A 72,089-nucleotide genomic window follows, 5' to 3' on the forward strand; every position below is an offset into this window, starting at 1 on the left:
TTATTTTTGCCTTTTTGGTGGACCTTATCAAATGGTTTGCTAAATTTAAGAACGTAAAAATCGATTGAACGATTATTTCACTTAATGAATAAGCGAACCAACGCAAATGAATAAGCGAAAGACGCTCAGTACCGGTAGAAAATTCCTTTATGATGCATTACCGCAAGGTTGTTCAAATCAATCTCATTACAAGAAATTCAGCATTGCATTTCTAAATATAAGTTCTCAGTCTCTTTATTACATTTTTATGTGAAATAAATTGGTATCTTGTTTCCTAATGACATCCCATTGTTCTTTTCGAATACTGCCTCGATCGAATTTATTCACGAACTCAGTAGACGGTCGTTTTGATGATCCGGCAGAGCAGCATTAACCTGAATTCGTCCTTTTAGACTGGGTAACTCAGATTGCTGAGGCGATAAGATTTCAAATGTGGCAATATAAATAAGTAACATCAATGATTTCGCGAAGAAATGCAATTTTCATTCCTCGTGGAACATGCCGATATTCATTGCTAAAGTCTGTTAGGAATACGAATGAACATTTGTTTCGCACCTGAAGAAGCACTCTGTCTATGCAAACGGGGCACTCAAGAAGCAGGGGAATGTTTGCCTCAGCAGTTCCTTCAGCGTCGTCCTCCATGTCGCATCGCACAAGGGTAAGCACGTTGCTCTTGGGTGGTGATGTGACGTGATTGTCAGCTACGCGAAGCGCAATGTCAGGGTCGTTGTCATTGCTATTCGCTATGGCTTGCGTAGTAGCGAAGCTAGCTCTTGACTCTAGCAGGCGTAGGAGTCGCCAAAACACTTCTAAATTTCCTCAACGAAGCGCTTCGACATTGTTAGGGAGTCTTCATGGCTTTCATACCACATGAGCGCTGTCACACTCAGAAAGAGTACGACATATTCAAGCTGAGTGACAGGATCCCAACGGTTGTAGCGGCTCACCCTTGCGTAGTGCGTCAGCCACTCGTCGACGTCTTCACCCACTTTTCCCGCGAACGAGTGTGGTTCCATGTAGTGCTGCAAAGGTCCAACTGGCGCTGGCCTTGGAGCAGGTAAAACTAGAGCTGGCATATGTCCACCTCCCTCCTGATCCATAGGAAGGTCGTTGGCAAGAGACCGGCAAGACGATGGCTCCGGCAAAGTTCTGGATGTTGCGACTCCATGGTACGTTGTGTCGTACCCCGCACCTCCATCCCTCTGTTACGTCCATAAAAGGCGTTGCTTTGAAGCCGGGTAGAATTAGAGGCGATGGCCTTGATCAGCTGAGCGCCTGTCGAGATTCAGTTAGCCAGCCACACGTCGTCTTCTTCGTTCACCACTCTTCGGTGCCCCAGCATGCTGTTTGTTCAGGCGTGAACACACTGTGAACGTAAGAGCGCCACAATATACATATATATATATACATATATATTGTTACGTTTCGCCTACGACGCGCGATATGGCCGGCGCGGATGCAACGGACGCCGGGGCTTCGTTCAAAGCGGCGGACATTTTGGCCCGTTCGGAGCTGCCGCAGAGCCTCCCCGCCGAGCGCGTCCAGGCGTGTTTCAGTGCCACGTGTCTTCGTGTGTGCGTGTGAGTGTGTGTGCCCACGCTTGTCAAAGCGCGGCAGCCGGGGAGAGGAGCTCCCCCAGTGTGAAGCGAGGAGGTCTGACCGGCGCCGGCCCGGCTGATGCGTCACCTCCTTGTCCCATCGTGTCTCTCAGCGTGTCTGTAAGGTCGTTGTGAATGTTCGGCTTGGTGAAGCTCATATGTGCGTTATTTTCGTTGCTTAAGTGCGTGCTGCCCCGATTTCTCTGGGGCCCACTCTGTTTTGTGTATGTGTTTCATGGCAATGTTGTGCTGCTGGCTCGCACCCGGGCCGCTTCCAGAGAGCGCCTGCTTTGGGAAGGCGGTGGCCGGACGCTGTTCGGCGAAAAAGGGAGCGGCAGGGGTTCTGGCGCACTGGTTCTGGCGAGGGCCATAAATCGCGCAGCGAGCCGCTGTAGCGGCATCTGGAGAAGGGAGTAATTGGGGAGTGTTTTGCGTCGGGCCGAGGCGCCGCGGGGGGCTCGAGCGACGGCCACCGCCGGTGCGAGCTACGCAGCCCGGGGACATGGTCCCGCGGCTGGCTGGGGGGTGATAATGTGTGCGGCTGGGCGGGCAGTGTGAGCTCAGGCCTGAGAGACGACGGACCGTTCTCGTCAGGTGCCCGATCGGAGCGACGGACTGCTCCGAGGCCTTGCTCAGCCGCATTCGTAATTGTGCAAGCCGTTTTCCTTGTTTGCTTGTAACTCCGTGTAACCCATATACTCATTGTAACCGTTACTATCTGCCTGTAAATAAATCAGTTCAAATGAATGACATCAAGCACCGTTAGTGCTGAGATACCGAAGCAGAGAGCAGGGCATCGGCTCAGGAAGAGCCGAGAGCGAACAACAACCACAAAGAAGGAAGAACCCGGCGGAAGAAGAAGAGAAGAAACCAAAAACTTTACTGGCGCAGCCGACAGGATATCTGTTCTCGGTAAGCCTTCGGTGGACGGCAGTGGCAGATAGGCGGTAACCGATCGGAACTCACGAAGGTGACAGAACTGCGACGACGTCGCAGAACTGCGACGACTTCATCACTGTGCCTGGGTCAGGCGAAGAAACGGAAAGCGAGGCTGCTGCTCACGTGAAGGCGAGTAGCGAAGATAAGCGTCAACGGGCCAACGGACCGAGCCCGGACAGTGCGTCGACGGACTGGCGCACGGGGAGCGCTCACTAATGGACTTGTGAGTGCGCATCGGACAGTGCAACTCACTGATGGACTAGTGACCGCACTGCATCACCCTCTGATGGACTAGAGGAAACCCGTGGGGAGCTGCGTGGTGGTGACGACCGGGAAAAGTGACTCCATTCATCTGCCTCCAGGGGCTGGAAACAAGGTGGGTGACTTCCCTGCATAGTTCACAGAGACCACTAGCTGTAATCGGGCACTAGTGGGTGCTGATCATGAGTAGTGACGGGGAAGCTGCGGGGCCGAGTGCTGGGGTAGGGTCGGGCACAAGCGCAGACAGGCAAGAACTCGAATTTCAACATGAGACTCAAATAGCTTCAATGGAATTGGAGCGTTTGAAGCTTCAGTTGCAGATTGAGCAGCAGAGAACGCGCCAGCTCGAAATGCGAGAAAGTATTGATGACAGAGCACCAAACAGGCATCCGGAATCCCGCGAGGAGACCCTAGGGCACTTTTCCAAAATGCTAAGAAGCCTTCTAACTCCAATCCCATCGGATCCAGAGGTACCGGTGTGGTTGGAGGGCATTGAGGGCATCTTTCGGTCGTACGGAGTGCCAGAGAGCATCAAAAGTCACCTGGTACTGCCGCTGATCGCAGGGAGGATTCGGCACATTTTTTCGAAGCTGTCGACTGATGAACTGAACAGCTACGCCAAAGTAAAAGAGACCATTTTGTCCGAGCTGAGGCTGTCGCCGGGCGATTATCTCAGACAGTTCCGGTTTGCAACGCCGATGCGAGACGAGACCTGGCAGCACTTTGCGTCTAGGCTTGAGAGCTATTATGCCTTCTATACGGCGGCGCGGGGCGTAAAAACTTTCAAAGATCTGTTTGCGCTTCAAGTCGCTGACCAAATTAAACAAACATTGAGCCAGGAAGCGTGGAAGCATGTTAAGCGTGAAGAGGGTAACGGGTGGGCAATGCCACACGAAATTGCAAAGTTCATTGAAGCTTACGAAGACATCGAGGGTAAGGGGTCTGCGCGGAGGCAGGTGACAGCGCCGAAAACGGCGGGAGAACACGGGCGCTTGGCGAGCACAACGAACGACGCGAGGGTTGTTGCACCTTGTGTGCCGTCGGTGAACAAGGAAGCCGCTCTGAAGAAAACGCAGGCCGCGTGTTTTGTATGCAATGGACCGCACTTCGCGCGAAACTGCCCCAACAGAGCGGCGACCCATCGCAAAACCGTGAACCGGGTTGGCAAAGACCGGAAATCGGAAGCGGTGCCCGGTTGTCAGCAGGCGGTGTCACTCGAAAGCAGTGAGCTTGGGCCCGCCTGCGGGGGCACATCAACCAGAAATAAGAGAGATCGCGATATACCTGCTGTGGAGTATGTCAGATTAAGGTGCGGCGATGCTTCAATTAAGGCACTGGTTGACACGGGTGCGGAGATTACGGTGCTCAGAGAAAGCGCCGTGCCCGAAAGCGCGAAACATGAGATGGGAAATGTGACGCTGGTGGCAGCTTTCGGCGCGAAAGTCGTGGCGAGGCTGGCGCGCGTTGAGCATGCCTGGATACGGGCGGGAGTGTCCACCTTGCTAGGGAAGTACCTGTAATCTGCGCGTTTACTGAGGAATTAGCGACAGACGACGCTAACTGCCTGCTTTCGGCGGAGGCATGGCACATGATTAAAGAAGCATGTGCCGGTACTCAGGGCGGTCGAGTGATCGAGGCAGCTTTGGACCTTACTTCCAATATTTGGGGAGAGGAGGAGAGCGTGGGCGACCCTGCTTCGAGCGCAGAAGTAGACCAAGCTGCCAAAGTTGGCTTAGTGGTACAGGGAGATGCGACTTTTGATTCGAGTAGGACAGAGCAAAATAAGGCCTTTCGGGAGGCGCAGAGAGCAGATCCGAGCCTGGTCGAGGCATGGAAACAAGGTAAAGCAGGCAGCCATGGGATGTTTGTTCGCGGCGGGCTGCTTTTTCACAAGGACAAAATTGCCGCCAGGGTCTATCAGCAGTTAGTTCTGCCTGGTGAGAGAAGGAAGGAGGTTCTGCTCCTTGCGCATGAGTCACCGTGGGGTGGGCACCTCGGAATAAGAAAAACAGCCAATAGGATAAAGATGTCTTTCTATTGGCCTGGCATTGACAGAGACATTAAACAACATTGTCAGACATGCCATGGTTGCCAGGTCCGGTCTGACCGTAAGGTCATGGACCGCGTTCCGATAACGCCACTCACGCGCCCAAGTTACCCGTTCCAGGTAGTTAACGTTGATGTAATCGGGCCATTGAACCCTCCATCGGCACGCGGACACAGATATGCTCTGTGTGTAACGGATTTGCATACCAGATGGCCGGAAGTGGTGTGTTTGAAATCGCTTACGGCGCGAAGGACATGTGACGCACTGCTAGAGATTTTCTCGCGGACCGGTGTCCCTGAGGCAATCTGCAGCGATCAAGGAACTAATTTTGCTGCACAGATGACGCAGATTTTCTGCGAGAGAATCGGGAGCTCACCGCGATTCTCCACCCCAGAGCACCCGGAAAGTAATGGCTCCGTAGAGAGGTGGAACCGCATATTTAAAAATATGCTGTTTCATGTGATCGAGAGAGGCAGGAGGAACTGGGACAAATTTGTCCCCTTCTTGCTCTGGGCGTATAGGGAGGTGCCCCATGACACAACGGGCGTTTCCCCCTTTCAGATGTTGTTTGGTAGAAGCCCGACTGGGCCGCTGTCGATACTGAAGAATAGCTGGACAGGGGAGGTCGACATACCAGACAACCTGAGAGAGTCGGCAGCTCGATATCTAGAGAAGTTGCGTGAGCAGCTGCAGCTAGCTGCCGAGCTCGCAGGACTATCGGCTAGCAGGCAGCAAGACGCGTACGCCTCCCAGTACAATCTCCGCGCCCGAGTAAAGACGTTCGATATCGGCGACGATGTCCTATTGTTTCGCATGGGCGAGCACGGGAAATTACAGTCGAAGTGGTGCGGGCCGTATAAGGTAGCCGCAAAACCACGCCAAAATTCCTACGAGATAATCGTGGAAGGAAGAAAACGAAGAACCGTGCATGCTAACCATCTTCCTCCCTATCACGCAAGGATAGGGCACACGAGCGTTATCTTCCACGACGATGAGGACTTCGGGGAAGTCGAGTGCAGTCCATCCGTAACGGAACAGTTGGAAAGTGAGTTACCGGCTACTGCGACAGAGCACTTGTCGTCAAGCCACGAATCACAGATACGCGCGTTGTTCCGGTCCTACGGCGACGTGTTTTCGGGGCAACCAGGAAGGGCACGGATAGGTGACCATCGAATTGTACTATACGAGGGGTACACGCCGAAAAAGGGTCACCCGTATCGCGTACCTGAGCTCCTTAGGAAGGAGATAGCTAAGGAGATCGACGAACTTCTCACTCTGGGACTTATTTACCCGACCACGAGCGCGTTCGGTCACCCTGTGGTGTGTGTCACCAAGAAAGACGGTTCCCTTAGACTTTGTGTCGACTACAGAGCGCTGAATGCTGGTACCGTGGATGACGCGTTTCCCATGGCTCGCCAGGAGGAGCTTATATATCGAGTAGGAGCGGCCAACTTCATCGCTCTTATCGATCTTAAGCGGGGTTATTGGCAGATTCCCGTTGATGAGGAAAGTCAAGACAAGCCAGCGTTTGTGACACATTTAGGCCAATTCGCGTGGCGTGTCATGCCATTCGGGTTAAAGAACGCTCCCGCCACTTTCCAACGGGCAATGAATGATCTTCTCGCAGGACATCAGGAATATGCCTGCGCGTATCTGGATGACATAGCAGTGTTTTCCAGAACGTGGACCGACCATTTAGAACACCTTGAGCATGTGCTAACCGCAATGCGCGAGGCAAGCTTGACAGCCAATCTGCAGAAATGCCAGGTCGCGGCGCGTCAGATAAAATACCTGAGGCATGTCGTAGGCTCAGGGCAACATGGTCCAGACCCGGAAAAAGTTAGGGCCATTAAGGAGCTACAGAGACCACGAACAAAGCGCGAACTCAGGAGCGTTTTGGGTCTCTGCGGATATCACAGAAACTACGTGAGAGATTACGCAGAAATTGCTAAACCCCTAACTGAATTAACAGGGAGAAAGGTGCCGAATCAAATCCCCTGGGGCGTGGAGGCAGACCGGGCATTTGGCGAGTTGAAGGAAGCCCTTTGTAGGGCGGCGATGTTGTCGACTCCGGATTCCTCTAAGCCATATTGGCTGTTCACAGATGCGTCCGCAAACGCAGCAGCCGCTTGCTTGGCTCAGATGACCGAATCGGGCGAAGAGCGGCCCATATCATTTGCAAGCCATCGCTTTAACGACACTCAGATGAGATGGGCCACAATAGAAAGGGAGGCGTTTGCCGTAATCTGGGCCCTTCGTAAATTCGACACGTGGGTTTACGGCGCCCGAATAAATATCGTGTCAGATCACAACCCCCTAACCTACTTAACTACGACGCACCCCGCGGGCGCGAAGCTTGTCCGCTGGGCGCTGGCACTACAACGGTACAACGTCACCGTCAGCCACAGAAAGGGCACGGAGCACGCGAATGCCGATGCATTATCGCGTCTCACGAGAGCCGATTGGGTGTCTGAGGAAATGTGTGGGGGGAACGAAATGCAAGAGTAGTGCCCCCCGTGGTCTCTGGGGGCTGGGCCCGGGAGTCACCCGGAGGGACTATATGTGCTTTGACATGGTACATACTTGGCAGTGCTTGATATTATGTCATTGCGGTGTGTTCCAGTGTTAAGGCAACGGCGCGTATATATGCCATATTCAATGCCGTGTTTTGTGTGTCATGCTGAACCTTTTTCGTGCGCCCAAGAGTGCATTCACGTAACCAATTCATCACTTCTAAGTTAATTTTTTCCCTTATGTGGTATTATTTCCACTTGTGTGTATGTATCATTCACGACGACACCTTGAGTTAATCGTGCATTACAACCAGTAGGATTGTAATAACTATCTTGGGTGCGGGGTGTAAGGTCGTTGTGAATGTTCGGCTTGGTGATGCTCATATGTGCATTATTTTCGTTGCTTAAGTGCGTGCTGCCCCGACTTCTCTGGGGCCCACTCTGTTTTGTGTATGTGTTTCATGGCAATGTTGTGCTGCTGGCTCGCACCCGGGCCGCTTCCAGAGTGCGCCTGCTTTGGGAAGGCGGTGGCCGGACGCTGTTCGGCGAAAAAGGGAGCGGCAGGGGTCCTGGCGCACTGGTTCTGGCGAGGGCCATAAATCGCGCAGCGAGCCGCTGTAGCGGCATCTGGAGAAGGGAGTAATTGGGGAGTGTTTTGCGTCGGGCCGAGGCGCCGCGGGGGGCTCGAACGACGGCCACCGCCGGTGCGAGCTACGCAGCCCGGGGACATGGTCCCGCGGCTGGCTGGGGGGTGATAATGTGTGCGGCTGGGCGGGCAGTGTGAGCTGAGGCCTGAGAGACGACGGACCGTTCTCGTCAGGTGCCCGATCGGAGCGACGGACTGCTCCGAGGCCTTGCTCAGCCGCATTCGTAATTGTGCAAGCCGTTTTCCTTGTTTGCTTGTAACTCCGTGTAACCCATATACTCATTGTAACCGTTAATATCTGCCTGTAAATAAATCAGTTCAAATGAATGACATCAAGCACCGTTAGTGCTGAGATACCGAAGCAGAGAGCAGGGCATCGGCTCAGGAAGAGCCGAGAGCGAACAACAACCACAAAGAAGGAAGAACCCGGCGGAAGAAGAAGAGAAGAAACCAAAAACTTTACTGTGTCTGTGCCCCACTGTCACGTGACCTAGTCCTGTGACCTTCCCTCTTGCCCGCGACGCCAAGAGTATAAAAGCAGCTGCTCCCGGACGCCAAGAGAGAGGCTCCGAATTCTTCCGTCGAGAAGCGTGCTCTCCCGTCTCTCCACTTCGGTCGACCTGACCGGCCGCTCTTTTGCGATGCTAGAATAAACAAGTTGTTTTGTTAGCAGTCGACTCATGCTTTGCCAGGACCTTCGGATGCTTCCAGTGGTGCCCCAGGCCGCCAGGCCAACGCTACCCTTGGGGCTTGCGACCCATTTGCAACAACTCGTGCCAGCGGTGCGACTGCAATAACGGGTGTCAGCACTGAGGTTCCAACAGCTGGTGCCATCGGTGGGATTCAAACAGCCGGTGCCATCGGTGGGATCCCAACAGCTGGTGGCAGCGCTGAGATTCCAATAACCGGTGCCATCGGCGAGGTTCCAACAGCCGGTGCCATCGGTGGGATCCCAACAGCTGGTTGCCAGCGGTGAGATCGCGACAACGGAGGCCAGCAGCGAAGATATGCGGTTGACTGTATGCTGAGCAGCACAACGACCATCCGGGAGCAGAGCAACGAGCCCTGTGTGATGACTGGTTGCCTGCGGCGGAACTACTGCGCTGAATTCTTGGCTGCGAGGTTTGGTGAGTGCGGGACTTTTTTCTTCTGAGTTCTGCCAGGCTTTTTGTTAGTGTCAGAAACAGAGCTGGTAATTGTGGTTGTCGTTGCTGCCGGGTTAGTTTGCGGCAAGACAATAGTAGGCAGTAGAGAAAGCAGCATTCAGAGCAGCCATGGATTTGAAGTCGTTGCGCAAACCGAAATTGTTGGAGCTTGCAAGAGAGTTGGGTCTGGATGTCTCAGACAAACTCAGAAAACCAGAACTGCTAAGGGCTGTTCTTGAGTTAGGAGCTGAGGATTACGAGCTGTCGGAATGCCTTGCGACCATTGAGGAGAGGGAGACGGCAAAAAGACATGAGCTTGAACGAAAAGAACAAAAAGAACAAAAAGAGAAAGAAAAAGAAGAGCGCGAGCACGCTTTGGAAATGAAGCGTCTCGAGGTAGAGATGGAACGCGCTCGTAATGGAAGTCAGGCACACGGTGCAGGAGAACGAGTATTGTTCAAAATGACTGACCTAATGTGGCCGTTTAAGCTTGGAGAGGACATTGGTTTGTTCCTAGTTAACTTTGAGCGAACGTGCGGGAAGCAGGGGTTCTCTCGGGAAACGTGGCCACAGCGCTTGCTCACTTTGTTACCCGGCGAGGCGGCCGACGTAGTCGCTCGCTTGGAGAGAGAGGAGGCAGATGATTTCGACAAAGTGAAATCGAGTCTGCTAAAAAAGTACAGGCTGTCAGCGGAGGCGTTCCGTCGGAAGTTTCGAGAAAATGAGAAAGGTAAAAGTGAGTCATATACAGAGTTGCCTACAAGCTTATGTCAAACATGCAGGAGCGGCTCAAAGAAGAGAAAGCGTTTGGTGACCACGAGAAAGTTCTGCAGTGTTTCGGGCTAGAACAGTTTTATAGTCGGTTACCTGAGAACGTGCGGTACTGGGTCTTGGATAGGCCAGACGTTAGTATGGTGGCTAGAGCCGCTGAGCTAGCCGAGGAGTTTGTGACGCGTCGGGCTCGCGGAGCTAAGGACGGTCAAAAGGGTGAATTTGGCTCCAAGTTTGAGAGGCCGAAGTTCACACCCATGAGAGCAAAGGGGAACACACGTAGTGCGGATGCGAGTGAAAGCAGTCTGACCGAACGTAAGGAGACGGCGGCAGCCGAAGCGGAACGCAGAAAGCGGTTCGAGACGAGGCAAGCGCGCGTTTGTTATACGTGTCAGAAGCCGGGTCACTTTTCGGCGCAGTGTCCAGAAACAAAAACAAAAGTTGTGTTTTTGTCATTATGCAGCACTGACGAGAACATGAAGCTTCTCGAGCCTTACATGCGAGACCTCCTCGTGAACGGGAAAGATTGCCGAGTGCTTCGCGATTCCGCAGCTACGATGGACGTAGTTCACCCCTCTTACGTAGAACCCGATATGTTCACGGGCAAGTGCGCATGGATCAAGCAAGCCGTGGAAGCTCATAGCGTGTGTCTGCCCGTAGTAAAAGTGCTTATTGAATGACCTTTTGGAGCACTTGATACGGAGGCGGCAGTGTGATCTATGCTGCCCCCCCCCCCCCCCCCAGTACCCGTGCCTATTTTCGAACAGGTCCGATCACCTGCTGCGCGAGAAGGGGCTTTTGTTTGGTGAGGCTAGCGTTCAGGCCTTAACCAGATCGAAGGTTCGGGAGCTCGCTGCAAAGGCGGTAGTTGCGGGGCCGACGTTGTCGAACAACGAGAAAGGGTCAGAGGCGCAGCAAGCTGATATTCAGAGCACGCCCGACTGAATAAAATTGAGCTTGTAGCGTTAAAGGCACCAGATACTGGAGAGGAAATGCCCGATGTGGGAAAGTTAGAAGAGCTATCTGCAGATTTGCTCATCGCGCCTACGTCATCGGACTTAATAGGTTGCTAAAAGTCAGCCGGTCGGCTTTGATAGCCGAGCAAAAGAAGGATGGCAGCCTAGAAAACATACGCTGCATTGTCAAGGAAGGTATCGCCAAGAAAAATGCTCGCTTTGTGGAAAGAGGTGGGGTCCTGTACCGGAAGTATCTAGACCGCAGGGGAGTGGAGTTCGATCAGCTGATCGTGCCTCAATGCTATCGTCAGGATCTGTTGCGCTTGTCGCATGGGGGTTCGTGGTCCGGACACCTAGGAGTTCAGAAAACTAAGGACCGTCTCTTGCAAGAGTACTATTGGGCAGGGTGTTTTCGGGACGCAGACCACTTTGTGAAGACATGTGACACCTGTCAGCGGGTGGGCAAACCAGGGGACAAATCGAGGGCGCCGTTGAAGTTGGTACCTATCATTACGGAGCCTTTTAGACGGCTCGTTATTGATACAGTGGGACCTCTGCCGGTAACAGCCACGGGGTACAGACACATTTTGACTGTGATCTGCCCAGCGACAAAGTTCCCTGAAGCAGTGCCGCCTAAAGAACTCAGCTCAGTTGAGATAGTCAATGCACTACTGTCCATATTTGCGCGAGTTGGTTTTCCTGCGGATATCCAATCAGATAAGGGCACAGAGTTTACTAGCGCTTTGACGACAGCCTTTCTCGAAAGGTGTGGGGTAAAACTGTTACACAGCTCAGTGTACCACCCACAGTCGCATTCCCTTGAGAAGCTCCACTCCCTCATGAAGCGCGTGTGGAGAGCATTGTGGTTTGAACAACAAACTGACTGGGAGCTGTTTCTGCCTGGGCTGATGTTTGCATTGAGGACCGCGCCGCATGCGGCTACGGGGTTTCGCCAGCTGAGCTAGTGTACGGTCGCTCGCTGCGATCTCCGCTTCGCATGCTTCGAAACGGATCACTGCCCTCTCCAATGGCTGCAGACCATCTGTTCCACAAATGGCCGCCTCCTGCGCTGGAGCCTCGCTATGCAACAGTATTCTTTTGAGGTGCGTTACAAAAAGGGGAGTCTCAACGGTAACGCCGATGGCTTCAGTCGAAGCCCCTAACGTGGGAATCAGCCTCAAAATTGTTTGTTATTCATGTTTTTCTTCCTGAGGTAGGATTTTTAACATATTGTTTTGTGTAGTGTTTCAAAGTGATGATGTGCTTTATAGTGCAATTTTCCAATTTGTTGACGCGTCCTGGATGCTGCTAGACTACTGTAAGGAACTAGGCAGTAGTATAAAAGGGGAAAGAGCCTGGCATGGCTTAGTGAAGGTTGTGCCGTGCTTGCTGACTGAGCGGCTCAGTTTCGGCGCAGTTCTAACGCTTGCTGGGAACGAGAGAAAAATCACAACTCTCCCGAAGTCACTTTGCAGTGTCCTGTGTGAACCTGAACGTAAGAACGAGGCCTTCTCGGTGCGCTGCGCTCAAGAAACGCCGAGGGACGACCGACTTCGGTTATGAGCATCATCGAGCGACATCCCTCCGGACAGCGGATGCAGTCCCCTGACCATCGGGATCTCCTTCCCCCGGCGGGGCAGTCTGTTACGTTTCGCCTACGACGCGCGATATGGCCGGCTCGGATGCAACGGACGCCGGGGCTTCGTTCAAAGCGGCGGACATTTTGGCCCGTTCGGATCTGCCGCAGAGCCTCCCCGCCGAGCGCGTCCAGGCGTGTTTCAGTGCCACGTGTCTTCGTGTGTGCGTGTGAGTGTGTGTGCCCACGCTTGTCAAAGCGCGGCAGCCGGGGAGAGGAGCTCCCCCAGTGTGAAGCGAGGAGGTCTGACCGGCGCCGGCCCGGCTGATGCGTCACCTCCTTGTCCCAACGTGTCTCTCAGCGTGTCTGTGCCCCGCCGTCACGTGACCTAGTCCTGTGACCTTCCCTCTTGCCCGCGACGCCAAGAGTATAAAAGCAGCTGCTCCCGGACGCCAAGAGAGAGGCTCCGAATTCTTCCGTCGAGAAGCATGCTCTCCCGTCTCTCCACTTCGGTCTACCTGACCGGCCGCTCTTTTGCGATGCTAGAATAAACAAGTTGTTCTGTTAGCAGTCGACCCATGCTTTGCCAGGACCTTCGGATGCTTCCAGTGGTGCCCCAGGCCGCCAGGCCAACGCTACCCTTTGGGCTTGCGACCCATTTGCAACAACTGGTGCCAGCGGTGCGACTGCAATAACGGGTGTCAGCACTGAGGTACCAACAGCTGGTGCCATCGGTGGGATCGCAAATATATATATATATATATATATATATATATATATATATATATATATATATATATATATATATATATATGTATATGTATTGCCACCTGGTGTTTTGAGCCAGCGTTGCGTGCCCAGCAAGAACGGTGATTGAAGGCGACGAAGTCAAGGATCTTGCGCCAGCTGTTGAACCGTCCTCCTTGTGTCTGACATTTTCGTGTCTGGCTGCTGATACTGCTGCTTATTCTTGCCTTAGCGCGTGACAAACTGGTGGAGGTGCGGGGTAATCTAATCTATGCACCAAACCCCTCCGGACAGCAGGAGCTCCAGCCCCGTACCGGTGGTTACGCCTGTACACCGCGCCAGCAGAAGGATCCGTGGACAAGCCCCTGAGTTTGGACTTCTCACAGAGAAAATGGCAGCTCCGACCATTCCAACCGGTATGGAAGGCACAACGCCGATTCATTGTACGCTAGTCAATCCGCGAACGCCGAATACCCTTCTACGGCGCAATACATGAGGACGTTGAAGATTGGCTGGTGCACTATGAACCTGTTGCCGCGTTCAACAAGTGCGATGACGCAGACAAGCTGAAAAATGTCTATTTCAGCCTTAACAATGGCGCACGTGTTTGGTACGAGAACCGTGCAGATGCCTTAACTTCATGGGCAGAATTCAAACGGCGGATTCTTGAGACGTATGCGAGCCCTGATCACCGAGAGTGAGCTGAGTGTGATCTCCAGTCCCGTATACAAATGCCGAACGAGGGTGTCACAATGTACGTCGAGGACATGACGCGTCTCTTTTGACGAGCCGACCCCAGCATGTCGGAAGAAAAGAAGGTGCGGTACCTGATGCGCGGAGTGAAAGAGCAGCTGTTCGGTGGTCTCGTGCGCAGTCCTCCCAAGACTGTGTCAGAATTTCTTTCCGAGGCCATCACCATGGAGCAGACTCTTCACCAGCGGACCCCATCATACGAATGTCAAGTAAACGCTGCCTCACCTACGGACTTCTTCGGAACTCTCGGGGGTCACGTCGATTTCTTTCGAGAGCTCATTCGTTCCGTGATCCGCGAAGAACTCCAGCAACTGTCAGTACCTTCACAGCCGGCGCTCAGCTCCTTGTCCAGCGTTCTCCGTGACGAATTCCAGCATGCGCTAAAAGAACCATCCTTCAATACAGAAGCTCGACCGCTAAGAAAAGACAGCCCACATATGTCATATTCGCAAGCCTTGAGGCTACCTGCCCCACCTCCCTCCCCGCTTCGCGCCGCGCGCCCGGCCATGCTAGAGCCCGTCCAAGCTGCCTCGTATTACCAGGACCACCGACAGGCCCCGAGGAAATCAGAGGTGTGGCGGGCACCTGATCGCCGTCCCATTTGCTTTCACTGTGGCGAAGCTGGGCATGTCTACCGACAATGCTCCTATCGAGAGCTCGGCCTACGCGGATTCTCAGAGAACTCGCCGCGACCTAGGTTCGGCCAGCGTCCTCCTTAAATTGAAGAATACGTTGCCCAGCAGCGCGGATCTCCATCAGCTCGGCACCAGTCACGCTCCCCTTCGCCGCGGCGGTTTTCTCCGACTCGCCGTACGTATTCAAGCGTGGTGCAGGGTCGGTCGCCCAGCCCACGACGGGAAAAGTAACCACAGCGACCTTTGGGGGTGAGGCTGCTCAGTCTGGACGTGCTCAAGGACCCCCACTGACGCGTACGCGGACCGACGATACATCGACGACGACAGTACCTGCTAATTACAGAAAAAAAATTTCCTTGGACATTCCTGTACGGCTTGACGGTCGTGAATTGACTGCTTTAGTGGACACTGGCGCGGATTATTCTATAATCAGTGAAAAACTGGCCACCCTTCTGAAGAAAGTGACCACGCCTTGGAAACAAACGCCAGTTCGTACAGCTGGCGGGCACATCGTGACACCACTCGGCATGTGCACGGCACGAATACAGATTCGCGGCTCTACGTTTGTGGCCAGTTTGAGCATTCTCCCTCAGTGTTCTCTAGACCTAATCATCGGCATGGACTTTCTCAGGGAGCATGGCGCTATAATCAACATTCGACAACGCCTCGTCACTTTCTCGACAAAAAGCGCCACAGCGACGACCAACACCCTCCACCCTCGAGCATCTCTTCGTGTCATCGACGACGCTGTCACGATACCACCGCGTGCAAGTGTCGTGGTTCAAGTGGCATGTGACAAACTCATACACGTAGAAGCAGTCGTAGAAAGCAATCGCTCTCTCCTGCTTTCTCATGGTGTTTGCGTAGCGAGAAGCCTTGTCGTTCTCCACGATGGCCTCTGTGAGGTTCTTGTCACCAACTTAAGCTACGAACACCGGCACCTTTTCTCCGGTACTGTCATCGCCTACGCCGACCCGAACGCCGATGTCACGGAGTGTTTTGTTTCCGAGGCAATCAGCACTGTTGAAGCACCTCTACGCAACGTCGACATTAGTCCAACGCTTCCTGAAGAGAACAGACAACCCCTGCGCGAGCTGTTGCTTGAGTTCCACTCTTGCTTTGCACGGTCGTCGAAGGTACGCCAAACATCGATTACGAAACACCGTATTGTCACGCGTAGTGACGGTGAAGAAAGCAAGAATACGGTGGAATACAAAACTAGCTTTTATTCGGCGAACCTGTGCCCACAAGAACAGGCTACACTTATAGCACAACGATAGCGGCGAACACGGTCGGCGATCGTCGGAAATCTGATCAGCGGGTCAAGCGCGTCGGCTTTTATACAGCAATCATCGAATGTTCCAGATTGAACGTTGGGACCCGCATGCCTTCTAAAATGTTCTACACCATTCGTGTCAAGCGATGATGTCAGATAACACCACGTTCGGCGACAACAGACAGGGGATAGAAGCATCGATAACTTTCCAGAAACTTCGGATACATGCAGGCGCGTCCCGCGCTGTGCGATAACATTTGTTAGGCGACAAAACTTGTCGCCCGATAAAGACAAGTACACGTGTCAGTATCATCACCTATGATGACGTGCCCCCCATACGGCAACAGCCTTATCGTGTTTTTCCGACCGATCGACATGCTATTCAAACGCAGGTGAAGGAAATGCTTCAAGATGGCGTAATCCAGCCTTCATGCAGTCCCTGGTCATCGCCAGTCGTTGTTGTTAAGAAGAAAGATGGCACACTTCGATTTTGTGTAGACTACCGGAAGCTAAACAACGTCACAAAGAAAGACGTGTACCCGTTGCCTCGTGTCGACGATTCTCTGGACAGGCTGAGGCACGCGAAGTATTTCTCCTCTATAGATCTGAAAAGTGGCTACTGGCAAATTGAAGTAGATGATCGTGACCGCGAGAAAACTGCTTTCGTAACTCCGGACGGCCTTTACGAATTTAGAGTACTCCCTTTCGGCCTCTGTTCCGCTCCAGCCACATTCCAGCGAATGATGGATACCGTTCTCGCTGACCTGAAATGGAAAAGCTGCCTCGTCTATCTCGATGATGTCGTTGTCTTTTCGGAAACTTTTGACGAGCACCTTCGACGCCTTCGGAATGTACTCGAAGCCATTCGATCGGCTGACCTTACACTCAAGCCAGAGAAATGCCATTTCGGTTACGAGGAACTGAAGTTCCTTGGTCACGTCGTAAGCGCGGCAGGCGTTCGGCCTGATCCCGAGAAGACTGCTGCCGTAGCAGCTTTTCCCGCTCCAACTGGTAAGAAAAGTGTGAGAAGATTTTTGGGCTTGTGTGCATAGTATCGACGCTTCAGTGAAAATTTTTCGAAGATTGCAGATCCACTATTTCGCCTTACGCGTGACGACGCGCCATTCCTCTGGACTGATGCAAGACAGACCGCCTTAGCGGAGCTACAACGTCGCTTGTCTTCTCTTCCCGTGCTTGGCCATTTTGATGAGGATGCCGACACAGAAGTAGGCACAGACGCCAGTAATATCGGTCTCGGAGCTATCCTGGTGCACCGACAAGACGGGACTGAACGAGTTATCGCCTACGCAAGCCGTATTCTGTCACGCGCAGAGTCCAATTATTCCACCACAGAGAAGGAGTGCCTCGCGGTTATTTGGGCTACCACAAAGTTTAGGCCGTTTCTCTACGGGCGGCCATTTAAAGTTGTGACCGACCATCACGCTTTGTGCTGGTTGACCAACCTCCGAGACCCTTCTGGACGATTGGCACGCTGGAGTCTGCGACTCTAGGAATTTAACATCACCATCGTGTACAAGTCAGGAAGGAAACATGAAGATTCTGACACGTTATCACGGGCACCTGTTAAATCTCAGAATCCTGACGAGGAAGTTGACAGCCCCTTTCTGGGAGCCTTCAGCGGGCCGGATCTGCTCGCTAAACAGCGATCGGATGCTGAGTTAAGACCCGTCATCGATCACTTAGAAGGCGGCATCGCGTCCATTCCTCGCCCACTTTCGCGACGATTGTCCTCATTTTGCCTACGAGGGGGCATTTTATACAAAAGAAACACAGGTGCCGGCGACAAACCACATCTGCTAGTAGTACCTCAAGCACTTCGCGACGACATCCTATTAGCCTGCCACGACGACCCGACATCTGGTCACTTGGGCTACCCAAAGGCTCTCTCTGGACAGGGTACGGCAACTGTACTACTGGCCTAGACTGACTGCTTGCGTCAAACACTACGTGAAAGGATGCCATGAATGCCAGCGCCGCAAGTTACCACCCTTCAAGCCTGCAGGCCTTCTACAACCCATCGACCCTCCGCATACGCCGTTTGATCACGTTGGAATGGACCTTCTTGGACCATTTCCCTTGTCTTCCTCCGGCAATAAGTGGATCATTGTCGCAACTGACTACTTGACGCGTTACGCTGAGACGAAGGCACTACCACGCGGGACAGCATCTGAAGTTGCCCAGTTTTTTATGCATCAGATTGTACTTCGGCATGGCGCACCGTCATATATCATCACTGACCGAGGGATGGCATTTACGGCAAAGCTTCTGGATGACATCTTCAAGCTGAGCTACACGAGTCATCGAAAGGCAACTGCATACCACCCTCAGACTAACGGCTCGACAGAAAGACTAAACAAAACACTGGCAGACATGCTCGCTATGTACGTGGATGTGCAGCACAAAACGTGGGACGAAATTCTACCGTACGTAACGGTTGCGTACAACACTGCCACGCAGGAAACTACACGCTTCCCGCCATTCCGCCTCGTTTATGGTCGAGATGTCCAAACTATGCTAGACGCCATGATGCCATATGAAGATACCGACCAGCTCGACCAGTTAGCTCCTGACGTCGAGGAGTACATTCAGCGCGCCGAGGAAGCGCGTCAACTGGCCCGCGTGCACATAAGACAGCAGCAGTGTACCAAAGCAATAAACACAATCTCCACCATCGACAAGTGACCTATGAGCCGGGTGACCAAGTTTGGGTTTGGACACCCATTAGACGGTGAGGCCTCAGCGAGAAACTCCTCAGCAAGTACTTCGGACCATACACAGTACTAAAGTTGAAGTTGAAGTTGAAGTTGATATTTATTTGCATCATCACAATGCGGGAATGCTCGGGCAAAAAGTGAAAATAAATTAACTTGAGAAGCGCCCGAGCCCCCAATATACAGGGCATACAAAAAGGGTGACAATTAACAAGGCATTTTAACAGCTTACCATTGCAGGTTAACCTCTATTGTTATACAATGTAATGTAATACGAACAGCTTGACACTAACTATACATACATAAAAATACTAACAGCAGTGGAAAAATATTACTGACATCATGGAATGAAGAACTCTCGTATGTTACGTATGCTGCACATTTCTACATGAATATCCTGGAAAATTAGTTTGTTCAACCGAGCTGCAAGTGCATGACGTAACATTTGCCGCCCAAGCTCAGTACGACAAAATGGCACGTGCCAATATTCTTTACTACGGAATGGATATACAATGGTATTCGTTTTCAACGATGATATGCTAAGAAATGCATGCTCGCTGTTATATACAGATTTTTTGTATCTTATGCATATTAAATACTCGTAAAGTTTGGGCACGGGAACAATTTTGAACTGACGAAACGGTTCATCAGTGTGTGCATTGTAATCAGCACTAGCGATATGACGTAATGCCTTCTTTTGTAGCACATGCAGTTTGCTAGTGTTAGACGATGTGGTATTTCCCCAAACCAGGAAACAATAGTTAAGATGGGATAAGAAGAGTGTGTTATAAATTAACAATTTTACGGATACGGGAAGGTATGAGCGAAATTTTGCTAGAACACCAACAGACATATTTAGGCGAGACATAACTGAGCTAACGTGAGGATCCCAGCTCATGTTTTTCTTGAAAAGAATTCCTAGCGTTTTTACAGTATCAACTATTTCAATGTTGCAGTTGTTGAACTTTAACACTGGTTTTACAATAAGCGAATTTTGACGCGCATGAAACAACACAGCTGTTGTTTTTTTGGAATTTATTAAAAGGCAATTTGTAGCGCTCCATCTACTAAGCTTTTGCATAGTTTCGTTAATAACCAAGGTCAGGTGCTGCATGTCACGGCTTTTAAATAGGAGGCTTTTGTCATCTGCATATAAAATATAACTTGGGTCGTTGCTAATAGTTGTTATATCATTAATATATAGCAGAAACAATAATGGGCCCAGGATACTACCCTGAGGGACTCCTGTGGTGATATTCTGGTAAGTAGACACGTAGTTTCCTATCGCCACGCCCTGACATCGATATTGTAGGTAAGATTTTAGGAGGAGCGCTGCGATTCCACGAATACCGTATAATTCTAGTTTTTCCAAAAGTATTTCATGGTTGATCCGATCGAACGCCTTCGAGTAGTCTATAAATACACCAATGCACAATTTTTTGTTTTCAATGGACTCAAGAATTAATTCTTTTTGCTTTATAAGAGCTGTTTCTGTGGACCTGTTTGGTAGAAAGCCAAGACTAAGACGTGTAAGCGACGTGAACTATGAAGTGATTCCAGATGGAGACCTGCCATCGCCCAAGCGCTGTTTACCACGCGCAGAGACTGTACATGTAGTCCGCCTCAAGCCATATTTTACACGGTGAAGTGTACTACTGAAACAACCTTTTTTTTTTTGCTGTCATCGCGTTTTCCTCCAAAGAACTTTGAAGCGTTTTTTTTTGTTCCCGACCACAGAACACATTTTTCCGTGTGCATTTCCCCCTCCACTTTTTTTTTGTTTTACCTAATTTGTCTAGTTTCCATGTACGTTTTGTGTTTGAGCATCGAGTCGATGCTCCATTGGGAGGGGGAATAATGCCACCTGGTGTTTTGAGCCAGCGTTGCGTGCCCAGCAAAACGGTGATTGAAGACGACGAAGTCAAGGATCTTGCGCCAGCTGGTGAACCGTCCTCCTTGTCTCTGACATTTTCGTGTCTGGCTGCTGATACTGCTGCTTATTTATTCTTGCCTTAGCGCGTGACAATATATATATATATATATATATATATATATATATATATATATATATATATATACACAGGATGAATCAGAGTATTTGAGAAGGCTGATCCCCCAAAACACGCAGCAGCTAACGTCTGCGATATTCTTCTTCCTCTCTCTTCTTTCATCCTTACGTAAAAATATGACTAATACAAATCGGGCCCCTCGTTTTACCCCCTTCCTTGTCGTTTATTACATAACAAGGAGACAAATCCGGCAACATTCATGCCTTCAGCTTGCATGTGTGGGCTTGTTGAGCGGTTGCGTTCACCCCAAAATATCACGTTCTGCTGAGGCCTGCGACAAAAAGGATGTTCCACATCCGCCGACAAGGTCTGTCAGTGGTGTCGCTGGCTAACAGTCCCAGGGTCCAAGTAGGAATCATAAATACCCAAGAAAGTGGGTGGCGCAACGGCACAGCGGTAGCTCAGTTGGTAGAGCTTCGCACTCGTAATGCGAAGGGTGTGGGATCGTTGTCCACCTGCGGAAATGTTTTCATCCACCTTCAAATCTACTAATTTATCGTTTTTTTTATTTTCAATTATTAATCACAAGTAACTTCCCCTACGTGGTCCTTGGTGTCAGTGTTGGAATCCTATGACACGACTAATAAAAATAGGCCCCTCGTTTAAACCCCTTTTCTCTCGCTTAACACAATATATTGTAAGGAAGGCTCATTTAGCATGGGACTAACGAGCAGAATGAGAAATATACGCAGAGCAGCGCTTAAAGGCGAGAACACCGAAAGAAAATGAAAAAAAAAATATTGCATTCAGCACAAAAGAGAGTTTGTCTCCAATAATGTGCAGTTGTATATTCAGTCCAGGGCATTTTTGCTTCAGTGATTTTATTCAGTTGCAAAGCAGGTGTCGTCAATGGAACGCAAGGCAGCCACATTGTGTCACGAAGACTGATGCTTCGTCACTCCACATTGTCTTCATTTCGTCCCACGGCCTTTATAATAGTGTCCCATACATTAGGTGGAATTGCCCCAGCTTCATTTGGGGCCATAATCAGCGTAGCTGCAAAATGGCAAGTCAGAGGTGGTGGTTCACTTGTATGATCCAAAAGGGGAGGAGAAATAAAGAGCAAGTACTGAAATATATATCTGTTGATGTTTATAGCCATCAATTTTCAACTGTGGCAACCTAACTATATTGCAGAATCATTTATTCTCAAATATTACAAGAAAAAGCACCTATTCAGTGTCAGTTCAAATTCTGCATTTGTACGAAGACAAAAAAGCTACTTTTCAGGACAGCTCCTACCGCTCGTCCCTTTTGTCATGGGTGTCATAGGCTCCGAAAGTCAGATACACTCATAGACAGATTGTAGTCAACAAAGAAGGCGCAAGCGGTTAGTAAAGGGACGAATAAAGCATATATGCTTTTATTCTTATGTGATGGCGTTGTCTCACGCATGAGAATTCCCTTGTTCAACGATCGTCAATAACAAGAAATAAAAATGTTGCGCTGAGCCGAGCGCTGACAGACACAGCCACTAAATACTGACTGCTCGAAGGAAACAACTTTTATACACATATGTATAGGAGGGCGCGCCCTCATGGACGCCAAGCGCGCTCGGCTGCGGGCCCTCGTCTCTGTCGCTGCATTCAGGCCGCATTATGAGGGCATAAAAGTAAATGCCTGTCTGCCTGAACGGGAATAGTACTGCTGTGCAGCTGGCGATCCGCAGTGATATCTAAGCAAAACAGTGTACGTTCTACGTGTGTCTGATCAGTCCTGCTTGACGCTACTGACGGGTACACCAGTAAGCTATAGCAACAATATATATAATCAAGAGCATTAGTGTCCAGGTACAACCTTTGAGTAGCACATAACTAAGCCTTTCTTTATGCAGTGCGTATTGAATGGCGTATGTTTGCTTAGACATTGCATACTGATTGCTTATCGTTATTCCAACCCATTGTAGCTAAAGCTGAATATTTTCGCATGGCACTCACAACGCAGCTTAACTGAAATGCAAAAAATATACATAGAGGAACACTTCAAGCTGTTGCAACTCAGTCATTCCAAACATCTAGTGCGAAGGCTACTGGCAGCTTGAAATCGATTGAGTAGTAAACTACCCTTATTCCGTAGCCAAAAAGCAAATTGATTTCAATAAAATTGCCGCGATAATATTCGTTGAGGTACTTATTTGAGAACCCATCATAGGCTTTATATGCATTCAATGGATACCAAATTACAATAAATGACAGTAAAGGTCTCGTCTGCCCATTCAATTCGAGGGATTGTGACACCGGGACGCCCCTTTTTTCTTGCGATCTAAGGCGATTCTGATTTTTTATAAGTTTGTTCCTATATCACCCCGATCGCATACGAAATGAAGCTTTACAAAACATTGGGGAAACCCTGTCGCGATCTCCTTTCCAATTGGTACCCGCCAACGTGAAGCTGAGGTAATACCCCTCATCTGCTGCATGGTCTTACCGAGTGTGGCAGAAACCACCACGAAGAGGCATTTTCCAAGCAAGCCGTCCATCTCTTCGACTGGGGAGCTGCACAGAAAAAAGTATATATATATATTACCTTATCTACTATTGGTGTCACTATAATACTCTTGTCTTATCACTACCTTGGTCTACTCCTCTGCTTTGGCATTTGAGTTTAGGTGGCAAAATTTACTGGTGAACTCTAATTATTTCCAAGTTCCTAATGAATAATCCTGTTAGTATTTGTGCATTTGCAACAGAAACTTATTAACTCTTCGCGAATAGTTCTCAATATCTTGCTAAGAAAGCTAATTGAATACAAGAATGATGTGCTTGCAATGTGACAAAGCTGTGGCAGTAATTAGGCCACATATTCAAAGTATCTGACAAGTGTTTATAATATAACATGAGATATAATTACATTTACACGTTATGAGGTGTATACATTCCAGGAGTCTAACGCAACTGGATCTCTAAAATACAATATCAGTTTTGGGCATTCAGCCATAAAAGGATATTTGCAATATTTGTGCGTTTTTCCCTACAGGCATCGACTGTTTTCAGCCTCTAACTGGAATTGGGCTAAAGAGTTAGTTATTGCCGTAGAACTTCTCGCATGTAGAACGCTAACGCCATTCCATCTTTATTGAAGACGACATCAAATTATCCCATGGCAATATCTTGCAATGCCGACCTATGAACGAGTGCGCACAACACATTCATATTTCCTGATGGTCATACAAGAAAAAGGAAGATTCACCACAGAATCTGTCCAAATGATAAGTGTAAAACATGGTGACCTTTCTTTCCCTTGATTCCTCTTCATGTGAGCTTCAGCTTATTCTAAAAGTAAGCTACCATTTTTGTTCTTTCATTTTTTTTTGAACCTGACTATAATTCTTGTGCAGTCATCGTCCGACACAATCTGTGCGTGTCTATCCCAAGCATCTTGGATGATGTCGCCGAATCTAATACGCGACAGTCTTATCTAATCATACTGCAGGTGCCAAAGAAATACTGTTGTAAATGAAAAGTGATTACGGATATATCTATACTGAACACATCGTACTTGGTACATAATACTACAGCGAACTAGGAACACGACGCTTGGTATATGATACTAGTAAATGATGTAATCATGGTACCTTTTTGGCCGAGTACTGGTGCTTAGAGATACAGGACAAGATTGTGGTGGTTTTTTTATGGATGTGGCTTCAACGCTAGCCGTGCCTGGTGCAGGTGAAGCCACGGAAGGGTGGCGGCTTATCGCGGATTTCAGGTGCATGCTTACCTTCCCAGCGCACTTTTTTTCTGAAATATTGCGGTCGTAACGCTATTTCTTATTGGTTTGCGTGTTATGGGTTGTTGTTGTCGCTTCATACGTGGTGTTCTGCTACATTACGTGCCTATCAAGAAAAGCGCCAGGGGCACGAGAGAGAGAGGCAAAAGAACCAGCATGACTGCACGCTCTTTGGATGAAGGAATTTTAACAATAAGTTCAATAACTTGATTTGGAAAGATCCCGAGGCTGCCTTCACGCCTTCAAGAGCAGCGAAGATATTGTTATATTTTGTTATGATTTAAAACGAGTACATGAAGAACTACCAGCCAGGACCTCTGGTCCGAGAGCTTGATCGCGTTGCTCCTTTCTAATGTCGCGTATATTTTCGAAGTCCTGCTTGGTGAGAAGAATCGGCACTACTCTGAGGCTAACAAGGCCTTGTTGAGGGATTATGATGCGTCAAGACAGGCCGGCTTCGAAGGCCAAGATGATAGCGAGAATGCCGAGCTTGCCGAGGAAAGACCACCTATTGCGATGACTACTAGCTCAGGATGCGTAGAATATGCTGTAGTGCTGGTGTAGAGACTGTGTCACGAGCCCAAGCTACTTAGGACATTTTCGAAACACTGGTTCACATTGGCCCTGTTAATTTCGATGGTGTGATAAAATCTAGCCGGCCGAGCAGAGACCACCGGGGGAGTGGGCTAGCTGAGATGGCGTCGGATGCAGTAGCGTTCTGTCAGAAGCAAAGATAACTAGTGACGACAACGTGCCCAGCTTGGTTTTGCCACCCAGAGTAGTATCGTTGCAACGAGAAGGCAACGTACCTGGAATACGAGTGCCGAGACCGGAAGCTTGGACAGCCGTGCCGGAGGCAAGCGACGAAAGCACAAGCCGAGAGCGTGGTTCTCGCGCGGCGATGCGAGCCGAGTGAAGCGTTCCAATCACCCAGAGGTTGAGAAAAACCAGAGTGGGTTAAATACGCAGCTTAGGCGGTTGTAAAAATAACGAATAGGCGTCATGCACGCATGCTGGAAAGTCGGCTTGAGCGGCCGCTTCCCTCGTGAGTGAAAAGAAGGCTACTGCCTAGTGGACAAAGGGACAGTGTGAATGAGCCTCCCTCCCGGATCTTGGAGGCGAGGGTTGAAAGTCGCAGGTGCGTCGGGCAACTCAGCTTTGTTCTTCTTTCGCGAGTGGACAGTGCGCAGACTCACGAATGGAACACCCACTCGAGCCCATCTGAAATTGTTGAGATGTCAAGGTGAGCGCACTGTTTTAGCCGCTTAGTATTCTCTGTTCGCGATAAACAGAATTTTTGTTTGTTCGTTGTCCTTTTTCTACTAAAAGCCGATTGCTGAATGCTTGAGTAAAGAGAGCGCCAGTGTTTCAGTTTCTTCGTTGTGTTTACGCATACATGGGCTAGAAAGAGCATTAGTGCCTCATTTTTATTATGACTTCATTTATCTAGCGTACGCAGTAGCAGTAAGTGTCAGTGCAGAATTTTGATTCACCTTGTTTTTTATGTCCGTTGCGTGGGTTTGAGTATCGGCTTCCTAATTACATAGAGCCGTTTCTGTGCTTTAACATGCGATATTCGTTTTGCTTAGTGCAATTAGACTGAAGTAAGCGGAGGGTTATTTCGGTTGGTGATTGCAGTTGTCGGATGTTATACCGACTTTTCCGAACTGACACCCGAGCGAGCGAATTCGCAGCCCTAAGCCTTTGGCGTAATGGCTTTCGGAAGAGAAATTGAGCCATCTTTGGCTGCCTCGGCATTTGCAAAACTACTTGGATTGCAGTCCATAATCGCTTACGAAACCATTCTGATTTCATTAACACTTTCACGCATTGACAAATAAGGAAAGGTTTGTATCTCGAATTTTCTCTAGGATACATGTCTCGTGTTGTTCGCAAAACTTGTTCTTTGTTGCTTTAGCACAGCCAGATCTAAGAAAGTGTTTATTCATTGATTTTGCCCTGGCAGTTTGAAGCGCATTCGGAGGGTGCTTGCTTTGGCCGGAGTTGCCTGGCGTTGTTGATTCTCGGTCGTACCCGCCATGGTTGCTCAGTGGCTATGGTGTGGGGCTGCTGAGCACGAGGTCGCGGGATCAAATCCCGGCCACGGCGGCCGCATTTCGATGGGGGCGAAATGCGAAAACACCCGTGTGCTTAGATTTAGGTGCACGTTAAAGAACCCCCGGTGGTCAAAATTTCCGCAGTCCTCCACTACGGCATGCCTCATAATCATAAAGTGGTTTTGGCACGCAAAACCCCCAATATTATTATTATTCTCGCTCGTTCCAGTGGATCTTCTTAGTGCCCAGCAACAGGGAAGACCACTATCGGAAAGAGCGACAAAGCCTGTCCCTCCAATCAAGCAACGACGTAGCTCAACTAGCGCATCCAATCGTCTTAGATGGGTCGAACAGCTCTACTTTTGGATGCATGTTGTGATGGCGGGGGTGCTGTTGTGCCACATTGCGTGCATATTATCAAGCCAACAGGTGCTACCCCCTCCCCCTTCTACTTCTAGAGTCGTTGTCCATGTGAATTAAAACCTGCAACGCTCGACGAACGGCGCACACCTTCCCGTTGGTCGAACTGTGGAATCCGGTGTACCGCCGCACCAAGACCGCTGCCCCTACGAAAGAAAAATGTTACGCGAGTGACGTCGGCTCCCGCCCCGCCTAGTTCATGCTGATGTCAGATCGCCAAAAAGATTAAAGGCGGAACCCGACAAATATTAGGAGAGTCGCCGCCAGTAGTGCGCTCTTCGGCACCGCTACCTCTAGGCTATTACCTTCTTTGTCTGTATATATCTGATAAATCATTTCATCTCCTCTCCTACTGCTCCATGAGTCCGTCTCTCATCCTCCACTCCGAATAGCAATACCGGTAAGAGCTTTTAAGCTAATTTAAACACGTGTGGTACAGTTGTTTTTCCGATAGATAATGTGTTTAGCCTGCGCCTTCGTTCCAACCACTCGCCACTAAGGTTAGCGAGACTGCCGACACGGCATTGTACAATCCATGTCTACCGAATACACTATTCCGGCCTAGTTGCGCTGTTTCTGGCATCAAGTACATAGATTAGAGGAAGAAGAAATGATGTCCAACACCCATGTAGACGAAGTGTTGCTGGAAACTGAAAAAGTGCACTTGCGCGAAAAGGAAGCTTACTTCAGCGCGGTTCAGTCGATGGCGCTTTGTGCGCTATACATCCTCCTAATGAAAACATATATTTTTTCCCGGCGCGAAAGCGGCGTGGACCGCTTTCCTCGCAGACATATTGCGCATACATTCTCGCGTCCTATCTCGGCAAAGTGGCTGCGCGCCCATAGAGGTTTGCTCGTCTGCTGCTGATATTGGTGTTTTAATAAAAAAGTTCGTTACCCGTTCATCCTTCAAGCTAAGAGGACAAAATTTGTGTTTGTTGACTACCAAAATAGCTTGAAAGAGATGTGACGATGCAAAAGAATGCATTTAAGAATATCATGTTGTGAATTGTCGATTCTTGTCAACGATTTACTGCAGTTCGTCACAGATTTACTGCCGAAGTTCTCTATGTTTAATTTTATATCCACTTAAGAAAAGATTCTTCACGTAGAGGCTTGTCAGAAAAAGCTGGAGAGATTGGGCATCAATACCAAGGCCAAGAACGAGATAGAGAAAGGGTCTCACATCTGAGCAGGGTGAGCAAACGACAAATGGCGTAACAAAAGCACCGCAAGGACGCTTCTTTTTTTGTTAACACTGTTTCATTGCCCCAAAGATCTAAGGTAGCAATTTGTAGGAGATGCGATTCAATATGTAAAGGAGTCCACGAGCCTGTAGCAAGGCATAAACACGTTCCTCCTTTTGATGCATTATTTTTCACTATGTCCTCCCCCCACCCCCCCCCCCCCCAGCCCGGAGCAGCACACGGCAGCCAGCTGCCACGTGCAGCAACGGGACCACGGCAGCACCACTTCCCCACACTTGGTGAAATAGCCGCCACCTGCTACCCGCCTGCGCCCCAAGACAGCCCCTCTGGAAAGGGCGAGCGCCATCTCTCGACATGACGCCGAGTTTACAGCCGCCGCCTCCTCCTCGCTCCCTCCAAGGCGCGCCCGGCACCACCCTCGATGCGTCGTCCGCTCCTGATGGCGGCGCGTCCCCTGCAGCGTCTGCTAGCGAACCAGCTACAAACGAGGGCACTGCCGACGCGATGGAGCTGACGGACCAAACACCAGCTAGCATGTCAGGCAACGCAAGTTTCGCATGTGTATCTGCTGTACAATGGAAGCAAAATACACAGAATTTTAGAAGCAGCATGTTAAACCCTAGGCTGGCAACGCTCTTTCGCGTACGTAAGCCGCTTGTGATCGCTATTTTAAAGGAACATTCGCTGGCAAAGTTTCGTATGCTGATCCCATTTTGTTCGCGATTCCATTTACGATTACGGTTAAAAAACACGCTTAAATGTTGAATATTCTAATGAACTGGAGAGTCTTATTTTGGTATCAAACGTGTGAGGTGACGGTGGAGACATGCCAGCTGATAACGTGGGACAAGTTTTATTCCTCCCGTTCATGCTCCACAGCCTTCAAGATTAGATAAGGCAGATTATTCCCCAGTGATATTCTAGCTGCACGGGATTCTTATCAGTTTTAAGCACACGTTGTAATTTTTCAGTTGCATTGGGGTCCGTGTTGGCCAAATCATAATCACGTGACTACTAATCAATTCTTGGCCGTGCTAAATGCGTAGCAGTTTGACGTAGTAGTTCTGCGGACACCCGCACGGTGGTTGCTACGAACGGGTGGATGTCTCATTTTCCCTTCATGAAATGCGTAGCAGTGCCTGCCCTACGCCCGTCTCAGCATCATCGTCTACTGTGATAAGCCAATTTCGGTCGTCAGTTCCCGAATACGAGATATGGTCGCAAAGCGTTAAATTTATTAAACCCCCAAACTTAAAGAATAACAGATTCCTCTCAGTGTAACTCCCAGTTTCTGAACGCACCTCTGTTATATGCATTACTAGTACGATGTACCTCGAAAACACATCGTTTCTTCATTCGACGGTATTGTGCACTCGAGCATACTTGTCGCCCTCAAAGACTGCACCATTCACGCATGCGGTACGGCGGCGTCCCTTCTTCGTCAGCGCGAACGCATTATGAGTCATGCTAATCCTGACGCCAGTTAATGTACGAGGAATGATATCTACGAAGGGCGCATCAGCGATTGTGAGTTTCTCAGTAGTTAAAGTACAGAAAACCTCACGGCATTAAATTCACAGCTAACACTGAGACTGGCGCGAAGGAACGCAAGTGCGAGCCACATACGCGAAACTTGACACAACTAAATTGTGAAGTAGCATCGAGCATTGCATTCATCAAAATGGAATGTACACCATTCACATGTCTCAGGTAACGTAAAAGGCACATTTGAAGATTTGCATTCATCACACGCCAGAAGTAGCAAAAAGAGCTTCCGTAAATTAAATTAATGTGCGCGGCATGCCCTGACGCCTAGAAACCACGTGCGCGCGACAGCTTCTTAGTAGGTCGTTGCCGGAGTAATGAGAAGGGCCGCGCAGGCAATGCGTGGCCTCATGGCGAGAACCAATAGTGTGCAAGGGCGTCCGCCAGGAGTTTTCCTCGCCTTCCTCTTCTCTCTCTCTCTCACGTGTGGAATAATCCGCGGAAAGCAAAATACTCCTCCAGGGGCTACGGACTACTTGCGGCGCCCACCGCTACCCTAGTCACCCCCAGCGTTCCTGCAGCGGCCGTACAGAGAGCGTACATCCGCCTCCGAGCCCACCACGTTCGACTCCACCCTGGTGCAGTCAAAGGGGGACCGGCGTCGTGCACGAGCCTTGGTGACTGCTGCACTACAAGTGGACCCTGCTGTTGTCGGTACGGTGCTCTTCCGTCCCTCGGCGCCCGGCGGAGCCTTCCGAGGAGCACCGCGCCTCGCTGCGACCTTCTCTTCACGGCCCGGTGTTGCAGAGGTTCGAGGTAACCATAAACGCAACATCGTGGCCGCCAATACTACCACTTGGGAGTGCCTGGAGGAGCTCCTGGCAGTCACTGAGCTGCACGGAATTCCGGTGACTGCCCGACTGCAGGCCAAGCGCGGTAAGAGCACCGGCTTCCTGCACGGGGTTGTCGCGTTGCCCGCGGATGACCTGCTGGAAGCCATCGAGTCGAGTGTTGCCGTGCTGTCGGAAACAAGGGATGGGAGCAGCAGCACCATCCGATTCGCGGGACCGGTCCCCCGTGAACACGTGCGCCTTTTCAAGCTGGGGTTAAGGGTGAGGACTGCCACGCCCCGTCCAGTGCAGTGTCGGCAGTGCGGCCGCCTTGGGCACGTGCTGGAGTCCTGCCGTTGGCCGACCGACTGCATATCCTGCGGCAACAACCACGGTGAGGGCACGTTCTGCCAGACAGTCTGCTGCAGGAACTGTGGGGGCCTCATAGGGCCGACACTTACGCCTGCCCCAAATGGCAGTAAGAACGGGAGGTGGCCACCATCATGGCTTCCTCCACCTCGGCATTGTCGAGGCGTGCTGTCAGGGCAGCACTCCGGGACGAGAAGCAGCCGCAGCAGACCTCCTCACCTTCGGCGTGGTCCTATGCGAGCGCACTGAAGGGCCCCAGCCTTTCACCCAGGCCTCCGATACCAGCCCCTCGTGCCTCCCAACGCCAGCAGACACGGTGGAGCAGCAGACTGCTGCTCCACCTGTCCAGACTACTATGGGTCAGATGGGAGAAAACCTGCTGCTCACCATGCAAGCAGTCAGCACATTACTGCCGGCTCACCATCCGCTCCGGGCCATCTGCCTGCAGGCACTGGCATGTCAACAGCAACCCATTCATTATGGTTAGTCGCCCAGCGAAACGTCGGCCCCACATCCTGCAATGTAACGTTCACTTGTTGCGCTGTCGACATGCCGAACTGTCCGAACACCTACTCCGGCACGAGTAGGACGTGCTCGCGTTGCGAGAGACATAAACGCGCGACGGGGAGCGCAACCTTCCGGGATTCGTGGGATACCACAGTGCGACCACGTGCGAGTTACGGACTTGCGTCAGCGTGCCGTGGTGTGATCCGCTCCATCCGCCCGGTCACTTCCGTGCGTCTATTCCCGTGCGCGCCTTGCCCAAGCCATCGTTCGGATGGCCGACATCGTTCCCACCTCCGTAGAGTGCGTGGCTGTGACTGTGCGCGTTGGGGAGGGGTAAGGGCGACACTTGTGTCGCCAGCGTGTACGTGCGAACCGTACGACGGTGGGATGCGTCTTTCATCGAGAGCCTCACCGTGCGCATCGGTGGCGACTGTGTCGTGTGCGGTGATTTCAACTCCCACCATACGGCGTGCGGTAGCGCCCACAGCGAGCCGAACCGCAGGTAACTGCCGAATTATTTCATTTCATTTTATTACCTCGAAGACCCACGAGGGGTATTACATAAGGGTGGGTACATATATTTTGGTGAGCAAGTGTTAACACAACGAAACGTGACTGGTAACATTTTTGGCAAAGTTGGATGAGCACGTAATGGCTGCGATGTCGTTGGGTAGGTCGTTCCACTCTGCTGCAGTACGGGAAAAAAATGATGTGGCAAAGGTGGTAGTTCGGCAACGAGGTCGGGAAACTTGAAGCGGATGACGAGTGCGATGAGATATGCGGGCTGGAGGGACGATGTAGGTTGCGCGGCCTAGTGAACTATGGAAAAATTTATGGAACAATCAAAGGCTGGCAATGCGGCGACGAAGCGATAAGGGCAATAAGTCAGATTCAGCTTTCAAAGCTGACACACTGATGTCGTAAGACTATGATGAATGGATGAATCTGGCTGCTCTGTTTGGATTGATTCGAGTGCATTTATAAGGTAAGCTTGGTGCGGGTTCCAAATGAGTCAGGCATATTGCAATTTTGGTCTGACAAGGGATTTGTACGCTAATAACTTCACTGTTTAGTTGCTTGGCGGAGATGACGTCATAAAAATCCAAGTGTTTTATTAGCGGATGAAATGATGTTCGTAACGTGTGTGCTCCAGGACAAGTCGCCACACAAGGTAATGCCTAAGTACTTGTATGATAGAACCGGTTCTACAGGGACGTTAGCTATGACGTATGGGAAATGAATATATCCGTGCTTCGGGCCTGTTAAACATCAACACCGGTAGTCTCACTTTTGTGCGTCGGAGGGTACACGGGAGTTCGATAGACTTGTTGCTCGTGAGTGAGCGATGCCACTACGAGTGGGTTCGCAGCCCCGACACGCACGGGTCGGATCACTCTCCGATCTCTCTCGACTCGGTCGAATTGAACCGCACGAGGACACTTACATTCCGCGTCACGGACTGGTCCCACTTTCGGTCCCTCTGTGCCATACGCCCTCCGGCGAATGCAAACTTTCTTATGCATTTTACGAGCTGCGTGAATGCCGCTACAAAATCATACATGGTGCCTGCTGGAACGCCAGTCCCCGACATCAAGCTTCTCACTCTGATCTCTGTGCGTCGTCACGCCGAACGCCGTGCCATCAAGAGTAACAAAGTGGAGCGTTGCAGTTTATAAAACCGCCTTGACGCTGCGTGCCCCCGTCACGGCAGACAGCGCCGCAACCCTAACTGGCAAAGTGTCTCCGTGTCGTTGGAGGACACACGCGACAAGTCGCGCCATTGGCGCATTCTTGCTGCCGTCCTTCGTCCCTAGATCCCTCGGCATCCTGCACTCTCGATGGCGGTTGCTACGGGCTTGAGCACAGAGCAACTGGCCGAACTCTTCGCTGATGGCTTCGCTCCGCCGTCATAATCTGTGCGGATCGTCAGTGCAGCCTGCGAACTACCGCCGCACAACAAGGCTCAACTCCTCGCTTCCCTGCGCTACTTTCCTTCGAGTGCAATCTTGGAGCACGTTGAGGTGCTGTGCTCGGTCCTGTTTACCCTCAGTGATTTGCGCATTGTTTTGAGCGCGCGTAAACGACGCTCAGCGCCTAGTGACGACGGACTAACACATCAGGTCCTCAGGAACGTCGATGGAGCGCAGCCCCCATCACTGCTCGAGGCCTTCAACATTGCTTGGCGCAGTGGCATAATTCCTGCTGACTGGAAAGAGGCAATCGTCGTGCCTATTCTCATGCGCGGCAAAGCTGCCACGAACATCAGCTGCTATCGTCCAGTGTCGCTTACTTAGGCAAAACTATGGAGGCCATGGCGCTGTACCGCCTTGAGTGCATTGCCTCAGCCCTCGACGCTTTCGCCACTGAACAGCGTGGTTTCCGGCCACTCCGCTCAGCAGCTGACTCGCTCGCGGACGTCGTGGCTACGCTCGAGCACGCAGCAAGTCGCCAGGAAGCCGGATATCTCGTGCTGCTCGATGTGCAACTCGCAATTGATGGTCTCCCTCACACCACCATCATTCAAGCCCTTTGTGAGTTTCGTGTCACCGGCCGCCTCTTTGGCAACATCGCGACCTGCCTCAGCGACCGTAAGCTCAGAGTGCGAGTTGGCGACGCGCTCAGTGCCCCTCGCAGCGTGACCTCCGGAGTTCCCCAAGGCCGCGTGATCAGCCCATTTCTTATTAACGTGGCTCTGGCAAGACTACCTGACTACAAGCCGAAGATTACAGCCCATGAGGTCCGTATGGCGATCTACGCCAATGACATTGCACTGTTCTCGTGCGGGCCCACGGACATCGGCTTTCAAGTGCGAGAATCCCTCCAGCACCTCGCCAGCATAGGGCTCCAGTTCTCGGCGTCAAAAACTGAGGCGTTCTTAGTACACCACCGTGCTCGGGCGTGCTTCGAAGGGCCCTGTCTAACGCTGCGCGAAAGCGCCCTCCCGTGGCAGAATAAAGTGCGCTATCTTGTACATCGACTGCCAAGTCAACTTTAACGCCACCGTCTCACAGCTCTGCAAGAATTCTAAGAAGGTGGCTGGCGCCGCACGCTCTCTGCTCGCCCGTGGTCGTGGCTGTGCACCGCAACTTGCGCTTCAAGTTTACAACTCGGACCCTCCCCTCACAAATGCCAGAGCCGCCAACTGGAAAGCCATCGATATGGAACACTGCACCGTAATCCGCGTACTCTACGGGCTTCCTCGTAGTTCGCAAGCGGGAGCAACTGTCGCCGAAGCGGGAGACTGGCCGCCCGGACTACACGCGCGGAAGAAAGCGCTGCACCACATCGAGCGCCTCCAACGTTCGCCACAGAGCCAGCCCCTCGTATTCCGCCTCCACACCCTCGAGGGCTTAGGCATGGGCCAGCGTGCCACAGAGTTCAGCGTACTCATCGCGTCACTGCCGCAACTTATCCCTCTGCCGTTCTCGCTGCACGTTTACGCCCTATTCGACGTCACCACCACTGTGCCAGGTGTCCAGACAAAGCGCCGGACGCCTCTATGTGCCATGCAGCAGGAGACGGTAGCAGTTCTCTACGAGCGCATAGGGGACCGGCTGCTCTTTTACACGGACGGCTCTGTGTCGAGTGATGGCTCCGGTGTTGCTGCTGCACAGCGCCGGACATTTCCGCTACGCGACAGTGCCGCCTTCGGTTTGCTTCGTCATCGACGGTGGCCGAGCTCGCTACATTCGACCTTGCGGCTCACCTACTTATACAGCAGAGCGGTGTCATTGCCGCTGTGATCTGACGCGCGCGAGGCCCTGTGCGTGCTTGCGTAGGACTATATCGGTCTTCCGCTTGTGCAGCAGGTCGGTTCAAAACTCCGCCATCTCATCGAGCGGGGCTGCGATTTGGCATTGCAGTGGGTCCCGGCGCACATCGGCTCACCGGGACAAGAGGCGGCTGACGCCCTCGCTAAGGACGCTTCCTCCGATCGCTTCCCCCGACGAGTCTGCGTACCCTCCGTGCGCAGCACCCGTACCTACGCGTTGCGGCAGGTACGCCTCCTCGCCTCCTCCCCCACGCCGGACTCTCGCGCGAGGACCGCTCGGTCCTCCTTCGCCTTCGTGTCTTATGCTACATGACGGTCGCCAGACTACACAGGCTGCACGGAAAAGGCAGCCCCATGTACAGCAACTTTGCCGATCTGTAGGCGCTTTGTACCTCCTACTTCACTGTGCTGCTTTAAGTGTGGAGCGCACGCACTTGTGTTCATTGTATCGGCATTTGGGACTGCCTTGCGACACGACCAACGCGCTGCTTTTTCCTGTAGCCCACTCGTATATCGTCAAGAGTGAGCTTGCGGCCCTACTTGACTTTTGCAGTGCGACGCGCCTAAGAGTGCGGATCTGAGCCCCGCATTCACTTCTTATGTTTTCTTTTCCCGCCTTCTCCTTTCCTCTCTCTTCGTCTTTTTCTCTCCACACGCCCTTCCCTGTGAAGTGTTGTTGAGGTGTGCTCCTGTGAGAGACAGTTGCAGCACTGAACACATCTCTTCCATTCTCTCTAAATCACTTCACAGACACGCTAATTTGATGCCAGCAGCGAAAGGCACATCGCTATATTGGTACGACCATCGGTGCAATTGACGGGAGTATTATCGGCTATGTCAACTTCGCTGTTTTATGGTGATAGCTATCATATGGACTTTACAAGCGAATTTATGCGATCGTCACCGCCTTGAGGTTCCTTATTTTGGTATGTGTATGCGACATGCCTTCCCACGCTTTGAGACATGCGGTATGCGTGGTTACTATTGCCAAACCATTCTATCACTAAAGTTACTTATACCAAGTCTTACATTCTTGACATTTGTTACGTTGGAACACGCACACAAGAAACTATGTAAAGGCGCATCTACAAACTGCCTCTATACATCACATCTACAAAAGCCAGTCATACATCACATCGTTAGCACAACTAACTAGAAACAGAACAGAATACAGTACACGGTCACCTGAACACTGGTATGTGCCGCACCGTCGCACTAACTATTCTCTTCAAATGTTGTACCATCGCTTACCACGCCTATTAAGCACGCTTAAATGTAATAACTTAGTTTCACTTCCTGTCCTGTATCGCATTTATATGAGCATTTCAGTGACATTTTGAAAACGATTTAATGGGTTATTTGTGACTGCTTTCTGAAGTAGACTGTCGTCACACATCTCAACTTGATATTAGCCTCTGTCAAATATGTCTTATTCTTTCCTACAATGATTACCTTGTTCTATTGCTGCTTCTTTTGTACAATACTGTACACTGTGGATTCGCGTAGTTTTTAAAATTTGTAATGATTCTTTCTTTTTTTTTTCTTTCTTTTTTTTCCATTGAACTTCTGTTTGCTGGCATATGTCTAAGCCAACTTGTCATTGTTTTTTTTTTCGCTTATGTATTTGTTTTGTCGGTTCTAAATCAGTGCCTGTGCCTTCTGCTGCTGCCTTCAGAACCGAGTTTAAGGCCCGTCAAGTTGCTGCGGGCAACTTTTTCCTTAAATCCCCCATAAATTGTACGTTTATGGAAAATAAAGGCATAGAAATACGCCGCACTTGGCGCAGAGGCAACAGCCCTCGTTAGCCTCTAAACGTCGCTTTCATCTTCGCACTACTGACCTCTTCATCATCGTAAACACTGACGGACTATAACGTAAAACTATTCCAATACGTTTTTTTATTCCAATCTCCTGACATCAAATTTCCTTAACTACCGACGCAAGCATCGAGCGGTGACCCGCAGGGTTGTATGAACAGACCACTCAAACACACTCCTCGTTCATAGGAGGCCACTGTTCTTTACTTGAAAAACGAATAGCATTGCCTACACTGAGCGGCTAGTCTTATCTAATTGAATGAGAAGAAGCGACGAGTACGTTCATGTGTAGAGGGGTTCTAAGGAGCCGAACCAGTGAACTGAAAATCCATAACTAGATGGAGAGAATGGTGCCGGGGTCTGCGGTTGCTCCACTTTCCTTTACTTATGTTGCGGTGGCTGGTCGAAAATCATGGCAACATGCAACGCAAGCTTAAGAATGACGCTAAAAGGGCTCCTGAGCAATGAAGAGTTGGCAGAACGACGTCGTAAACACGTCGAAAGTGCTTGAAAGCGATGCGCGGCCACGCGAAAAGCTTTATTATATGCAAATAAAGCCATGCTCTCCAGCAGGTGCGAATAGCCAATGACTGAGCGATCGGTGGCAGCCTCCTTTTATACATTTCGGAACGGGGCAGCTTGCAGCTGTTCAGAAGAAACTTTGGGTTTGTTAGGCATATAAATGCATCTTTAACGCATATAGGTCACTTTCACGCTGCGAGTTTTAGTGGTTTTGTCACGTCGCGTGTCAGGCAGGTGAAGTGGGTGCAGCCCGAAAACATTGGACCAATAGTCGGGGGGTAATGATGGCGAAAATGCTTCAAATCAGAAAGAACCTGATTTATTTTTCTCGGCCAAATCATGTATAATGAGTGTGCTCACGTTATATTAGATGGGGAGCTATCGCGGTATTCGTGGCGCCGCGTGACAGACAAGTGGGGATGGTCAATAAATGTTTTTTACCGATAGCGGAAGGGTGATTGCAGAATTGGAATAGAAAAGTTTGGGTGAGTTTTGAGTTATAGCGCGCCTGATCCGTAGCATTATCCCCAGCGGCCGGGCTCGAGAGCAGTGCAGTAGGACTTGAGCTTACTGACGTGCATGACGTCTTAGAACGACAGCAAGCTGAGCTAGTTGGTAACGATTCATTATGCAAAATAGAAGTGAGGCTTGCAGACAGGACACAAGAGCAGAGAAGTGGACAACACCAACGCCCGCGTTCGTATTGTTCACTTCTCTACTCTTGTGTCCTGTCTGCACGCCTCCCTTCTATTTTGCAAAATGTATGACATCATTAGATGCCAGAGTAGAGGGGAGTTCAAACTTAGAGCAGCAATTTCATGCGCCACTGGCATCACTTGGCGTATCACGAGGTAGGTTTCTGTGTATTGCGAAAGAGCTTCTCTGAAAGTCCGACTTGACGAGAGGGCGACCATAGGAACACGAGCGCACCAGAGGAAAACTATGCGTCACGATGGCGGGCATTGTACAGACGCTGCTAAGTGGTTTGCAAGGCCCTCAGTCGAGTACGGGCAAGCTGACGTGCGTGGTCGACGAGGGTGACGGAATGAAGCGCATACTCGCTAGTTGATGTCCCAGCAGGAGGAGGTGCGGTATCAAGGGGACAGGTCGGTTTGCACCCATACAATAACTAAAATGGAGAAAATCCGGCAGGGTCATGCGGAGAAAAAATGTACGCAAATGTGACGTTAGGCAGGGAAATGTCTAAGTCATGGTGGTTCTTCGTGACGTGCACCCGTAAGAAAAAGTATACGAACCACAGGCTGTACTAAAAAGCCGATTTTTACCTCGGTCTGTGAATGCAACTTGAAATTCAGGACTGCAATCCACACTTGGCATTGGGTACTTTCATGTGTGCTCGTCTATTTTAGTTTACGCATGTTAAATACAAAAACATTAGTCTTTTCAACGACCCTGCGGTCTGTACAATTTTGCTCACAGATGTACATGGCCAGCATACCTGTGAAGGTACGGTGTAACCGTCAGTCTATCGTTTTGATGATGGTATGAGGTGGTTAGCTTCTGTTGAGTGGAGGAGGAGTGCACAATGACAGCGATAACTTTCGATAAAGAGTTACGACCACGGTCAGTACCAGCAATCTTGGATGTCTATGAAGCCATATAACATCGTGCGAGAAAGTCTGCGACGTCAGTGATGCAACTGGTCGGGCGCGAACTCGCGTCATGGCGTATCAGATGACGTATTCAGCTAAAACGGCTACCCATTTGTTTCGAGAGGATGATGTATCGAAGGGTGCGAGGAGGTATAATCCAACACTAAAGAATGGTTCCACCGTTACGATAATCAGCTGCACATGACAGGATGGTAGCACCGGAGGCGTTTTCCGATGCTGGCAGGAATAACAGGCAGCAACGTATACCGTCGGACGGAGTGAGTGATCCCGGGCCAATAGAAACGGCGGCAGACACGGTCGTACGTCCGAGTTACCCCAAGGTTCCCGGCAGAATGGGCTTCATGGAGCTCAAAGGCCACAGTCCATCGTAGATGTTTGGTCACGACAAGAATATCAGATGCGCCAGTGAGGAAGTTCCTTCGGTACAGAATGCCACTCTGGAGGACATATCGGCGAACGGAGGCGTCAGTAGGTGCGGAGTTCAAATGCTGGATGTGTAGTCGAAGCGACATGGTTCGGTACTCCTCATCGGAGATGTTAGAAAAGGTTCGACACAGAGAAAATGCCGTTGGCCGTACTAATGTCGGAATCTACAGCCTCGTTGACCGGGTACGCAGAATATTCACTTCGGGGAAGTGTCGAGGTAAATTGCAAAGGAAGAAACCTCGTCTCCTTTGCCTGTGATCGTGAACTTTGCTATTTAAACGATGGCAGTCCCATGTTTCTGCGCGGCCGGATATATAGTAATTGTTTAGACTTGGCTTTTGTCTCGCAATGCTTCACTCGCCGCGTCCTTTGCTTCACAGATACAGATACCCACGCAAGCGAGCATATTCCTACGTACCTGAAGATTAAAGGCCTAACCAAATCCGTCTCATCCAATTTTAAACAAACCATAAATTTGCACGTGTTTAAATCAGTAATGAAAGAGGGATGCCACAAAGGCTTTTCGTCCACACTAGAAATTCAAATAGCCAAGGCTATGCAGGATCTTATGCGTTCATTTCGGCCATCGGAAAAATGCACAGATTTTGATGCGGAAATACAGAGCCTCCGCGCAATCCACCGGTGAGCGGAACGAGCCTACTGCCGGACTAAATCAGTTGACGACCTTAGAGAAGCCAGATGCATTCAAAAGAAAATTCAACGTCCTCTTGCTGTGCTGTAAAATCGTCGCTTGACATCCTTTTGTGAGTCTCTACATCCACGTAAACCTCTTTCAATCGCTTGGAGAACAGTCCGCGGCCTTCGAACAGCTCCTCAACAACGCCGGCCATTTAAATCTCTAGCGCTCCGTCAAGGACGCCGAGAAGTCAACGTAGCCCAAGATTACTGCGCATAGATCGCGGGTCCGGCGTTCACCTATTCACGTTGCGCACCTATTCTTACTGTCCCCCCTTGCTCCCGAGGCCCTCGTATGGACGCATCCTTCTCTATCGAAGAACTGGGGGCCGCACTTGCCGGGTGCAGACGATCTGCGTCACCAGGACCCGATGGCATCACATACCATGTGCTTGCAAACCTTAGTCATGAGGCGAGAGATGCGATTCTTGGCCTACAGAAGGGATCATGGCGCGACGGCCTAGTCCCTACCACGTGAAAATCCAGTCGCCTTGTTCCACTTCAGAAGCCTGGCAAATATCCACGGGAATTGTCATCTTACCGTCCGATAGCACTGGCCAGCTGTGTCGCCAAGGTAATGGAGAGAATGATCCTTAGACGGTTAGAATGGTACTTAGAATTTTACAATGTCTATCCAGACGCCATAACTGGCTTTCGACGCGGGTGCTCGTTAATAGATAGCGGGATTCACCTTGTAACATACGTACAGCACGAGAAACATCTGAAACGAATCACTGCGGCCTTATTCCTTGATGGTAAAGGTGCTTATGACAATGTTGATCATGATACGATTCTAGACGCCGTAGAAGTTATAGGGAGTGGTGGGCATGCCTTTCGCTGGATACGCAGCTATTTGAATGGAATATCTTTTTTTTATTTTGACTGAAGGCGGAGCAACGCCATCTAGCAATACTAGTCGTGGTGTACCGCAAGGCGGAGTACTCAGTCCAACCCTTTTGAACCTTGTGCTACTTGGTCTCGCCGATTCGTTACCGCAAACCGTTCAGCTGACCTTATTTGCAGAAGACATTTGCATATGGGCTTCAGGAGTGACACGTGTACAAGTCCGCGCATGACTTCAGGAGGCTTCAACGGCCATGTCAACATACCTAAGATGGCAAGGCCTGGAGCTTTCCCCTCGAAATGTGGATTCATTGCTTTTACTCACAAAGCGATGGCTCCGTATGCTTTGCGAATGAATGACCAAACTGTACGATACAGACGAACGCACCGCTTTCTTGGCGTCATCATTGATAGGGACTTGGAGCTCTCACGTCTCGTACACGACAAAGCGTTTGACGAGCATCGTTGAGATTCTTGCGTTTCTCGGTGGGAAGTCCTGGGGTGCTACAGTGCCATCAATGTTGCAACTGTATAAAGCACTGTTTTGGGGCTTCCTGCAGTACAGCTTACCTGTACTAGCAAATACTTGCACTACAAGTACCCGTAAACACCAGAGTGTACAAGCAGAAGCACTCAGATCTTGTCTCGGTCTCCCCCAAACAACGTCATCGATTGTGACAGTGGCCATTGCAGGAGACACTACTTTGACAGATGGCATAGATACAGATGTCTTGAAAGCGCATATCCGACACCTGATTCGGATTCTTTCACACTGTCTTGCTTGCTTGCCAATAGAGAGGCCACAAAGAGGCCACAACGCATTAGTTCCCAAGAAAAATCTTCCAGTGTTCCTGTGTTCCAGTGTACCTTTTCCAACAGCGTTGTAGGCCATCAGTCCTGCTTACCATCCGAACTTACTCCTGCTTCACGATTATCAGACCCATTTATCGGCTGCACCAGCCGACAGTGCAACTGACAATTCTAGGAATCAGAAAGAAAGCTGGATGGTGGTTGCGAGCTTGAAACAGGCAACTTTGGAACACACTCACAACGCACACAGAAGGTTCGGTAAAACTCAACAGCTCCGCAGCTGCAGTCGTGATCCTAGCAAAATCTGCAGAAGCCAAATGAAAAACTTCATGTGTGACCACATCGGTGGGTGCAGAACTTGCGGCACTCCGTCCTGCACTTCATTCCATTAGTCATGAACCACCACAACAATAGACAGTCTTTAGTGACTCCATGGCAGCCTTTCAGTGCACTCAAAGCCCACTGCGCCACGGACCCAATGAACAACTCTCCTCAGAACTTCGACACATGTATAACTGCAGCCACGACAAGAGACCCGACATTATCTTTCGATGGCTACCAGGACATTGCGGCATCAGCGGCAATGAATACGCCCACGAAGCCGCCCGATTTGCACATGAAATTGGTCAACGTGTCTTGATTCCGCTTTCGCCAACAGACACTGCAGCTAGGCTGTGATTGATGTCCGTGAATGTACTTTGCCCTTGTGGGACTCGACGGCTTTCACCATGGGTCGTTTGCGTTCGTTCTCTTCGCACATGCGGATGCATCTACCACCTGGGTTGCCACGACGTGAAGCGACCGTGCTGTACCATCTGTGGCAAGGCGTTGCATTTACGTACTTTTAAGCTTTCCTTATCGGCATGGCCAATAGCACCACGTGCGCCACATTCAATATCGATGAGACGCTCGCACATATTATGTGTCTATCCTCGATATAGTGCCGAGAGACAAGTGCTGTGCATAGTACTGGACCAGATGCAGAATCCTCCACTAGCAGAACTCAAATTATTAGGTCAGTACTCACACAGAACTTCCGTGCTGAAGGCCTTACTCGCTTTATTAAGGTTCCTGCGGTCTGCGAGGTTTCACGATAGACTTTAAGAAGGTCGCCCCCTACCGCTCTGCAGTGTACACGGTTTGTCGTGTTCGTCTCTATTTGTCCCTATCTTGCCCTTCCGCTCTCCATCTCTTGTTATCCCCTTCACCCTTCCCCGAGCAGGGTAGCCAAGCGGAATTGCCGGTGAATAACCTCCCTGCCTTTCTATACAGCCTTTTCTCTCTCTCTCTCTCTCTCTTGCACGAAGAACCTAACGCTCAGCCAGCGACACTCGATAGAGGAGGCGATGAACAGGAGGGGCATCGTCGGTACCTATGCGATCTTTAACAGCTGTAGTTTGGACTAAAAGAATGATCGCTGAAGTGAAATTGATCGCGGTAACAAAGCAGAACGCAGTATAGCTCATGGCGCGCTCGGACGGCATGTACGACGCAATAATTGTTTGTAAGTCGGCGATGGTACAAGTTGCGGACTGCGATGATAGTGTATGGTCGGTTGAATTGTTGTCTACTGCAACAGATGCCACTGAGTGATTCTGCAATCAGCAAAGCTGGGCCACAGACGTTCGTCGTGGAAGCAGTTGTTTCGTCAAGCCAAAATTGAACATTAGCAGGCGGACGTACTGACAGATAGCACTGTATGAGGTACTGTGATACCGTGTGTAAGGAGGATGTGTTGCAAGCAAGCCACGATGTAGTGACAGTCGGGCACCGGTGGGGATCAGAAAACGTCAAAATAAGTCAGAACTTAAGGAGGCAAGCGAACTAAGTCTATTGAACTGAGTGTCTGGGGATTGGTTCAGCGGGGTCCACAACAGGCAGGCGAAGGCTCAGAGTATTGGCTGGACAGCCTACGTGAGCAGAATGCGAGGAGAGTGAGAGAAGAACGAGGATGTGTCGATAAACACAGGCAAAATTGCCGCGCGACTGGCCACTCGATGCACTTTGCGCGTATTCGCAGGCATCTTTCACACTCGGAAAAACACTTTTATATGGCTTGTATAGAGCAACAGAAAGCTGTATGGGGAATTTCTCAAGTTACTATTCATTTGTGCTATTAACACTTTTTATATAATTTTAACAATGGAGAACTTGAGTATATATAATAATAATTATCTAATTAGGTGGAGTGCAAAAATAATCTCAGTATTTCGAAGCCATGGCGTACAACATTACATTGGTTTTGTCTGGCTATGTAGCATTTGCATACTTTTACTTTTTACCTCAAGTGAAACGCCCTATAGACCAATAATGCCAGTCGGATTAAAATTTTATATTTGTTGAAACAGTGAGTCATATATGGCTATTCCTTAAATACACTGAAGACTGAGGAAATCTAGTCTCAGTCATACAGCAAACTGCGTATGTATGTTTCTCTCACCTCTACGACGGATGCAAAGAACGGAGATGCGACAAAGACGGCGACAGTCCTGTAGTGATCAACGATTTTACCACCGCTTTATATATCCACTCTCAGACGTGCCGTGCTCAATCTACTGGCCTAAAAAATAAGTATGATGCACATTTTTTTTCTGGAGAACTGAGCCAAAAATACTTTTATGTTTATAACAATTTAAAGTTGTCATTTCTGTAATGCAATTTCCACATCCTCTTCAACATTCCTCCAAACGGCTGTCCATTGCACTTCTGAGCTGCTTGACAGACTTATTTATTAAAAAAAATTTTTTCTGAAACTGGTCTGTAGAGTACATGAGCTAGTGGAATACATTCACATCCAGCAGTAGCATGCGCTCATATTTCATAGTGTCATATTGCATGCCGCCGTAATCGCTTTGTTGGCTCGGTATTTTGTTTTCTTGTTCATTACTACCATCTGGATGCCTTTCACGCACATGCATATTTAGCTCCAAGTATGCGTCGGCTTAGAAGACTACCTATTTGACAAACAATATGTATTTAGATGCGGTGTTATTTCGAAACATTTCTCTACAATGGGCCACCAAAGTGCTATAACGATTTGACTATGGGGATGGCACTTGAGGAACGTCTTCAATTCTTCGCTTAAATGGTTACTTCTGAGTCAGAGATTATAAAAAATACAAAAATCTTGCTGCAGAAATATTACATTTGGGAGATGTCGAGTAATGTTACGAATACCATATAGTAAAACAAAAAAGCCCACCAAAAATCCAGGAGTGATCAGACGACCGTACCTGTGCTGTACCCCCCTCCCTCCACATACATAAATTCTTCGTGATTATTCAGGTGTGTTGCAATCCAAGAATAAAACAGCGCATAATGGCCACATTTTCTTTGCTTTATTATTACTTTTTTACTCAAATGGTTTGCTAAATTTAAAAGCACAAAATTTAATTTTACCATTTTTCCCACAAATGAATAAGCGAACCAACGCAAATCCATACGCTGAACAAAGTGAGTGCTTGCAGAATGTGCACTTCTGATTCTATGTCGAAAGCTTGTTCAAATCAAACACTTCTCAAGGAATTCAGTATTGCACTTCAATCAAAATTTATGTGCTCGATTTGTTTATTACATGTAAATGTGAAATATATTGGCCTCTTTCTTCATAATGACGTGTAATTGTTCTTTTTAAATTTTACCTGGTTTCGTGCAGTTTACACATACACATTTTCAGATGAAAGTGTAGCCCGAACTACAAATACTGGAAACACTGCAACATACTTGGCGTATCGCCGTAGAAAGGCATTTATGCTGTTATAAGAACCGAAAGGTGTTTTATTTTATGTTCATATATATAACAGACAACTTTATGAAAGTTTAGAAATATCCCATTCCAAGCACTACACTCTACGGGATCTGTCCTGCAGGAATGACAGCTTAAAATAGAATGATAAAACAAAGTACACAGCAATGTTTGTTTTTATTTACGATTATGGTACCGTTAGTTAAAGCTTCCTAAACCTACTTTCGTTTTTTGCCGAGATAGATCCCGAACTCATTCGGGGACGTTTTGGCGAAGTTGGGTGGCATTACTATATAAGTAATGTGATTTCACCGACGAAGGTCACGCGCAAGGCTGCTTTGTGCTTCAGCTATTACTCCAGATGATCCTTATTTCAGATTTAATTCCGCGGTTTTGCATCAGAGATGAACAATATCGAGGTCCGTACATGGCATATGGTTGCAAACATTTCTTTTTATCATTAGATGCATAAGTACTGATAGCACAACATCGCACGTTCGTAGGGTGATTTCAAACAGATAATATACCAAAGCAAGAAATGTCGACTGTACAGGGCTCCTTGTACTCAATTATGGAAGCATCGCGGAGACGCTAATGATGTGTAAGAGAATTTAACGCGATGTTCGGTATCAGGGCATCCCGGGCGCAAATAGATATGAAAACACAATTTTGCGAATCAAGATTCCTACATGAACGAAAACCAAATATTCAGTAAAGGTGGAGAGAATAAGCACTACAGCTTGGACAAGGATAGAGCAGCCTTAAATGCAAGTTAGACTATTTACGACATGAATATGATCAAGTGGCAATATAATATTAAAAACATTCTCATCGACGCTTGTTTGCAGGGCAGATTGTTTTTGTTCCACTAGAGCCTGGATAGTACAATCGTGAAATAAGATCACTTTACTATTCGCCCACACAGGCATGTGTCCATGCAAATCAAGCAATTGTGCGGCACATGTTGCGGTCTGTACATAGCACATAACACGTCTTTGACACCGATATCCGCTATTGGCGGCGAGGAGTTGCGGAGTCGCCCTCTATCGGAAGCGCCTCGCTGGCGTAGTATGAGGGATCACGTGGCGTGCTCCTCATAGGTTTTGCTGTCAGCGCTCACTGAAAACACCACGCGCGAGCTCTCCCGGACATTTCTGGAAGTACTTTCGAAACGAGAGAAGTTTCTTACTGTCTAAATAATAATCTTGGGCAAACTGAAAGCACACAATCGTTACAGCTGCTATCTCTTTATCGAATACGTACAGTGAACGCCACTGCGCGCGGTCGCCGCGATGGAGTCTCCCGAACCGGCTTCTTGCGTGAAAGGTAGGTAAACGCTGAGAGCAAACTATGTGAAATATGTTCTTATAGTGCTTGTATAACTAAATGGAGCGTAATAGAATGAAGCCTCAATGCAGCGATCGCGCAGATTCGCAGCGACCGACTGCGCGTCTGCATGCTTGTCCACTCACTGTTTCGCTTTCTCCGCGCGCGCGTTTTCGCACCGTGCCATGAGCTTTAGGCCGCAGAATATGAGCATTTGACAGTATACAAGCAACCATTGTTGCGTGGGCGCTATCAGAACTGTTCAAAAATAATTTCATTGTGGAGACTTCGACGCCTACGGGGACTGTGATGTGCCGTCGCGACGATTCAATCTTTTTTTTGTTCTAAATTCTTTGACCTTTCAATACTATTTCTCGAGTTGCGTCGCACTGTATGTTTATCGGCGTTCTCAGCGTGCAATTTCCCGCTGCTGCTGTTTTGTAATCCAGTGCATTGATTCATAACACAAACATGACCAGATGCCATGGTTTCTTTAAATGTGCTTCTTACCGCTGCCTTTCCACTCCACTGAACTTGCCAGTATCTATAGAATCGACAAGGTCATAGACCAAACCGTCATGGCATTAGTCGGGCAGCGGACTCGGGCGAGCGTCTCAGTGCGCGTTTTCAGAACATCGCAGACCGCGCGCCGTAGCAAAAATCTTCCTCGCGTCTGTGCTTGCTGTATACCCGAGTTGTAGCCGATGACTGTTTGCCGGTTTTATGTTTCGCGAGCCAAGCTTCACACAGCTTCTTGTCCTGCGGCTACGTGTGAATAAGGCTGACACCGGCCTCCGTTACGTGCGTCCGGCCCTGCGGCACCGAGCACTAGCCTACCATGTTGCGCGCCTTCAAAGGCAGCCACTACCTATTGTAGTGCTTTCAAGCGTTGTAAAGGAGACACTCGAAGCGGGAAAATTTCGCCACTAAATGAAAACCGCAGCGTACGAGGGAATTTAAACTCGTTTTCAGCTCGCTTCGGCGCGCCCGAAGCAGCCGACGCGGCCGCTACGTCCACGTGATCCCTCCTAGCACGTCACGCCGACGGTGGCGCCAGCTTTTGCAGTGGTCGAGCTCGAGGCCAATAGAGGAGCAAGCGCTGCTTTCGTGCACCACTTGTTGTTTCGCGGCACGTTCATCAATGAACTCGCTACAAGTAATGTGTCATTATTCGACTACGCAGAGCACTGTGGAATAACAACCAATGGGTTCCAATACGGCGAAGGATGCCGCTCATGGATACGCCGAGATTGGCCGCTATTGCTCGCTTGATACGTCTCATCTCGCGAAGGTTGAAAACCTAAACTTCCTGAGTCTAGTCAATACGACATTCAAGCATTACATATGTTAACAGGAGGCCTTACTTTCGTTCCCCGATCCTGTGCCTTTCCGAAGGCGGGACACCAGGGTTCACTGTTATAAAAGAAAGAGTTCTCTGAATTGAGAGAAACTGATATTGAATGAAAACTTAGCAAGTCATGTAATAAAGCTGGTTTGGCTAAGAAATGGTGTTATGAAAAAAAAAACGCTCGCTTTATGTCAACTCAAAATGACCAAATGGTTGTTCGAAATCCCGAAAAGGGTTCTCCACTCTGCATAGCAAGAAAGCAAGATCTACTCGAGCTATCAGGAACACCACATTCAGTGTAGAAACTGCCATGTATTGAATAAAAAGAGGGAGGAGTCGGCATGGGAAGCCTGGACTTATCAATTTTAGTTAATCCGCAAATTATAAAGAGACTGCTAAATTATAACCACATGGTACAAGTTTCATTGAACCATTGTTTCCTTGTCGTAAATTCGACTTTCGAATGAGACGAACATATTCATTCTAAATTGCTTTCTGTTTTGATTGTAATGGTTAAATAAGCTTCATTTAGAGAAGGCGGAATAAGGTTGGGGTGGAAGGAAGGAAGGCTTTTTGGGCACACTGTCGGAATTTTCAAAACATCATAGTAACAATACGTATGTTATGCTATGCTGCCCCTTCACATCATTATTTCTTCTCCATCCAAAGAAGGAGAACCTGATTTCCTGATTCTGTTAACGAGTAAACTTGGCGAACAAAATTCGAGAGTTTGCGTAAGTAGAAATCTTCGGTGATAATGTAACGAGCGCAGGCACAGACTATATCTACACTGGGCCATGTTAATGTAAATAGGATTTGATGCGTAAATATATGCAGCCTCAGTCCATTATCTTGTCGCTATGGGTGTGCAGGGGCAGACCGATAAATTAATTGAACGATATACACCGTATCAAATCAAAACAAACGACCTTAAAGTAGAAAATGTAAATTTTTACTTACTTACAATTCCTTTGCAAATAACCGTCATTTTAGTAGATTACGAATTGTTTCCTCATATGCTTAAAGACATATACCTGAAAAAAAATAAGAAAATTGTTGGGCTTTACTTGTCTCGGCGCGATAATCACCGCCGATCGCGTTCCTTCTTTTTGAGAGTGAGGAGGAATGTACTCGTCAAGAACCAGATAGCGACTGATCGGCCAACCGAAACACTGGATGGCAGGCAAAGAAAGCGTCGCCAGAAGAAATAATAGTCATCTTCAGGCCGTGCCAGGTTCACTCGAATTCCCGAATTCAGGAACTTCGCACTCCATTTGACTCACCGAACTGCAGACTCCGTCGGACTCATCCTCAGCTGGCCAGACAATAAAACTTGCCTAGAACAGGACGCGGGCAGTGGCGGTGAGGCATTATGCATGTACTTTCCTTATTATTTTTGTAAGCTTCTTGGACAAGCAGCAAAGAGTGCTTTGGTCGTTCATCACCATAGTATTAGCAAAATTAGGAACTTGCGATGAACAATGCGTGAACAGACAGTGGCGTAGGGGCGTTAATTGAACGCCTTATGTAGTACCAGCGCTCGTAGGTTCTCAAGCCTCATCATCATCATCATCCTCTTCATCAGCCTGGTTATGCCCACTGCAGGGCCAAAGGCCTCTCCCATACTTCTCCAACGAGCCCGGTCATGTACTAATTGTGGCCTTGTCGTCCCTGCAAACGTCTTAATCTCATCCGCCCACCTAACTTTCTGCCGCCCTCTGCTGCGCTTCCCTTCCCTTGGAATCCAGTCCGTAACCCTTAATGACCATCGGTTATCTTCCCTCCTCACTACATGTCCTGTCCATGCTCATTTCGTTTTCTTAATATAAACTCTTTTCTCCGCGTCCAATAGCATTTGTCAATTTGTGCACAGCACTGGGCTACTACGTTCAGGGAATTCTGAAGATTTATTTGGTCATCGCGAATTTTATACGTGTGGTATAGTACACAGTCATTCTTCCGCACAAAGTTCAATAACGACGTCAATATATATATATATATATATATATATATATATATATATATATATATAATTGGGCTTGTTTATCTTTTTGCGTACGCGGGACGCGCCTGCGTCTATCAGAACTTTCACGAATGCTACCGATGGTTCTATCCGCTGTCTGTTGTCAACGAAGCTTCTGCAATCTTCTTGCATGTATGCGCAATGAATATGGTGTAGAACTTTCCGGAAGGCAGGCAGGCACCAGCGTTTCCTCTGGAACGTTGGATGCCTGGTGTATAAAACCCGACGCTTTTGACGGGCAGATGAGATTTCGAAAATCGCCGACCGTGTTCACCGCTATCGCTGTGCGTTGAGTGTAACTTAACTTGCATTTGTGGACACAAGTTCCCCCAATAAAAGTTTGCTTCATCTTTTACAGATTTGCCGTTATATTATTCACCGTCACTACTACGTGGTATCTGGTGAAGGTGCTACTTCGTTCATGTACCGAACGACCCCGCAAAGCCGCGAGTCAAACCCCAACTGCGAAGACAACACCTATGTCGCCAAGGGCCAGCGATCTAGCCGGGGTCTGCAAGGGCTATCCCCAGAGCACACACTTTTGCTTGAGAAGACCACGAAGTGCACGGCCACGACAGCAGCTGCAATGACAGCCCCAGTATCGTCAACACCGATCGTGCTGCAGCAGCCCACGGAGCCACAGACATTCTGCGGTTACACATTCGAGGACCCGGAAAGCTGGCTGGAGACGTATGAGAGGCTTGATACATTTAACAGCTGGAACAGCGATGACAAACTGTGAGATGTTTTTTGTTCACATCGCAAGACGCCGCCAGGAGGTCGGTCGAGAACCGAGAAGCCACCTTACCGACGTGGGACCTGTTCCAAGGTGGTTTCCTGCCGACATTCAGAAGTGTAGTACGAAGGCATGCGAGCCCAAGCGCTACAAAACCCGAGCGCAGCTGCCTAATGAGACCATCGCGAGCTTCACGAAGGAGATGACCCGTCTACTCCGCCACACCTGCCCGGACATGCCCGAGAAGAAGAAAGTCCGCCTACTCATGCGTGGTGTGAAGGACCAATTTTTGCCGGCATGATACGAAGCCCACCTAAGACCGTTGACAAGCTTCTTCGCGAGGCTACCAGCAATGAGAAGACACTTGAAATATGGAACCGGCAATTCAACGGCCGGAGTTCAATCACTGGTCACTGACGATCTGTGCGACAGTATCAGAGCGGTCGTGTGGCGAGGAGCTTCAGAAGCTGTTCCCTTCATCCCAGCCTCAAGAGGCTTCGGTTGCCGACGTCGTACGAGAAGAGCTCCTATAATCACTTGGAGTACCTTAGTCGCCGCAGCCTTAGCCGAAAGCGATGACGTACGCCGCTGTAGCCCACCGTCACGATCCCCATCCGCGCCTGCGCCAGGGCGTTGTAACGAGGGAGTTCCACCGTCCGCCACTGGCGCCAGCTCGCCCAGCCGTCGTCCAAAGCAGCCACATGAGGACGACCGATATTTGGCGCACCCCCGACCACCACCCCTTCTGCTATCACTGCTGGGAAGCCAGAAATTTCTACCGCCGATGCCTATATCGTGAAATGGAACTTCGAGAGCTCGCCTTGAACGCTCCCCGCCCGCAGCAACGTAAACGCCCCGCATGATATCACCGACTACCTCATCGCTGCTTAGTGAAGCCCTCGGCGACCGTCCACTTCGCCATCACCAGGCCGCCACCTGTCGCCGAAGCGGCGTCGATACACTGATGCAGCCCCTGCCCGCTCCGTCAGCTGATATCCGAAAAACTAAAAGCAGCAACCAATGGACGCGCGGTTGCTGCCCGCCAAACTGACAAAGTTCTTTCGTCGCCTACGAAGACACCGAAGAATCTATCTCGACGACATGACAGCGACATGCCGCAATGCCGGCGAAGCCAGGGCGCAAAGAATGCAGCGGTCAAAGAAGTGATTATGCGATGTACCAGCCACACATCAACATGACGCAGCCGTGATCCGACGCCAGGATCTAACTGCAACGTAGTACAAAGAATAACTGACATCGACATGCTTCTCTATGGCCACGCAGTCACCGCTTTAGTGGACACAGGAGCCGACTACTCCTTCATCAGTGAATTATTCGCCGCCAAGCTGAAGAAAGCCCACGCTTCAGTCAGCCAACGGGAATCTACACGGCAAGACTTACAGTGCATGGCCAGACCTACTCTGCAAGGCTCGTTGTCATCCAACAGCGCTTGCGAGACGTAATTCGCGGCATGGACTTCCTGAACCAACACGAGGCCGTCATAGCCCTGAGGGCGAAGCCGATAACGCTGTCCACAGGCCAAGCGATAACGATGGAGGGGCCTTGAAGCACCGTCCTTCGAGTGTACTGGAGGACCAAGTCAGCATAGCGCCTCGCTGCAGCATTGTCATTTTCGTCGACAGTGAAAGACTCGCAGATGTAGAAGGCCTCATGGACGGCGACCAATGTCTGCTGTTCCACCATGAAATTTGCGTCGACTGCACGGACGGAAAGCTACAGTGTTGCTAACAAACTTCAGCCAGGAGTTCAAGCACATCATCAAGGGCACCATGATCACGTACAGCAAGGAAATTGTGGAAAACAGCACTGCGTTTGTCCTCTCGGATTCTGCGGCATCTACCCTGACGAACACTGTTCTCGAACCAGACTTCGACAAAAATCAGTGTTTCCCCCTGAGTAAACAGCAACCGCTCAGAAGTCCTCTCCCGCGATAGAAAGACTACATTTTAACATCATTGAGGATTCGAAAAACACCAGTTGGAAAGCATCGCATAATAACTGAAGAATGTGCTCGACTACTTCGCCAGAGCCCTTATCGAGTTTCAACGCGAGAACGTGAAGCTGATAAGCGAAAAGTCAGCGAAATGCTCCACGACTACATAATCCAACCTTTTAAAAAGCCAGTGGGCATTTCCTGTATCGTTGGTGAAGAAAAAGGAGGGAACCCTACGTTTCTGCGTCGATAATAGTCGACTGAACAAGATCACGATGAAGGATGTATACGCCTTCCCACGGATACAAGACGCACTGGATTGGCTCGTCAGCGCTATACACTTAAAATCAATGGACGTCAAGTCTGGCTGCTGGCAAATAGAAGTCGACGAAAGAGTTCGAGGATAGACTGCCTTCATCACGCCAGACGGCCTGTATGAGCTGCAACGTTTCAGCGCGTGATGGGCATAGTTTTAGCAGGACTGAAGTAGCAGAACTGTCTTGCTTACGTGGATGATGTCCTCGTCTTCGTCGTAAACGTTGACCATACTTTAGGCGGCTTGGGACAGTAGCAGAAGCAATCAAGTCATCAGTGCTCACTCTGAAGGCGGAAAAGTGCCGCTTCGCTTGCGATGAGCTTCTGTTTCTAGGCGACGTTATCAGCAAATGTGGTGTCCACCCCGACAGGCAGAATATAGCTGCCATCGCAAAGTACCCGCAGTCCATCGACAAAGAGGCAGTGCATAAATTTGTTGGAATGTGTGCCTACTGTAGGCGCGTTGTCAATGACTTTTCTCGTATCGCTGAGCCCCTAATACATCTGGTCAAATGTGATGTCGAGTTCAAGTGGGAAACGCCCCAGGCCGACGCATTTCAAGAATTCAAAAGACACATGCAGTCGCCGCCGGTACTTGGGCACTTCGACGAGGACGCCGACACCGAAATGCACACTGACGCCAGTAGCCTAGGCCTCGGTGCCGTCCTAGTCCAGAGGAAAGACACACTTGAATGCGTGATACCTTCCGCTAGCCAGTCTCTGCCAGAAGCGGAAGGCGATAATTCTACGACTTAAAAGGAATGCCTCGCCATCATTTCGGCTACAGCAAAATTCCGCCCTTACCTATATGGCAGGCCATTCAAAGTCGTCAGCCACCACCCCGCGTTGTGTTTGCTAGCTAAATTAAAGGACCCTTCAGTACGGCTGGCGTGGTGGAGCCTCAGACTGCAAGAATATGGCATCACTGTAATCTACAAGGGCGACGAAAACACGCTGGTGCAGATTTCAAATCACGCGCCCCCATCGGCTCGACTCCGGAAGAGGACGAGGATGGCGACGCCCTCCTTGGAATAATAAGCGCGGAAGACTTCGTTGAACAGCAAAGAGCCGAGCCGGAGCTAAAAGGCCTCGTTCAGCATTTAGAAGCGAATATAGACGTTGTTCCTAGGTCACTTAAGGGCGGATTGTGTCCGGTTACTATTCAAAACAACCTAGTGGTGAACAACTTCTGACGACGACGACGAAGTTGCCCTGCTAAGGTGGCTGCTCACCGCTCCTGTGAAAAATCTCGCCTTCCACGTAAATACGTTCCATACGTCAAGAGATTGGACCTCAAGACATTTGAGGACGCTCCGGACGCTCATGCGCAGTCTGGTTTTTTGACATTCCATCGATCCTGCAGCTGAATTGTACATCGGGACTAGGCCTAGTGCCTCCGGTGACGCGCTGGCGGCGGTAGATTCGCTGGTGCCACTCGTCACGACGGCATTACCGGCCGCACAATTGACACCAGAGCCTGGATCCCTCCTTTTAGTTCATGCTCCAAGTCCTTCGGTAACCCCCAGCCCACCCATCACTTTCCCAAAATGCACATCAGACCACGAGTGATCGGCCCTCAGGGTGGAGCCCGGCGATGGCTTCCCAGACACCGATCGGGAATGGGGCTCCAGTTATAATGCATGACGAAACGAGTACCCCTATGGACTTGTCTTCTGCGCTACCATCTGCGCCGCCGGCCCCCGCTGTTCTCAGAAGCGTCCTTCGGAGAAATCTGCACCAGATTCGTGTTCGGCCAACAGCGGCTCCCAAGGCAAGCGTTCCTGTCTAACGACTGACCACCCAGTTGCGTCGACACCGGGCTGGGTTTGCTATACAGCAACCATTAAAACTCTGGCCCCCACAAGCCTCACGGAGATTCCGAACAGGATTATTCAGGAGAACCTAGACGCTTGTCTGGGCACCTCAGGCTTCCGCGGCTTCACGGCCAGGAAGAAGTCAAATACCATCGCTGAGTGGCTCCCGATATTGGCTGCTGTCGAGCGTTTGCAAACGCTTCAACGACACTCGATAACAAGCGAAGTCACCGTGCCGGTCCAGGTGTACCTGGTAGAGGGCTCGGATTTACAGCGCTGTGTCATTTACAACGTTGACGTTCGCGAGGACCAGACTGCCCTCTAGCGTGAGCTCTACTGTCGTACTCACCGTGTCATTCAAGCGCGTTAAGTGGGAAAGGGGCGCTCTTGCATCGTCACCTTGCAGGGCCCACTAACTCCCCCAGCCCGCCTGTACTACTATGGCTGCATTCTACGACCTCGGCCATATACACCCAGTGTCGTCTATTGTTATAACTGTTTCCGACCGGGCCGCAAGCGCCGATCCTGTCCATTTACAGCACCAGATGAAGCTGTACTAGCTGGCGCAGTGTATTACCGATGCGGACTCTGCAAGACCGACGACCACGAGATCACTTCTCGAACTTGTCCCACAAAGCAAAAGGCCACTCAGAAGGTTCGTCGTGGGATTCATAAGCAATGGTGTCAGCATGCTTCAACACAACCAGTGCCGACATCTAACAGGTTTCCTGCGCTCCAGTGGGATGACGACGACTGGCCAGAGCTTTCCGAGACCGACCCGCCGGCACCCCATTCCGAACAGATTTACAGTGACAAAGTTCGCAAAGACCACCGCCGCCCGCTGGTTACACAGAAGCAGAGCGGGCCGGAACGTCCGCGTGATGATATGGCAGCAGCTGACAATCAAATTGCCCGCCTTTTAGCGGAGGTATCCAAGCTCCGACAGCACCGTGAATTACTTGCGTGTCGGCGACGTGCAGTGGAATCTCACACCACTACAACAATCGATTCCGCTGCATCATCGTCTCTGCCACGCCCTGCTGTATCGGTCGCAGTGTCTACCAGCTCTTCATCAGCTCCGTTGCCGGATAACTCTACAACATCCCTCTTACGGTTCATGGTCAGCCAGTTATCCAACCTGACATCTGTGATTTTACAACGCCTGGACTCGTAATCGAAATGGCGGGCACAGGTGTTTGTGGTGTGCTTCAGTGGAACTGTAGAGGGCTCTCCACGAAAGTGGGGGAACTTAAATCCCGTCTACGTATGAACAAGCTGCAGGTGTGGGCCCTGTTACTACAGGAGACCAACGCCTTGCCTGCTATTCAGGGATTCAGTGGATACGTGTGTACTTCGATGAGTGACCATCGCGTGCACACAACTGCCCCTCCAGGAAAGGCGGCAGTGTATGTTGATACGCGCTATCCCCAGGTCTGCCTTTCTCTTGAAAACTGGTGTAACTCATATCAGGTGGTAGTGGCTGTAGCTGTGAAGTTATCCAAGGCAACTGTTGTGGTAGCGTCATACTACAGAAGACCAGCCAGTGGCAGCCCAGATTATCCGCCGCCAATAACCAGCGTGTCCTGTTTTAGTTGGTGGTGATTTCAACGCCCCTCACCCAGATTGGGAGTGAGGGGCGTGTGCGGGGCGCCTTCGCGGATGCGTTGTTTCTACTACTCATCCATCCCGATTAAGCAACGCGGGCTGTGCCTCAAGCTCGACGTACAAATTACGCACCAGATCTTACGTGGTGTTCGGGTCCCGGCACTCCCACTTGGCATCTGGAGCCCGACTGCAGTGGTAGTGACCACCACCCTATTATCATCGGCCTTCATCCGTCGCAGACCCACCGATTGCACAACAAGTGTTCTGTGGTCAACTGGGACATCTTTCGCTCTGTTCTCCAAGATATCTTTGTGGACTCGTCACCACTAATTGTTGACCGCATACAAAGCGCACTCAATGAAGCTACAACCATCAGCTGGGTAGACGTCGATCGCCCGGCACCGGATATCGGCCTGCTCAACTTGTGGGCTGCTCGCAGACAAGCTGAGCTGGCAGCATCCCGAAACCCCACTTCTGCACAAGCACGTAAAAGACTGTATTTCCTTACTGCTAAGGCCCGCAGTTATGAACACGACCTCTCGCGGAGGCACTGGCATACGTGGTGTGAGCGGTTTCCATCCAAGACATCGAATGCTTCTCTCTGGCGAACGTTCCATGCCATGGAACACGGTTGCCGCCACCCAGACGCGGCAGCCACAGCCTGCTTCGCTGCTGGCTTGTCGCCGGATGATTTCACCAGAGAAGCAGCCCGGAAGTTTTTTCCGTAGTACGACACGTTGCCTCAAACAGCCAATGGCGTTTCCCTAATTGGCAGGCATACCGACACATATTGACAGGTTACCATCTACAGCAGACTCCGAGGGGATTGCAAGCTCTTTCACCTCGCCTGAGTTGCTTGCAGCGACAGATGGTACCAATCGTAAGACAGCACCCGGACCAGGCTCTATTACTTATGAGGCCTACAAGAACTTGAGTTACGCTGTGCTGCCTCAACTCCTTGACACCATTAACAAGGTATGGCTAGATGGCGTTGTCCCTCCAGGCTGGAAATCAGCTATTGTGATCCAGATTCCGAAACCAAGCAAGCCGCCGACTGACCTTGGCAACTTCCGAACCATTTCCGTAACGTCAATGTTGTGCAAGCTTGCTGAGAAAATGCTAGCCGCACGACTGTCGTGGTGGCTAGAGCACCACGGTTTCTACCACCCTGCTCAAATTGGTTTCTGTCCATCCATAGGTACTGAAGATGCGCTGGTTGTCTTGACATCCTCGGTTTTATCGTCAACTCGTAGCCACAATGTCCATACTGTCCTGGCTATGGACGTCGAAATGGCGTATAACATGTCATGTTGCCATCTTGGCTTCAATTGACATGCTCCATTTTCCCCCTAGAGTACGGAGTTCTGTCAAATGTTTCCTTGAAGACCGACGTCTTGCAATTCGCCTCAGTGGTGACGTCGCCGGCTCATTTGCCCTCTTCGTGGCGTACTCCAGGGATCTGTATTGTCCGCCACATTATTCAATATTGCTTTCATCCCGCTTGCATGGCGCCTACACGATGTACCCGACATAAATTTCTTTTTGTACGCTGATGACATCATGGTATAGAGCACTCATCACGACTTGCAGACTGAAGCCGCTGCCCTTCAGTCATCTTTAGATATCACGGCGACTTACGCTTCTTCGGTCGGCCTTAGGCTTTCCATCAGCAAATCTGCTTACATGTCAGCCGCCACTCGCTGTGGCCGGCGTAAACTCTCTGCAACACCCATTCGTCTTCATCTATACGGAACCCCTCTTCAACAATGTTCAACTATAAAAATTCTGGGTCTAATGGTACACGATTCGGGAACAGGAACTGATTGGCTCTCCAGCGCTAAAAAGCAGGCACTTCAGACGTTGGGTCTGATTAGGCGCATTGCTCCTAAAACGGGCGGCGCCAGCTCATATGTTGCGCGATAATAGGCGTTAGTGCAACCACGCCTTGTTTATCAAGCCCAATTCCAGCATTTGGCGAGGGCACAATGGGATTGCCTTGAGGCTGTTAATCGCGAGGCAATGAGGGTCATCACTTGCCTTCCCCGCATCACCCCGATCGTGGCTCTCGAAGAAAATGCGCAGCTCAACACACTAGATGAGCTGATGCAGCAGCGACGTGATGCTCGCAGGCTTAAGGCCAGCCTTTCAGACGCAACGTGTGCTCTCAGGGCTTACGCTTTTTCGAACACGCTTCTACCACCACCATCGCCAGTTCTTCCTCCCTGGAGTTTTGTACAGCTGAGTGATAACAAGCCAACTGATATACGTCGTCCGACATCAACTCACGCGGCGGCGTCGCTTCGTAGCCGAATTATTGCTCAAGATGCCCACCTGTCACTTGGCTCCATCGTCCTTTACGTTGATGCAAGCATTGAGGACTGTGAAACAACCACTGCAATTTATTGCCCATGCGCACCTACCCTTAATAAGACGACCCGGTTTCAAATCCAAGAAACTCCTTCCTCTTTTGTGCTGAGCTCCTTGCTGTCCGAGAAGCGTTGTGCTCTGTGGCCGCCTTTCCCATGGTCCCGACGGCCCGAATCGTCATCCGCACTGACGCCCTCCAGGCGACGCGGCTTCTGCGACGCCTTGACATATGCCAGCAGATCCATCTTCTGGCGGCACGCATCCCGCAGCCGATATCTGCCGAGTGGATCCCACGCGACCTTCTAAGCTTCCAAAGCCGTGCGGATTCCGCGACCCGTCTAGCAACCTCTCCATCGTCACCGCCTCAACTCTTTCCCCTAGATGATGCCACCCTCCTTTTAACAAGAAAGGAGCACCTCCGGTGCGGCACACGTGCTCTAATACCTCCGTGTGCGGTAAACCTCCCCCGCGGTCTTACCCGTGCAGAGGAGGTTGCGCTTCGGAGGGTACGGGTCGGGATTGCCCTCACTCCTGCCGTGACTAGGAAGTGGCCGCACTTTCGCCCGTTATATCCTCGTCCTGAGTGTCCACTTTGCAAGTCGCAAACGGCTGAAGCCGACATCCACCACCTTCTGAGGGTTTGCCCTGCACTGAAACCGACAAGGCTCCGGCACCTCGCAGCAGCGAGACTCTCGCCGCAGAATCCGAGCGATTACACTGCTTGGACGCAGGGACCGCGTTATCGATCCCTCTTGGACTTAATAAGGTCACCAAATCCTTTTCCATTCATTCAATCATCCTTATTCACCCCCATCCCACACCCCTGTGTGTCCTGAGGCATTTACCCTCACATTAAAAAACAAAAAAACTTCTCACCAGTCCCCGCCAACTACCTTCTTGTTCCGTCGGCGCTGCGTCTAGAAGTACTGCACGCACTACATGACGGCGTGAGCGCTGGGCACCTCGGCTTCACCCAGAAAGAAAAGGAAAGGAAAGGTATTACTGCCCACGCCTTACCGCCGACTTCGCCCGTTACCTCAACACATGCCGAGACTGTCAGCGACGCAAGACACCACAGACAAGGCCAGAACGATTACCACCGCCGATCAAGCCTCCTTGCCAACCATTAAAGCAGATCGGGATTGATTTGTTCGGACCGTTTTCGACGTCAACATTCCGAAATCAGCGGATCGTTGTGGCGAAGGGCTACCTTACCTGCTTCGCTGAAAATTAAAGCTCGGCCAAATGGTAGCGCAGCCGAAGTGGGGAAATTTTTCGTCGAGAACAACCTGCTGTGACGTGGTTCCACTGAAGTCCTCATCACCGACACAGAAAAAGCCTTTCCAGCAGAGTTTTCACAAGTCATTCTGCAATACAGCCACACAAGCCCCAGGAGGAGATCGGCCTGCCACCCGCAGATGAATGGTCTAACGGAGCGACTGAATAAGACCTTCGACGACTAGTTAGCAATGTACGTCGACGTCGAGCGCAAGACCTGGCATGCTGTTTTGCCGTACGTAGCCTTCGCTTACAACACGACGGTGCAAGAAACAACAGAGATGTCGCTGTTCAAGCTGTCTTAAGGCAGAAATCTGACGACGACTCTTGACGCCATACTGCTGCATGGCAAAGACGAAGATAATCTTCACGTTGCCACCTATCTCCAGCACGCCAAAGAAGCCTGACAGCTCGCCTGCCGGCGGATGAAAACTAACACTGTTCACAATTAACACTGTTAACTATGAACCTGCAAAGCACGTCTATGATGTACGGGGTGATGATTTTTAAGATTTACTAGTGTTTAAGCAATCGTCTATTGCAAATAACACAATTCTGTTCCGTGAGTAGCAATGTTTAGAGAGACGAGGCTTAAGTCGATGTAGATTAAAAATATTCAAACATACCCAGATTATTGACAGAATATTTACTAATTTATTTCTTTATTAATCACTTTATGGCTTATATTGAAATTAGAGGATTGCATCCGGTGACTTTGTCAGGCGCACCCACTTGAAATTAATTTCCAGAATGGCACAAGTTTGGGCATATGCGCCATCAACCTCGCCAGAAAAAATGGACGGCAGGTCCCCGTACTTACTGCAAAACATTATTTTATGCATTGAAGCACAAATAACTGTAACGCCATGTATTTCGTCCTACGCTCTTCAACATAGTATCTCGAAACGAGTTCACCCTAAAAATCATATTTCAAGTGAATGCGCATTGCAAGCTCACCTGCTGCATTTTAATCATTGCAATATGGGACATAATGTAATGAAACGCGAAGTTAATACACTAACTTTTCTTAAACACTGAAACATGCGTTTCGATTTCTGTGGCTAGTAATGTCCACCTCGTCGAATAAGCCAGCTACAGAACAAGAATTAGGTTGTCTGCTGAAAGGGATCCTTAAAATTGCGTAAAAGCTAAAAATGATCAACCTCTGTGTCCTATGTAGGTCAGACGATTGACAGGAGGCATGACTAGACGAGGATGCAGCTGCCTGTCAACTGAGTTTATTGAAATTCCCTATCTTATTTATTTCGTCACCATATCTCCTCTCTTATCTATGTGAGGGTGTCTCAAAAATGAACTTCCTTTCTTGTCAAGGCCACTGATGGTGTGCTTAAACATTGCACTCCTGGATTACTTATCTGAAATTCCGCAAGAATCTGCCGAGTTAGCCTATCGTCATTCCTTTCAGAACTTGCACTTCATGAAATTTGGGAGTGCACATGCTTACTTGGTTATCTCGTCTCTTCTTGTTCTTTTCGCAATGTTTGTTGTGGAAGACCAGATAACTGCTAGGGGTCCTGTAAAGTGATTATGTGTGCTCTCTTGTGGGATAATTAAGGCATCTTCCTGTTTGGCCTATGTATTGTTTTCCATAGGACAGGGGGATGGTGTAGACTACTCCTTTACGCAATCGCAGTATCTGTACAGTTGCGCGACCTGGCATTGAGGTTTCTTCTTTTCCTGGTTCACTCGTGCACAAATACTTTTTACCTTGTTTGGTGCTAAGCAGACTACTCGGACGCCCTGTTCTTTTCCAAGCTTGATGAGATTGTAGATCAGTCCATGCACATATGGAATTTTTGCACAATAATTTTTTGCATTCGCAGCTCCATGTCCGCTTTTGCGTTCTTGATTTCTTTTATTCTTCTCGACGAGGCCTTCAGATGTGCTGCATATCAACACGCGGTATCCTGTATTATTCAGCCTACTTAACTGCCACTGAAAACTTTGTTCAGTGTGATGTTGGCAAAATAATAAAAAAGAATTAATAGCGGAAATTTCAATGTTTTCCTAATCTTATTTTCCCTTCTTTTTTGCGTTTGTTCGCCTACAATATATATTTATTATTGTGTTTGTGCGTATATGCGTTTATATATTTAGGAATGCCCATGTATGTTTATATGTGTACATTGTCTCGTGGTAGTGACGTTAAAGAGCACAGTAGCAATACTGTAAAATGAAAAAAACTAGCTTTTATTGGGCCAACCTGTGCCCACAAAACAGGCTACACGTAAAGCGTAACGAGATCGGCGAACACAGTCGGCGATCTTCGAAAATCTGATCAGCGGGTCAAGCGCGTCGGCTTTTACAGATCAGTCCTCGAATGTTCAAGACTAATCGCAGGGACTCGCATGCCTTCCACAAAGTTCTACGCCATTCGCGTCGCACATACATGCAATCAGATTACGCAAAGTTCGGCGACAACAGACAGCGGATAAAAGCATCGATAACATTCTAGAAACTTCTGATACATTAGGCGCGCCCTGCGCTGAGCGATAACATTTCGTGGACGGTAAAAGCGCTCACCCGTAAAAGATAAACGAGTTCATGTGTCAATGTATACACATATATTCATTTTTCCTTGTTTTTCATTTTTGTTTTGATAGTTATCCTACCTGCACTGCATTATTCATCACCGTGTTCTTTTTTTGTCGTGTAACCTTAATTACCACTGTTTTACATTTGTATTATCCCCCCTTCGCGTACGAATAAACAAATAAAGAACTGCATAATATGAATAAATGACTGTATAATAAATTGGTAATAAATAAATAAATAAATAAATAAATCAGTTGACCGTACAGCTGCGTCCACTTCTAGTCGTTCCTTCTGTGTCCTTATTCAGTAAGTCCTGCTGCTACAATCCTCGAATAATGAACCAGCTAGGCCAGTTAAACACCCTTTTGAGGTCATACGGGACGCAGTGTTGTAAGAAAATGAGGATAGCAGACCAACGCTGCAAAAAAATCTGATGTCTCTTCGATGAATTTGCATGGTGGCACGTGCGTCCGTCAGCCACTTCAGTAATGGTTCCTCATGGCGCGATACACAGATGAACTTATAAGGCCGAGTACTGAAGCAACGTATGTGTGGGCATGTCTTCGCTTGCGTTGTCAAGAAAGCATATATCTTTTCTCAAAGTGATCTAGCGCGTTCAGGGACTCTTTACTTCCCGCGTTATGTGGTACGCATGCGTGAAAATATGTGTGCCTGTTTCTAATATTGCCTTTAAAGAAGTTAGCGTTCGTGTGTTTCCAACCTCTTGTCATCTCAATGAATGTGGCTAAACAATGCTAAGTGCGCTCCTGAATCGAAAAAAAAATACAAGCAGTTTTGTCCTGCAAAGATAAGATCTTGTAAGTTCCTTACGCGTTTACGAAAGTAGTGGTAGTTTTCTGGACTTGTGCATGTATTTATACACCTCTTTGTCAATGCTCGAAATAAGGCTGCTCAACTTTAGCCGATACATTTTCATGGTGCAGCTTGGGATGTTATGCCTTGAGCATTTAATTTAAAGCTCTAAACAAGCTTTCTAATAAGATTTGACCACCCACGGCACCGCACTGTGTGAGCGAAAGCGGAGGCTACGCCACTGAACGAAGGGACGCAGTTCTTTAATGGCCTTACAGCATAAACCTATCCATGGCTTTGCGTCTGTGACTCTACACTATGTGTGATGTCACCCAGACGTTCTGGGGAGCTTTCACATAGCGGGACCTCTAAAAGAAATCTGTGACAGTTGACTGCTCACTGCATCGAAAAAAAGAGGTCGAAAAATTGAGCTGATGGAAGTGTAGGTCAGTGTACGAACTATCACTTTGTAATTAGAGCTTCGGGAACAGTTGTCATTGAGTATAATAAGCCTTTTTCTAATTACAGAGAAATATTAGAACAAATGAAACCTGTGTTCATTGTGTACGAGGTCAACATTCCGGTATAACATATGGCAAAATTAAATATAGAACATCGTCGCAATGGTTTTTTATGTTCAGCATTCTTTCCCTAGCCATCCACGGTATCAGTACCGTTAGTCTTTGGTCAGTGTTTTGTTGTATACATATATAATCAAACCTTTCTATATAGCTACATAGATACGTCTGAAGTACACAGACCTCGTAATGCAACAGTGTGTGCCACTAAAGAGTGTATTTCATTTTGTTAATTAGAAACCTTTCATATTAAAATTTTAATGCCCCCTTGCAAGATCCAGGTTATAAGTGATGCAAGTTTGGAAAATGTAGTGCCTGTGAGCACAACTACATTCTTTGCTGCCAACCGATAAATAACGATAAAACTACACAGTAAAAATCGGCTCATTGGCACGCCTGTCTGTAAAGCACCATATCCCTTAGCGATCGATATCCATTAGTTTTCTTTTTTATTTTTCTGTGAATATTAGGGAAAAATAATTTGGGGGGCCACAGGGCATCTGCGAGCATGATGCAAGTGGCATACAACCGTGAATGTGTTCACAGAGCTGTAAAATGTCTCTAGCATAGGCCTCAATACTTGTTTTTCATGTGTGGCAAAATAAAACACAATAGACAAGTTTCGTCCTTTTCACGTAAACACACCCCGTAAGCCTGCTGTAAATGTAGCGTGAGAAGAACGATGAATGTTTCTTGAGAGTAGGATGAAGACTAGGTGCTGTTTAGGCAGCATTTCTGTCTCCGGTGCCTATTAATTAGTGGCCAACTTTGTCTGCCTCTATAGGGTTGCTTGTCTAGCGGCATAAGACTAGCACGTTTTGTTTGTAAGCAACCAAACGTTTATTTGACATCTGAGCGCGGCATCCAAACTTCAGTTTTATTGCCAACTGACGACGCACAGGTCAGTCAAGCAAGTCTCGCAGTTTCTCTTTACTGACGCCCATGGTAGTTCTTTACCAGCTGCTAGTCCACCTTCGCTCTGGTTTTTTCGGTTAAATTTTTCCGTACCGACACCCCGTGGCGTGTACGACATCAAAAGCAATGACGGACGTTCCGCCTCCTCTGCCGCCAAGGTTGGGGGCTGGCCTCCAAGCTGCAAGTCGGTCTGCTGCTCTCGACCACATCAAAGAGAGTGGCAGCGGAGGTGGGCCAGTTACCACACACCGCGGCGGCACGAGGTACGGACCACTGTCAGACTCCGGAGGGTGAGGAATAGGCCACGCAAAACGACGCAGAGGTCACGGAGCCGTCGACAGGGCTGGGCGATCACGGAGCGTTGCCTGTCGCGGCAAAAGAGGGCGCGAGCGAGATATTCAGTTTATCCGCGGGAGGTGCCGCTGAGCCGCGTCCTTCGTAGCAAGCACCCGGTTGGTCAGGCGCTGCCCATGGGTGAGGATGGGTGAGGCTCCACAAGGCTGCCGCCTGTGGAGCCGCCTAGCGAACGGTATATCAGCGGCCGTAATTTGATCTGATTTCCGGCCAGCATGCGTGAATTCTAGCCAGGACTTGGCTAAGAGTGTACTTGTGCTCACAGGCACTTCGTTGTCCGAGCTTGGGTCATATATATGCTGGATCTTGCAATCGCCTCATTACAATTTTTAATATGAAAGCTACGTAACTAACAAAATGAAATAGACTCTTCAGTGGCACACACTGTGCTATTACGAGGCCTGTGTACTTCAGACTTAACTATGTCGCGATATAACAAGGTTTGATCATATATGTATATATATATATATATATATATATATATATATATATATATATATATATATATATATATATATATATATATATATATATATATACATATATATATATATATATATATATATATATATATATATATATATATATATATTGAAAACACAGACCAAAGACTAACGGTAGTGATACCGTGGTGGGCTAGGGAAAGAATGCTAAACATATAAAAGCCATTAGGATGGAGTTCTATATTTAATCTTGTCGGATGTCACACAGGAATGTTCACCTCGTACACAATTAACACTGCTTTAATTTGTTCAAATATTTCTCCGTAATTCAAAAAGGCCTATTCTGCTCAATGACCCCTGTTTCCGAAGCTCTTCTTACAAAGTGATAGTTCGTACACTGACCTACACTTCCATCAGCTCATTTTTTCGAACACTTTCTTTCGATGCCGTGAGCAGTCTGTCACAGATTTCTTGCACGCAAATTGCTATCTTAAAGCTCCCTAGAACGTCTGGGTGACATTACACATAATGTAGAGTCACAGACGCAAAGCCGTGGATAGGTTGATGCTGTCAGGCCATTTAAAGAACTGCGTTTCTTCTTTGCGTGGCGTGGGCTCCGCTTTCGCTCACACATTGCGGCGCAGTAGGTGGTCATATCCTATTAGAAAGCTTGTTTAGAGCGTGAAATTAATTCCTCAAGGCATAACATTCCAAGCTGAAGTTCTGCAGCCTTATTTCGAGCATAAAAAAGAGGTGTATAAAGACATGCACAAGTCCAGAAAACTAGCACTACTTTCGTAAACGCGGAAAGAACTTCCAGGATCTTATTTTTGCAGGGCAGAAATATTTGTATTTTTTTTCGATTCAGGAGCGCACTTAGCATTGTTTAGGCACAATCATTGAGATGACAAGAGGTTGGAAACATACGAACGCTATATAATTTCTTTAAAGGCGTTATTAGAAAGAGGCACCCATATTTGCACGCATGCATACCACATTAACACACGAAGTAACGACTCCTTGAACGCGCTAGATAACTTTGAGAAAAAATATATGCTTTCTTGACAACGCAAGCGAAGACATGCCCACACATATGTTGCTTCAGTACTCGGCCTTATAAGTTCATCTGTGTATCTCGCCATGGGGAACCATTCCTGAAGCGACTGACGGACGCACATGCCACCATGCAAATTCATCGAAGAGTCATCAGATTGTTTTGCAACGTTGGTCTGTTATCCTAATTTCCTTACAACACTGCGTCCCGTCTGACCTCAAAAGGGTGTTTAACTGGGCTATCTGGGTCATTATTCGAGGATTGTAGCAGCAGGACTTAATGAATAAGGACACAGAAGGAACGACTAGAAGTGGACGCAGCTGCGCGGTCAGCTGATTTTATTTATTTATTTATTTATTTATTTATCTATTTTTTAATATACAGTGCCATATTCGCTCAAAGAGCATTACAATGGGAGGAAAATAATACAAATGTAAAACAGTGGTAATCAAAGTTACACAACAAAAAACACTGTGACCAATAATGCAGTGCAGGCAGCATAACTGTCTCCAAAGCCGAAAAGAAAAACAAAGAAAAACGACTCTATGTACACGTTCGCATGTATACACATGCATGGGCATACATAAATATATAAACACATGTGTGCACATATATGCTTTCACAAATATATATTGTAGGCGAGCAAACGCAAAAGTAAAAGAAGCGAAAGTAAGGACTCTCTGAAGGCATTGAAATTCCTGCTCTTATATGTTTTTTCTTTTTCCTTTGCCAACATAACACTGAACAAAGTTTTAAGTGGCAGTTAAGTAGGCTGAAAAATGCAGGGTACCCCGAGTCAATGCTATGCAGCACAGCTGAAGGCCTCATCGAGGAGAATAAAAGAAATCCAGAAAGCAAAAGCGGACGTCAAGCTGCGAATGCAAAATAATATAATTGTGCAAAAAGCCCACACGTGCCTGAGCTGACCCACAATCTCACGAAGCTTGGTAAAAGAAGCCGTGGAGTGTGGATTCACATCTTGTCAGCTCCGCCTTCTTTTATGATTCTCGGCGGAAAATCACATTTTGTGGAGAAATCCATTGATCTTCAAAAGGTAGGTGCCAAGGAGTCCAAGGACACCATTCTTTACCAGGTGGGCCCTTTTTTCGGCCGTCAATCGTTCCTTCCTCTCGCTACGCGTGGCGGGCGATCTACACCTAACTCTAACGCCTCGGCACCTCGAACGGCTCCGCCGCAGCGGTGGCTGAGGGAGCTCGGCCTACCGACGGAGATACCCAGGCCCTGCTCCATAATGGAAGTCGTGACCGTGGAAGGCGAAGAAATGCAACCGGAGGAATTCGGAAAAGAATCAGGTTAGTGCGAAGTTAGAAGAGGCACAAAGAAGCGATGCAGCGGTGGGGCCGAATTGGCGGGACACGAGCAGCAGGGAAGAACCTTCGTCGGGGAAGCAAAAAATAGAAACAAATGGAAGCACGAACGCAAGGTGCGACAAATCATCAAAGCAAGTAGGCTGCCTAACCTGCCAAAAGAAGACTACAGGGTTATTGTGCGTCCACGTGGCGGACTTAAGGTATCAGACTACAAGCTGGGCCGCATTTACTACTGTCTGCGCAATGCTGCCGCGGTCAGCCGAGAGACAGCAGAGGAAGACAACATATGCATAAACAGCAAACAAAATATAGTGGTGCTCAGCACGCCTTCCGAGGACCGGGCCATAAAATATGGGGCTATCAATAAGCTACGCCTTGGAGAACAAGAATTTGAAGCAAGTGCTTACAGAGCAGCTCCTGATAATACATCCAAGGGTCTCATCAGAGGAATATTCCAGGAGGAGAGTCCGGAGGACATAGTGACCAGTCTGGTCACGTCACGCAATCCTGGAGTCTTGCACGCCAAGAGAATGCATAACACAGACAACGTGATCATTTTATTTGAAGGTTTTCACGTCCCAAGATATGTGAGGTATGGAGCGATGCTTATCCAATGCTCCTTGTATAAAAAACACATCGACATATGCTATGGATGCGGAAGAACAGGGCACAGGGCTGACGTGTGCCCCAACCCTGAAGAGAAGATTTGCCGGGGGTGTGGGTGTAAGAATCCACAGCAGGATCACAACTGCGACGCGGAAGCCAACTGTGCGGCAAAGACCACCTCACGGGCGACAAGAAGTGCCAAGCAAGATACAAGATACGGTTCCTGGTCAGGAGACGCCGCTGGGAGCGATGGAGGAGGGAAGAAGAAGAGGCCGAAGAGAAAGAGTACTACTACCACAACTACAATGAAAACAGAGGGAGCAACAACAATAATCATAAGACTGTAGCGAGGAAGCAGCCCTCAAACGACAGAGAAGAAACAAGCAGGAAAGACTATGGAAGACACCGCTCCGGTTCCTTCCCGAGACTGCCAGGGGAAGCCGGTTGCCAACGCTCCAGGTCCAGGTCCAGGACCACATCGTGGACGAGATCAAGATCGAGGTCCGGTTCGAGAACTAGTCGAGGGGGAGACGGGAGCAAAGCGCAAGTGAGCTGGGCAAGCGTGGTCTCCGGCACTGCTACTCAATCACCTAAAGTTAAAGGGTCCGCCCTAGAACAGGAAATGACACAGATTAGAAACATGTTAGCACAGATTACCCGAGACAATTCAACACTTAAAGATGAGATCAACCAGCTTAGGACAGAAAACGCGAAGCTTCAGCAACAAAAGAATTGCAACGCACCCTCCGCCAGTACGACGTCGACGTGTAGTCGGGCTGCAACGCCCGTTCCCACGCAAGCGAACGGAGAAGCGCCACCACACAAAAGGAGGGCGCAAGAAACGGCTGAAGAAAAGAGTGTCTTTGCAATCAGCGACGTTATGGGAACGTTTAAAGGAATGTTCGATGGGTTACAGCAACAAATCAGAAACATGTATGTAGAGATTAAACAACGATTTGATGGATTAGAGAATAGAGTAGCGCCGCTAGAATGCACACCAAAGGATATTAGGCCGGCAGGCGCAGGACCGGTTCAAAGCAAACCGTATAGCAGGCCGAATGCGGTAGAAAATAGCAAGGCCAGCGGTAAAAAACGGATAAATCAACATGACGCCACGTAACCAATACGCGACTTGGCAATGGAACTGCCGCGGGTATTGTCGCAAGCGAGGAAACCTGCAGCAGTTCGCAACAAGTAAGGAGGCGCCAGATGTCATCGTCCTACATGAAACCGGGGGGATCGCAAAATTATCGGGGTATAAATCGCACAGTGCTTCCCGCGAGAAGGCAACCGTCACGACGCTGATACACAGAAGCCTCTCGGTTGTCGAGCACGATACCGGTGTGCGCGACATATACCACGTCCTCATTGAAATAATCCCCTCCAGTAAAGAAGAGGGAAGTCTATTTATTCTGAACATATATAGTCCACCCCAGCACAAGCCCAAATTCGGCCCACTCTTCCGCAAAGTGTTGAGCGTAGCGCACAAGCAGGCACTAGTCGTGGTCGGCAATTTTAACGCGCCACACGCAGCTTGGGGATACAGCATAGAGAACATTAGGGCCGAAGCCTGTGGGCAGACGCTCAGCACGAAGGCCTAACGGTCATAACTGACCCTCAGGCACCAACCAGAATAGGAAACAGCGTAACCAACGACACGACACCAGATCTCACATTTACGAAGAATGTAGCAGTTCCTCAAAGGGCAAACATGCAGGAAAGCTTAGGTAGTGACCACTACATCGTCGTCACAACGGTACAAGCAGGCCCAAGGAAAAAGAAGGGGAGAGAACTGAAGCTAGTAGAATGGGACTCTTTCCGCAAAATCCGACAAGATGATGTGGAAGACACTATAACGGACATTAAGAAATGGGCAGAGAAACTGCAAGAAAACATTAAACGAGCTACGAAAACTGTTCCAGAGGAGGAAGGTATAGAGGAGATGGGTAGTAGATTATTGTACATGTGGGAAGCAAAAGGTAGCATGCGGAAAAGATGGAAAAAGCAAAAACATAATCGGAAATTAAGGAAGAGAATTGTGGAAATAAACAAGGAAATCGAGATATATGCAAATAGGTTAACCCAACAGAACTGGAAAGCCACGTGCGACTTGATGGAAAGGCAGATACGAATGTCCAACAACTGGAACATTCTCCGATGCCTCTTGGACCCCGGAAGTACAAAAACCACACAAAGACACAATCTACAGACGGTTCTACACAGCTACAATGGTACAGAAGAAGAGCTCTTTCGAGAGCTCCAAAAGATGTACGTTGGAGATGCGGATAGAGAACTACTTCCGGAGTACCTAGGTTGTGAGAATCCTGATCTTGATAACCCTATTACGGAGGCAGAAGTCAGATATGAACTTACCAGGCTCAACTCGAAATCTGCACTAGGACCTGATGGGATAAGCAACAAAACACTCAGGAAACTCGACGATGTATCCATCCGAGCTCTCACGGACTACATGAATAACTGCTAGGAGCAAGGCAGCATTCCAAGTCAATGGAAATCAGCCCAAATCATCTTTATACCAAAGCCTGGAAAGAAACCACAACTGACGAACTTAAGGCCCATATCACTGACATCCTGCATCGGTAAACTCATGGAACATGTTCCCACACGTCTCACGAGATATATGGATGATGGAGGACTTTACCCACGTACCATGGTTGGATATCGACCAAAGTTATCGATGCAGGATATTATGCTCAAACTAAAGCATCAGATCATAGATGCGAGTGAGAAAAGCCTAGACACTAAGGCAATACTAGGTCTCGATCTAACTAAGGCCTTTGACACCGTCACGCACAAGGCCATACAACAAAATCTCCAAAAGCTGGATGTAGGACGTAAAACATACGCGTACATCAATGACTTCTTGACAGATCGTACCGCAAAGATTTCAAATGGAGATTCCAAATAGGACGCGCTCAAGCTTGGTAATAGGGGTACCTCACAGGCTTCAGTCCTATCTCCCTTTCTATTCAACGTGGCAATGATCGGTCTTCCTGCGAGACTAGAAAAGATAGGACTCGGACACAGCCTCTACGCGGATGACATTACCCTTTGGGTGGCGGGTGGAAGCGATGGGCATGTGGAAGAGATCCTTCAAACAGCACTAAACACGGTGGAA

The 72,089-nt window shown here is 49.2% G+C and overlaps 1 long non-coding RNA gene across 1 annotated transcript; it reads right to left on the reverse strand.

Annotated features, from left to right (window-relative positions):
• Positions 1–21,506: 21,506 nt before the first annotated feature.
• On the reverse strand, positions 21,507–49,744 carry LOC135911181 (uncharacterized). Its single transcript, XR_010567239.1, has 5 exons — positions 49,492–49,744; positions 49,169–49,242; positions 48,225–48,273; positions 23,092–23,159; positions 21,507–21,660 (listed from the first exon to the last, which is right to left on the reverse strand). It is a non-coding gene; the product is annotated as an uncharacterized lncRNA (long non-coding RNA).
• Between the last annotated feature and the right edge of the window lie 22,345 nt (positions 49,745–72,089).

Source organism: Dermacentor albipictus, chromosome 5, assembly GCF_038994185.2.
Source record: "Dermacentor albipictus isolate Rhodes 1998 colony chromosome 5, USDA_Dalb.pri_finalv2, whole genome shotgun sequence".
Lineage (NCBI taxonomy): Eukaryota > Metazoa > Arthropoda > Arachnida > Ixodida > Ixodidae > Dermacentor > Dermacentor albipictus.